Genomic DNA, 60,948 nt, shown 5'->3' with positions numbered 1-60,948 from the left:
TAGCTCTATCACAATGCAAAAGTGCATTCAGTCCAACTTCAAAAGCTGCCATAATCTATAACAGTCTCAGCACTGTTTAAAAATCCAAAGTTCAAAGGCTCCTCTATAAGAAAGCAGATCATATACTTCCAATATACAATGGTATAGAATAGACATTACAATTACTTGCAGAATACAATGGTATAGAATAGACATTACAATTACTTCCAGAATACAATGGTATAGAATAGACATTACAATTACTTGCAGAATACAATGGTATAGAATAGACATTACAATTACTTCCAGCATACAATGGTATAAAATAGAAATTACAATTACTTCCAACATAAACTGGCACAGCACAGACTAAATACTCCATTCTAAAATGGAGAAAAAGCAGCATAGTGAGAAAATTCTGGACCCATGTAAGACCTAAAGCCAGCAGGGCAAACTCCAAACTCTACATCTCCATGTCTGATGGCAAAGCGCTCTTCTGATTGATCCCCAACTCCTTTCAGCTTTGTTGACTGGAACACACTTCTTTCTCTTGGGCTGGTTCCAAATGCAGTCTGAAGCTTTCTTTGGCAAGTATTCTACAATTTTGTCATCTCCAGCATCTTAGCATCTGTAATACAATCTAGGCTTTACCTTCAAAATTCAGAGGCCAAGGCCTCTCTGGATGCTTCATGCAGACATGCACCTGACACACACCTAGCTTCAGTGGCATTAGCTGGGGAGGGAGATTCCACCCCCACCTCTTGTGTTCTTTACTGTAAAGCCAGACTCACATGGCCAAAGCTAAGCTGCCAAGCTGTGTTGCTTGCTGAGACTGGAACATGACCCCTTCTTTCGATTGCATTTGTATCAGCTTTCTGTTGGGGATGGTTTCCCCACTGCTTAGGCATTTCTTCAATTCCTTGTCACAAGCTGGAAGCTTAGCTGGGTGGGGTCTTGCTCTGAGGTCACCACCCCCTTTATTCCATTTATTATCAGGCTTTTCTTTCATGTGTTTATCTCCTTGAGCACTGGACTTAGCTCAATCACACTTCCTGGTGTTGCTTCTCTCCTCAGACCATACATTTTGTATTTCTCTTTGTCTATCTTGCTCCTTTTCATTATAGATTCGCATAAGAGTGATTACTAATAACTACAGAACTAAGTCAATACTAGGTTGTCTTGAAATCTCTACGACAAGAATGATCAGTCTCTAGGTTACTTACTAGTATTCTTCCCCTCTGGAACCCCTTCAGCTGGGACTTCACAGTTGAAATCCCCCTTAGCACTTCTCTGTGCTCCTACTAGGATGGCTCACTTCCGTGTGCAGCTGCTTTTCTAGTCCAAAGTCTCCAAACCATCCATATTCCTCAACAAAAAACATGGTCAGGCCTGTCACAGTAATACCCCAGTCCCTGGTACCAACTATGTGTTAGACCAAGGCAAATGTAACTAGGGACTTCCTTACCTTTCAGAGTTTAGTTCATGACAGGGAGCACAGTGGCATGCAGACAGGCATGAGTAGTTTCATCTTGGTCTGGAAAGAGAGAGAGAGAGAGAGAGAGAGAGAGAGAGAGAGAGAGAGACTGGGGTTGGCATGGGCCTTTGAACTCAAAGCCTACCCACAGAGACACACTTCTTCCAACAAGGTCACACACTTCCTAATCCGGCTCAGATAGTGCCATTACCTAGTGACTAAGCAAATGTATGAGCCTATGGGGGCCATTCTCATTCAAACTACTATAAGGAGTCTCATATTTTTCAATAAATGTCCTTTCATTTTCAAGAAAACAAATTTTATCCATCTAATTCTGCTTTGTTAACAAAATATACAGTACCCTTTGTTGCTAAAATTCCTCTGGAGGTCCTCACAACAAAGGCAGGATTCCACCCAAATTCATTCTGGGGAACCACTGAATTTACAGAACTTCCTTACAGAGCCTATGTAGCGGGGGGGGGGGGGGGGGGGGTTGGGGAGTTACTTAATGTGGGCACTTCTCAAGCCTAACCAGCAGCAAGTGAAAAGACTTACCCAGCAGGGATGAGTGCTTCTCCAGTAGCCCTACAGGTAGAGGCCAGTTCAAGACCTCCCTGGCTCCCTGGGTCTCTGTACACTATAGGACCCTCCCACTGTCCATGTGCAGAGTTGCCAGATGGTGGTGAGCATCTGGGTACTCAAGTGAGATTCTCATGCCTTACTCCACCTCTCTATGCAGGGGTAAACTGCTGACCAGCCCAGTTGGTATCTTTTGCAAAGGAGCAGGGGAAACACAACTGTACTCCCCAAGATGACAGTTGCTTGGCTTGGAGGACAGTCACTTGGAGGACATACATTATAGACAGAAAAGCTTTTTTGAACAGCTTCCCCTCCATTTATAATTTGTATTCGAAATTTCAGGAAGATTTTCTCAGTATAATAAAACCCTCAATTTGTAGTGGTTTAACCAAGAGCCCTCCCCTCCTCCCGCCCTCCCCGCCACAGAGGGGAAGGCTTCCCATGGAGAGTCAACAGTCTAGCACATTGCCTTCAGGCAGGACCAAGGGCCTCTGAGTGGTTGATTACCTTCTTACAGGAACACATTCCCAAAGTCAACCAGTTGCTTCCTACTTGTCTCTTTAGCCACAATGAGGGCATGGGCTTGATCTACCTCCTGGGAGCTGGGAAACACAGTGCTTAGTTTTCCCAAATCCTATCTTTGCAAAAACTCTGTTCCCCTTTGACTTTGCTCAAGGACAGTGGCTGCTGTCTAAAGAAACAGAAATTTGGGCAGAAGACCAACTAAGGAGTCCATGGAGGGGCTTTGGCTGCACTTTTTCAAAGGGGTGTGTAGCACTACGTGAGGTGCGGCTACCTTCAGCTACACACATTGTATTAAGACTAATTTATCCTCACTATTACAAAGCATTCCATTTCACTTCTCATGCATAATCTGGATGTTTGCTTTTTACTTTGTGTAGAGATGACACAGATCTTCGCAAATGACAAATGCTAGCGGTAGGTAATGTATGTCTCATTTGAGACTGTGGTCAACCCACTGTCCTTTGATAGGCTACTAATTGCTAGCATTTAGAATGTGCTATCCAAAGTCACTAATAAACGCTAAGGCAAGGGCAATTTAGTTTTCTGCAATCAGTGAGTGGCAGGATTCTTGAGCTGAAGTTGAAAGATTATTCACAGTACCTGTTGTTTCAGTTACATTCCAGCTTACTTTAAAGGGCATGACACCTATTCACAAAGACTTTACAGAACACCAAGAATATCAAGTATAAGCTTGAAAGAACCCTAAGCTCACTCCATTCATGAGAAACGGCTCTTCCATGGAGTTTGACTTGTGAAAGCTGCAGGGACAGGGAGCACAGAGAAAGCAAAGGAGAGGAGAAGTAGCCAACACCTGACAACACAACTACTCTGGTAATGGAAAATTCACTTATGGATACTTGGGAGTAAAATGTATTATGAAAATAAAAAATATTCAGCTTCTAAATATTAGTTTACCTAATACGCAGACGTTGTCATTGAGAAGTTGGAGTCTAAGTTTGTAACTCCCTTTGAGGCAAACACCAGCACTTTAACATAATGCATTCGCAAAGACCATTGTGCTCAACTGGTATCGAGTCATTTAAGGGATTGTTTTTTTCAAGCTTTTCGCCACGCTTACAATAACCTAACACAAATAAGCAGACTCACTTATTATTCTCTTTTCTATCTCCAAGGATAAGTAAGCACATTTTTAATCCTCCTTAACAAAAATGTTCTGATTCAGAGCATACCTGTGTATTTTGACAAAGACTTAATTTTATATTTTGGTAAAAAGTATTTTCCTTGTAAGATCAAAGGTTAACAAGAGTCACTGCATGTATGTGAGCAGAACTTTAAACAACTGCACCACAATATGTATCTTTAGACACTGATACCACTTTAGATTATAAAGGAGAAATGAGAATGTTTTCATTTCTCCAGGAGGGTCTTTCAGATTTTAGAAAGCATATGTAGTCCAATGACAATTGGGATTTTGAGATGTTACTGTGATTATAATACACACTAAGAATAATATGCAAACAGTGGAAACAGAAAACACACATTATCAAGATGAAGGAAGGCATTTCTACAACTGTACCAGAGCTGACCTAACATTTCACAAGGCTGGCTCACAGACCTAGAAGACTTCTGTAATAACAGTAAAGATATACATCATTCTTACAGCTAACTCCACTTACTAAAGAAACTCACCAGTTGAACTTGGCACAAAAGAGTTTAATGATCATAAAGTGCAACAGTTGGCTAAATACATTATAAATGAAATCAGCCATCATATAGCATAACATCTTCACACACAGAGAAATACAGATGGGACACCAGGAGTCAAGCTACTTGGGGAGTTTGCAGTATATATGGTTATTTATTTTGTTTTCTTTTTCTGTAACTCACTTGCCTCAAAACTGTAATCTATTTTGAAAAGAATATGTCTTGATTAGTACAAAGAGGTAGTGTTCCAAATGAGGCAAACTCCACTGGACCAATGGGTAGAGAATTGAGTTGGATTATGCAGAAAATATCCAAGTATAAGATATTAATAAATCGGGGCACTTATAGTAAGTATCTTGACATTAATTAATCATCATTTAAATCAAGGCTATTTTATCATTTTGCTTATCTAATTACAGATCTTCAAGACACATTATCTTTGGCTTTAGAAAGTCATCTTTTTTTTTTTAAAATAGTATTAACATTTCAAGTAAGCAATTTTTATTTAGAGATGATAGACAAGGCAACATTTCAAACTGATTCATCTTTATCTTCCCTATGGTGTCCACTGATTTAAACCTATATCATGTCCGAAATAGAAACATTACCCAGATTCTAACATGCAATTAGTTTTCACCTAATATAACTGGTGATTTAAGACAAGTACACATAACACACACACACACACACACACACACACACACACACACACACACACACAGTAGAGCTTGGAGCAATATACAGGCAAGACACTGTAATAATTTATGTGAAGTATTTAAGAATATGGGCCCTGATAACAATTCTAAATAGTTTTTTTTCAGTGTAGTAAATACAATATTGGAAAAGACAGTTAAAAGCAGCCATGAATATAGTTCTTATTCCAATAACTTAAAAAAGGAAACTTTATGTAAACTTTATACACGTGCACTCCTGCTCTCTTCTGTTCCAGTCTTCTTCAGAGCAACCTGCTGAGATGGAGAGCCCGTCACCAGTGTTAGTCATCCTCGACACTGTACGCCAACTGTGCGACCTCTATGTCTGCGATTGTACTTCTGGTTTCTCTAGGGTTGAAGTGTGGCTTATTAATAGCTCTGTAAAAGAAGAGGATCACGTCAGTGAAGTGGACAAGGGCAGACACATGCGTTCACTTTATTGCTATCTTCTCACAGAAAGGCTACTTACACATTTATTGTGAAGTCTTTACATATTTAACCAGAAATTACTTGTGTGTCTATGTGTACATGTATATGCAAGTTTATCTTGATCACAGGTGAACTTTAGGTGTCATTCCTTACATGCTATTCACTTAAAAGTTACATTCATTCAGAGAGAGTGTGTGCATACGTGTGTGCGTGCGTGCGTGTATGCCCCTGTATGTGTGAAGTCAGAGGAAAACTTAAGGGAGTTGGTTCTCTCCTCCCACTGAGGTGGGACTAAGGAACTGGATGCCAGTTGTCGGGCTTGGCAGCAAACACTTTTACTCAATTAGCCACCTCACTGGCCTCTACCTGATTTCCCAAGAAAAGTCTCACAGTGGCCTGCAATTTGCCAATTTGGAAAGACTGGAGAGCCAGCCAACTCACTTCTTAGGAAGAAACTAGGGTACTTTAATATCTTTCTTTTCTTTTTTTCTCCATGAGCAGATTCATGATCTAGTAACACAAAGTTCATGAAGAATACTTTTTGGATCGAAATGTGCAGGCTGTAGAAAACTAAACATTATTGTGCTGGATAGTTTTATGTCCACTTAACACAAACTAAAAACATCTGAGAGGAGAAACCTCAATTAAGAAAATGTCTCCATAAGATTGGGCTATAGGAAAGCCTGTGGGGCATTTTCTTAGTTGATGATCATAGTGAAGTGCCCAGTCCACTGAGGGTAGTGTCCACCTCTGGGCAGTCCTGGGTTCTGTAAGAAAGCAGGCTGAGCAAACCAGAGGAAGCAAGCCAAGAAGCAGCTCCTCTCCATGGCCTCTGCATCAGCTCTTGCCTCCAGGTTCCTGCCGTGTTTGAGTCTTGACTCCATTCAATGATGAACAGGCAAGACAAATAAACTCTTTCCTCACCAAGTAGCTTTTGGTCTTGGTGTTTCACCATAGCCACAGAAACCCTAAGACAATTATATACCTAGAGTCTTCATCCAAGACATCCCGACTGACTTGAAGTACAGAGGATTCCACCCTTAGGATCTGCCGACCTTCTACTCCTGACACATACGGTGATGCTTCAGGTTCTAAGGACAATGTTCTAGAAGTACATTACAACACAAAGTTACTTCTTCTGAATAAGACAGGTGTGCCTTCGCTGTCATGAAAACACGCAGCATTCTTAGTCTCCAGCCACTAAGTCTGCACAGTCAAGCGGCTAGTAAATTGCTGAATGAGGACTCAAGAGTGAACTCAGCAGCTGTAATAACTGAGAGTCTTTCCCACCACATGCATTAGTATATACCAGTGAGGAGGAAACCCCAGCTTTCTCAACAGTCAGAGTTCTAGCTCCTGAGCGTTCTCATCCTGAAATGTTCAGCCTCCTACATCTAATCGGTTTACAAGAAAGTAGGCCAAGAGCCCAGGGCATGCAGAATCAGAAATTTCTTAAGTCACATTCAGATCTAGAGGCCACTGGGCCTACAATGTGAGGAGTCAGCTTGCGGGACTGGAGGGAATGTGCCATGACCCACCTCATTCTGCTCTCTAAAGTGTCTATGTGAAGTTGTTTCTCCCCGAGGAGTTTCTTCAGGGATTCCACCTCCTTTTGCTTTTCCAGTAGTTCTCTCTGTAAATGGTAGTTTGTCTCTTCTAAAGTCTCACAGAATGCCTTTATAAAGAACATGCAGGCAAAGAAAAATTATGTACTGAAGCAGTACCCTTTTATAAACATTACTAAAGAGGAACACAGATATTAAAGAAATACATATAAAAACTCAAGCAATTTCTTCGTCATGCTTATCTTTTTAGATTACTGCTATTTTGTAATTCCCATACACAGGGGTACTTGTAAATTCTCTTCCTTGAGAATAATCACAGTAGGGAGCACTGAAAGTGGATGTATAATTACAGATAAAGTAATAGAATATCATGTAAGAAAATGAAGAATAGTATTACATGGCTTTATTTTTAAAATCATAAAAGCTGTTGATTTCTATAAGAAACACAAAACTTTTTTTCCCAAGTATAATCTGAATAAACTATAGTCATTTATTAAAAACAATAGAAACGGTTATATCTGATAAACTAAAGGAATTATCAGTCAAATTAGTCTTTCAGACAAGTTCTAAGAAGACTCCAATAACAAAAGCTCTTAACAGTACTCAAGTAGCTCTGAAAAACAGAGAAAGGAATGATTCCTGACCTTAGGAAACCAAAATAATCCTAACACCAGATACAACAATAGATAGAAAGAATAACAATACACTCAGGAATTTGATACAAAATCATTATCTAAATTCAGCAATTAAAAATGAAATTTTCAGTCGGGTGGTGATGGTGCATGTCTTTAATCCCAGCACTCAGCACACAGAGGCAAGTGGATCTTTGTGAGTTCAAGACCTGCCTGAGCTACAGAGAGCGAGTTCCAGAAGAGGTTACAAAGCTACACAGAGAAACCCTGCCTTGAACGCTGCCCTCCACCCCGCCATGAAATTTTCTCCGGCAAATAATTATCATTTGAAAATCTATGAATATAATTCATGTTGATTAAAGACCGCTCACAAGTTATCCTTACATATGTAATAAAACCATCAACAGGATACAGATACGTACACCCTACAATGTAGCAAACTAGGAATAACTTCCTAACCCACGAAGAGACAGTAACAAGTGAACAAACCACAGCTACCAACACCTTACAGAAAACATTTCATGATGTCACAGTTTCTTCAAGGTTAGGAAGAAGTGTAAAGTATGCCTGCTATGATGGTTTCACTTTATCTCTAAGGATATATTAGCAAGCACAATAATACAGAAAAATGCCATGCACAACATTAAAGACCAGTAGGAAAAAACTGGCTATCAGTATTGTAAGGATACAATGAGATATGCAGACAACTCAAAAGGATCTACAAAAATACAGTAGGGATGTGACATAAACATACAAAATCCAACAATTTAATAACAAAAATTTAGATTATAAAACAGCAACTACTAACAGAATTATTGAAATTAATGATGTCTTGGAAGTTAAAGGAGAAAAGTAATAAAACCTTTATTGAAGAATATTCCCAAGTAAAATGCAATAGGATTTTCAAGGAATTCACGAGCTGATTATCAAATTCACATGGAAGAATAAATAGGCAACTATGAAAACAAACAAACAAACATGGGTGAGAACCTTTGCTCTTTGGACTCTAAGCTTCTAAAGCTACTATAATTGCCTATACAGAACTGGCAGGAGGAGATAGCTAACTGAAGCTGGACTGACTGGCTTCGAACAGGCCAGATGAATGACTCATGAGACAGGAAGACTTGACTAGTGACGGAGGTGAACACTTTATAAGTGGTATTGGGATGAGTGCTCACCCATACAGAAAAGCAAGTTTTACTATCAGAACATAATTTAAAGATTACATTTGCGTACTGGAGGGTAGTTAAATAAAAAGCACAGGAAATATGATGAAATATGGTAATGGGACAACTGTATCAGAACACTATCTAGGCATTAACATAGAACAGCCAGCTGGACACCAAGAAAATCAGCCTAGAATCAAAAGGCTAATACTTTAGGTGAATGAGGACAGGAGTGCTGGGAAAACACACAGCCGATGTGTCAACTGACAGACACTCCACCCTACATCTCCACAAGGGAGCGCTATCTTAGGAAAGGTGTCCCTAGAGACTATGCTTGCAGAATAATCACTAGAAAAGTGTGCTGAGGGAACTATTCTCCTATTAATGAGACCTCAAAACGCTTTGTGCTCTTAGGAAACAGCCAGACCCAAACTGCCTTGGATGATGGATGTGAGGTATGCAATCTTCTGTGACTGCAAATACTCATTTTTAAACGCAGTCTTAAGGCCCTACATTCATTTCGCAGAAAAATTCTAGGAGGTACAGTCTACATTGCCTTGTTGAATGCACAGGCTTAATATAGCTTTGGTGATTTAGTCCATTAGTTTTTCCAACCAAACTGGCAATGAATTCATCAGTTCTCCTTCCCAAAGAACTAGCCAGTCCCTATGCAATAGTTTTAGAGTTTCAAAAATCTCAGCTCAAATCAACTCCATTCTTTCTCAACTTAGTCAGGGCATATTTATTTATTTATTTATTTATTTATTTATTTATTTATGATTTCTGCCTCCTCCCTGCCACCGCCTTCCATTTCCCTCCCCCTCCCCCAATCAAGTCCCCCTCCCTCGTCAGCCCGAAGAGCAATCAGGGTTCCCTGCCCTGTGGGAAGTCCAAGGACCTCCCACCTCCATCCAGGTCTAGTAAGGTGAGCATCCAAACTGCCTAGGCTCCCCCAAAGCCAGTACGTGCAGTAGGATAAAAAAAGTCAGGGCATATTTTGAATTAAAATATTTAAAAGATATTTTTGTAAAAAGGAAAAATGTAAAAATTAAAAATGTTTAAGAACGGTGTTGGAAGAAGGCAGAACACTCTATCTGAAAGGAACAGAAACCATGAGCTCTCTCCATGAACAGGAAAAGTAGTAATGCCAACTGTTTTGTGTGTACCTAAACTGAAACTTAAACTTTTCAAACACATTCTAGGTCAAAATAACAAAACGAGCCCAAATCCATTGACTACATATGCTGCAGAGACTAATATCACAGTTATTAAATGTGGAGACCAATAACAATCTAGAGAGCAGAAACCAGATCAAGGCTGCTAAATGCATCTCCTGAAGTATCTAGTATTTAATAAAACAATAGGAAACAGACAGACAAAACCCAAAAAACCCCAAGCACTCTCGGGAAAAACAACAGTTAATAGAAACTATCTCTAAATGACCTCAAATAATGGTATACAAAATAAATGACTTTTGAAGCAGCTTGTGCATTAGATGCACTAAAGCCAGAAAAAAATTAAAGGTGTATTTATTCTCACTAAATAGTGAATCTTAATAAGAAAGAGTGACAAATAGAAGCAAATTAAAATTTTGGAATTAAAAAAAATGCAAGGACTAAAATTAAAAAAAAAATCAGTAAGAAATACTCAATGGCAGACCTGACAAGATTGAACTGTGGATCCCCGAATTCAAAAACAAATCAACAGAAATAATCCAATCTTGAAAACAAAGAAAAATATGACTTGAGTAAAAATAATTGAGAAAAATCAACAGCACTTCAGAGTTATGCAACAAAATGAAAGTTACAGGGAGACACAGGGAGAAGGGAGTATGGGATTGAAAACAACTTCTTAGGAAACCTCCACAGCTGAGGTAAAGCAGTAGCCTCCAGGCCCGGGAAGCTCAGTGAAGGGCAGAGATGAACAAGGCCTCCTGGGGATTCATCACAATCAGGTTATTAAAGTCAGAGACAAAGCAAAGTATCCATCACATCATAGCAATGGCAATAAAATAAAGGCTAAGTTTTCATTTAGATCGACAGAGAAGGTAAGGTGATGAAATGACCCATCCAAGGGGCTGGAAGAAAAGCAACCTGGGGGAAAAGGAAGTGTCTACTGTTAATGTTTGTGAGGGAATGGAGAAACAGAAGCTCTCCCAACTACCAGTGGAAACTACTCAGGTGAAATAGTCCATTTGTTCAGAAAAGTTTCTTTAAAGTTAGATGTTAGGATGCAACAAGAAAACAATTCCTTTCCCAGCAAACCACTAAAGAGAAAGGAGAGCGTGCATGTGTGTAGAAGTTGTCCATAGTGTGACTTGGTATAAAACTGCATACACTAAGTATCATTCAGCTGGTGATGGGGGAAATGTAAGTTGGTGCACACATTATAAAAGGATAGAAGCATAAAAACGCATGATAGAAGCTATAAAATGGAATACCCTGTAAACATGCTAAGTGAAGGTAGAAAAGATTAAAGTATATAAACTCTACCATGCACATCATATATACAAATGATTATGTATACTGCACGTGCATTGCAGATACAGATATGCCCACATTATTGCATGAACCTATATATATGAAACAAACAGAAACGGCAAATTTGTAGGGAATGGAAGCAGATTACAGATTGTCTTGGGCTGAGGTGCAGACTAAAATGTTTGAGGTGATGTGAATCCTCTAAAACTGGATTTTGGCGATGGTGCCACAGCTGTATGAATACTAAAAACTACTAAGCTGGATATTTGACAACAAAATGACAAAACAACAAATGAGCAAAGCTTTTGAAATTTTCCTTAAATAAGCTGTTTAAACAGCTACAGCGTTTACTCCAACACAAAGAAGTGCTATAGTTTAGCTGAACAAAACTGCAAGCCTACCAATTAAATCTGTTTCATTTCAATGCCATTAAACATTTGAGGGTAAACTTGCATAAAATTCCAGCTAATCTATTATAGCCAAATCTGTTTTGTGAATCTAGCCTATTGCTTCAAGAAATGGGCCACTTTAATGTGTCAATTATTGCAATCTGAGTACCATCAAATATGAGCTGAATAGCTAACAAGACCACCCTGTCTACTGCAGAAGAGCAGCTCCAGGGGAGTCTAACAGCAGGTTCCTCACTTGGAAAGAAATGACCATCATAAAATCACATGCCAATTCAAGCAAATTCCTGTAGCATTTCATTAATCTTTTTGTAGTAAAAATATAGCAGAAAGGATTTCAGATTTTTATTACTACATGCCACGTACAAAGTTTTATCTTTTCATTAAACCAGGACCACATATTTCCATGAAAGTAACCTTTGACTAAACATTAAAAGCTGTCTGTATAAAAACCACTGTAGTTTGAAGTGATAATATTTTGCTGTTTGCTAATCCATCCAAGAAACAGTGTAGTAACTGTACTGTATTATCTATTCCTATTTCACGTGACATATAATACAGCACTTACCCTGCTTTCTTCTAGGCTATCAAATGGACCTGGTGGATCATCCAGACAAAGAAATTCTCTCACTGCAAGGCTTTTCAAAGGTAAAAAAATTAGCTGGCATACAAATAAGTTTATAAAAGACAGCAGAAAGCAAAAGTTACATTGGCGCTATACAGTGTGTGAGGCAGACAATTTGTAGACAATATATAAAAAAGCGATTCATGTACGCGTCTTCACGTAAGTAGCCACATGCAAATATCAAACTATGAAAGATACAAAGGCATTATGGTAGTCATAGGACCTACAAATGTAAATAAGAATCACAAGTTTCCTGTTACACAATACACACAATTCAGAATAACGCGGAGGGCAGCAGCCTGGGCAGCCCACTCTGCCTTTCAGCAGCATCAGTATGGCACTGAGCCCGTCGCCTTGCTATGAAGAAAAGCAGTTCTTCCTTACACCCTTCTCCACAGAGTGCTTCCAAAGTCTGAAACACTGTAAAGACCGCCCTTGCTATGTTTATTATTTATATACATATTTCCCCCAGATATTAAGAGAAAAAATCCTTAATTACTAAATGTTTTATATAATGAAGTATATTACTTTCTATCAGCAGTGGTTTAAAAAGGTGGATCATCAACTCCCTCACAATAAAATGCCCTCCTCTTTCTAACAGCAATGCTGGGCCTGAGAGCTAACTTGGCATATACATGCAGCTTACAGGTTTTTGCTTTTTGTAAAGGAAAGGATCATGACTAACTGCCACCCTACATAAAGGAGATGCTACCCTGCACTGAAGAGAATGGGACTTGGGGTCGCTTTAGTCCCGAGACGTTTCCAATGACAAAGCCGTGTCACTATAATCATGAAGAGGTAAGTTGGGTATTAAGTGAGAGTTCTCCAAAAAGAAAAATAGGAATATAAATAAGCAGTGTTAATAACATGAAGTCCGAAAACAGAGAGAAGGAGCCGATGGCAAGCAAATTCAAGACTGTTAAAGCTTTATAATACCAGAAGAAGGACACATGTCTAGGGAGGCTGAGAAAAGACAAATGTCCATGAACACGGAAGATCGACAGTGATGTAGAACCACCTGCTACGTTTTTGTCCCTTTCAAGCTTCAGGCAACCACAAGTGTGTTCTACGTGTGTGTGTGTGTTTACAGAAACCACCCTGTGGGGAACCAGTTGTTTCCTTTATTTGTCTGCCCCAGGCTTCTACTTCTGAGTCTTCACTCATTCTTAGACCATTCACAGTAACTGGACAGCAAGCATTAAGGATCGTACTCCATCTCCCGAATGCTTCCTGAACGTCTTCTAGGAGCAGCACCAATGCGCTGACACTGACTGCACCACAGCGCTTCAAATGCACAGCAGCTCTGCTGGGCAGGACATCTCCCTATCTCAGGAAGGTGTCAAAGTCTAGGAGGAAAAATGATCTTTACAGTGTCACCAAGTACAAGTGGGAGAGATGGACCTTAAATCTGTGTCCCTTTCTACCTGAAAATTATTTTGTCTTATGTTTTGGTTAAGCCAAATACTTTTTTTGGAGGACACTTCTCTCTGAACACACTCAATCTGCATGTATGACTATCAAGTTCTGGCGCTTAGAATACTGCCCCTGGTTTAAGAGCGCAGAGTAGGCAGGACTGCTGGCCTCTGGTGGAGGAGTTACAGCTTAGAATACTGCCCCTGGTTTAAGAGCGCAGAGTAGGGCAGGACTGCTGGCCTCTGGTGTAGCAGTTACAGCTCCTCCCACCCAGCCACTCTTTCTATGAAACACCTACAGTCAGATACAAGTGAGCTACAGGAACAAACACCTACAGTCAGATACAAGTGAGCTACAGGAACAAACACCTACAGTCAGATACAAGTGAGCTACAGGAACAAACACCTACAGTCAGATACAAGTGAGCTACAGGAACAAACACCTACAGTCAGATACAAGTGAGCTACAGGAACAAACTGCTCATGGATGAAAGAGAGACAAGAAAATCTGAAAACCAGGAACCGAAAAGCAAGGGAAGTCTTGACCCCTGTCCCATGGCAGACCATCTGTTAGCATGTTGGGGAAATCAGTTTAAAACTCAAGAGAAAGCAGTTTGCTGCATACAGTTCAGCCCTGTCTTTACATCCAGGAAAATCTGTGCTCTAACTTGAATCTTTCTTTTATTCTCTTAAACAAGTGTTCTCTAAGAGTTCAATTGTACCTCTAATCTATGCTCCTAATAAACTACCCCATTATTAAACTTTCATCTGATATTTAATATTTCTTGTTGCTTATTTCCTTTCATAGATAATTTATTTCCTTAGACTTTGCCAGTTTTTGAAAGATTAGTAGTTTAGTAGCTAAATGGGCTTCTTTTTTTTTTTTTACAATTCACTTTGCATTCTAAAAGAAAAAAAAAACCCATAAAACCAAGGCCTAAACTCATTAAAAGGTCAAATAAGAATCAATTAAAGAGCCAAGTGCAGTGGCACACACCTGTGTTCGGGAGGCTGTGGCAGGAGGATTATAAGCTACAGGCCAGTCTGGCTTATAAAGCAGGACTTTGCCTCTTAAAAAAAATTAAATGAAAGTATATTAAAATAGAAATACCAAATTTGACACAGAAGCCATTACATAAAAGTTTTAAGAGGTGACACGTTTAACTAATTATTCTTTATCAATAAAAATTCAGGAGTCAGATATTGGGGTAAGAACCCGAACAATCAGAGAAGCTGCGGAGAAGCCACCAGTGACCTCCCTTCTTCTTCCGTTCCCTCCTCCAAAAAAGGGCTGAGATCCTCACTAAGCCCTGCCTTACTACTTCCTCAGTCCTCCAAAACCTGGTTAAATTTGGTCAGCTAGTGGTTCCACTCTCTCATTCAAAACAAACTTTATTGTTAGAACACAATCAAAGTATCATACAACAATGAGGGATTTCAGATGAAAAGATACACACCAAGCTATTGAATATACCCTTAAAGGTGAAGACTGAGGAATCAAGGTGGGAGAGACAATCACAGTGGAGAACAGTGGGAGCTTGTGAGGCTTCTCAAGCAGTGGGAAAGGGTGGTAAGGGGGCTTAGATCCTGACTACTTTCCCCGGATACTTCTAGCCCACTAGAGCCTCTACTCTAGGTGGTCCTTTAATAGTGTGACTCTTCCTCCTCTACCGCAGCAGCCTACGTCCTGACCTGGAGCTCTGTCTCAGCCCACCTGCCTCCACTCACGCATGCTGTCGCCCTGGCTCAGCACGCTCACCCTGACCTGCCTCCTGGGCTTCACGGTTCAGCTGGTCTAGCACTAACCGTAGAAGCTTCTCATTACCCACCTCTCCCTTTTCTGACAGATCTGCTGTTAGGGTCTTGAGAGCTTTTTTCCACAGGACTTCTTACGGTTTAACTGGTAGATTTAAGAGTTTAAAAGGAGAAGACACCGGAAAGAGGATGTGGCGTACTCGTGAGAATAGTGACACACTGTTATGGTGCATAATGGTGAGCCAGTGTGGGAGACGGCAGAAAACAGCCGCGTGTAAACTCTGAGACTGTGCAAATAACTGTACTTCGCTCCGGCAAACCAAATACCATGCTGTTCCCAACATATGACCCTAGGCTTTACTGCTGCAGTTGATTAGAAAGTTCTGGCAAACCCTTCTTCACTCTCTCCAACATGGTACAAATACCATTAATTCTTTAGAGACTAGCCCAAATGTCATCCTGTCATAGGTTCTGACATTTCCTCAGCTAACAGATACACTTCTTTCCACTCTCACTTCAGGGGGCACATGTTCTCACTTAGATTTAATACAGGACTGACATCTACTTCATCTTAGTGAAGCCGGACTTTCACACAATATGCTCTAAATAAAAATTTCTTAAATGGGTAAAAATTCTAATACATCCCACTATCATGGAAATAGTGTTTTGTAACTAGACCTGGAAACAATATTCTGAGCACTTTAAACTAGGAGTTTTAATTTCCTTTCCCGTTTCCTCCACTTTCGCCTGTCGCAGCTGGAGCAGTTCTAATGCACTGAGTGCTGCCAGCTGTGCAGTGACAACAGCTGCGTGGTAAGGCGCTCTGGCTCCTGGAGAGTTCAGTGCACATGCTCACCCGAAGGGACAGAGGAGACTGAACGGATAGGCAATTATTTATATATAATAATAAAGATACACTTATGTTTAACTTTTTGATATTTTGCTGTATACGGGAGCTTGCCCATGTATCTGTCTGCACTACATGCACACCGTGCTCTCAGAGAAGAGAAGAGCTGGGAGATCCTCTGGGAGCCGCAGTTACACATGGTTATTAACTGCCCTGTGGGCACTGGAATGTGGAACTCTTCCAAAGGAACAACAGTCAGTCCCGTTAACCCCTGAGCCAACGGTCCAGCATCCCAGACAGACAGACAAACAGTGTAGGCCTTTGTGTAGGCCAGGCTAGTCTGGAAACTGAGATGTTCCTGCCTCATTCCCTGTGTGCTTGAGTATATGGTACATCACTGTACATTTCTTTGTAAATGTATACATTTTGTCGGAAATTTTTATTCTCTTTTCAGCAAAGCAAAAGGGAAAGATTCTTCTCTCCTATACTTTCAAGTACAATGAAGACTTTGAACAGTGAATTTTTCTTCCCTCTGCTACGCGACTTGACACGGAAGAGACCGTGGAGTCCTGCACATGGAGCACAACAGGAACACTGCCCCCGATGGCAGAATTGCTGCAAGGAATTCAGCCTCAGACAGGCTGGGAAGCAGGCATTATGTTTATAGAGGAACCAGTCCTGGAAGGTGGAGAGAGGATGCAAACACAGAGCAGGCAGCTACCATGTCAGTTTTAAGAAGCTGACCTTGAATTTCAAAACAGATCTTTGGCAGCCTTAGGCTTACTACACATCTTTGAATTCTTCCTTTTTGATTCATACATTTTTTTCTGACCCCCAAACTCAACCTTACCTTCCAAACATACAGATCCTACTTCCAGTTCTGCTCCTCCTTCCCTTCCAGTGTTGCTCCTCCCTTCCAGTGCTGTTCCTCCCTCCCTTCCAGTGCTGCTCCTCCCTCCCTTCCAGTGCTGCTCCTCCCTCCCTTCCAGTGCTGCTCCTCCCTCCCTTCCAGTGCTGCTCCTCCCTCCCTTCCAGTGTTGCTCCTCCTTTCCAGTGCTGCTCCTCCCTCCTTTCCAGTGCTGCTCCTCCCTCCCTTCCAGTGCTGCTCCTCCCTCCTTTCCAGTGCTGCTCCTCCCTCCCTTCCAGTGCTGCTCCTCCCTCCTTTCCAGTGCTGCTCCTCCCTCCCTTCCAGTGCTGCTCCTCCCTCCTTTCCAGTGCTGCTCCTCCCTCCCTTCCAGTGTTGCTCCACCTTTCCAGTGCTGCTCCTCCCTCCCTTCCAGTGCTGCTCCTCCCTCCTTTCCAGTGCTGCTCCTCCCTCCCTTCCAGTGCTGCTCCTCCCTCCCTTCCAGTACTCTTCCTCCTTTCCAGTGCTGCTCCTCCCTCCCTTCTAGTGCTGCTCTTCCCTCCCTTCCAGTGCTGCTCCTCCCTCCCTTCTAGTACTGTTTCTCCTTCCCTTCCAGTGCTGCTCCTCCATCCTAGTGCTGCTCCTCCCTTCCAGTGCTGCTCCTCCATCCTAGTGCTGCTCCTCCCTTCCAGTGCTGCTCCTCCATTCCAGTACTCCTACTCCTTTCCAGTGCCGCTCCTCCCTCCCTTCTAGTACTGCTCCTCCCTCCCTTCCAGTGCTGCTCCTCCCTTCTAATGTCTCTACTTTAAAAATCTTCATTAGACAGAGCTGTAATTTACAAACTTCCTTCTTTTACTCAAACAGAAGCCCGATTTCTCTACAGACATGAGACCGAGGAGTTATGGGGTTAACCCTTATGACAGATAAATAATCCTTCTTATGCGTTAACAATTAAAGAAACCTCTTTCACTGTAAGCTACATGTTACATAATACCCCCAAAATTAATGTGTACTTTGTCATAAAACAAAAGTATTTCATTTTCAATCAATATAACTTCTTAACTGGATTCCGTGAATCCTGATGATGTAAAACAAAAGCAGTAATAGGCCTAGATGAATAAATGTTGAAGTACACTAGATACTTTGTAAATTTTAATCCTCTAAGATGCCAAGAAAAAGAATACTTTCACCATCTTACTTGGCTAAGAAACTTTAATTTTCCTGAAATGCACATTTGTAAATTAAGAAAAGCAACTACCAATGATCAGAGATGTGCTGTCTCAGTAATCTTTCAAAAAATGTTTTGAGATTTATTTTGTGCATTTAAGTGATTTGTCTGCATGTAAGTAAGTAAGCTATGAGCCTGCTGCCAATGGAGGTCAGAAGAGGGACTTGTGCCATCTTAATAGATGGCTGGAAACTGACCGCAAGCCCTCTGTGCAAGAGGAACTAATGCTCTTTTTTCTCTCTCTCTCTCTGAGACAGGCTCGCTCTACATAGCCCTGCTTGGCCTGGAACTCACAGAGATCTGCCTGCCTCAAGAGCTGGGTTTAAAGGCATGCTCTATCCCATCCAGTTTACTTCTGTTCTTTTCATTTGCAGTTCTAAGGTTTAAAGTTCCGTGTATACAAGGCATATGTTCTTTACTGACCTACATCTTTTTCTTTTTCCTGTTAAGTAGATTTGATCTACTTTATTTCATCTATTTTATTTTTTGATATGACCTTTGCACGCATCCCAGGCTGGCCTCAAGCTCACAGTCATCTGGCCTTCACCTCCCAAGAGCTGGTAGCCCAGGCTTCTGTACCACATTTGGCTGCAATGCCTAACTTTTAATGACGGAAATCTAGTCCTGGTAATTTTGAAATCTATGCATCTGAATAAGTTACATTTTGCTTCTTAAAAAGCAAATTGTAAGCAAAGTTACTTAAAGTGGTCCACAGAGTATAATTTAGCACATTTTCAGTACAAAGGTTTACTGAATATGGGCAAGAGAAAAGAGCAAGCGTGTATAGATTTCTTTATTACAGTTCCTTTATGGTATAGTGTAAGATAAATTTCAAGCACCTTTTCTATGATTTGAATACTTAACAGTTATTGTTATTGCTTTTTTGTTCTGGCATTAATAATAACTTTTCTTCTTTTGCATTTTGAAAAATGTAAATATATATATTTCTGTGCATATACACACACAAGTATTTTGCCTCATTTGTACAAACTTCTCTTTTCTAATAGAGTTAACAACAGGTTTGGCATTCACTTATTCAAGAGATTGTGAGAGCTGACCGAGTCTGCACTGTGCTAGCATGGCACATTGCATAATAATGAAATAACCACACAACTAAACCTTACAATCTGGTGAAAGAAACAGAACCAAATAATCAAAAAATATTTTGCAAACCAAAATATGGTAAAAGTCAAGAAACAACCGGCCTTTCTTAATGGGCATGCCATGAAAATTACACTGGTAATGGCTAAAGTGCTATCTTCTCATTCTTAAGCTTGGTACAAAGCTAGTATCATCCTACCTAGAAAAACAGAAGTTCACTACATAACTACTAGGAGAGAACTTTAAAACCAGTGATGGCCTCCTACAAATACTATGAGGAAGGAGAGACCTTGTTTTTTGTGCTGGAGAGGCAAGGGGCTAGTCAAGAAAGCCAGTTACCTAATGAAGTGCATCTGTGTTGAAAGTTTTGTGATGTATAGGAGTTACCAGAGAGGAGACGTCTGAAACACTGCCTTTCTAGGAAACATAGTTGAAGACAAAGGAGCACGATAATGTTAGATAAGGAGATGGATACGGCAGATGTACAGAGAATGGAGAAATAACGAATCCGTGATGGAAAGACAGTCAAGTAGGCTGAAACCAGAATGACCTCATCAAACTGCGTCGCAAAAGCATGAGAGGCTGCAGTTAACTACAGAAGGAAGAGTGAACGAGGGGAAGGCAGGCAAGGAGATTACAGCAATTCAGGCGGAGACCTGCTTGCAGGAAGACGGAGATGGCAGCGACACAGGAAAAGTAGACACGTGTGAGTGGGTCCTAAACACGAGGAGAGACTCAAGTCGTGAGGGCAGGTCTGGGGAGACACCAATGCGTCTGAAGGCCATTCTCAGGCCGAGGCCGCCCGCCCTGACGAGCAGGTGCTCATGCAGAGTGTGCAAGGTTGAAGGTGACATGCAAAGACGGAGCAGAACAAAGGGAAGAAGAGACACAGGGTTTCTGGTTATTTTCCATCATGATCTGAACAGCAAAAACAGCCACAGACATGTACCATATGCTACTGTTCACTGTAAATGTTCTCTGTAGCTTTTGTAAAACAGTCCTAATTTTTCTACTAATGTAAATACGTCCAACAAGATAATTCATTTAGGGATTTTCTTATATTCAGAAGTAAAAAAAAATAATAATCTTGATCCGCTGTTCAATGTTTCCAGAAATTTATTTTACTACATGTATTAATCTAACTTCCTAATTTTTATGTTACTTTTTTATATTACCATAAAAATATTAGCCTTAAAATTATTGTTACATTAACAAAAAGTTGAATACTATATACATTTTTGTTTAAATGCAGAATTTATCTAACATGCAGGATACAAAAATAGAGTTTCCTTTCATGTTTAAAACTTTAATACAAATGAAATGACAAATAAATTCCTTCATTGAAAGAAAGCAAGGAAATTCCATGTAGAGATCTGAAAGAAATAATTAAATCCCCGCCCTCCATTATGTGCTTATATGAAGTTGTTCCTAAATTATTCTTCAGTTTAAATTGGCTTTTGAAATGATTTTATAATCTCTTATTTCAGTTTGTTACATACCAGTTAGCAATGTCCTTGTGAGCTACTAAGTTTTGAAGAAATGCTTGCAATCCTAATTGTCTATCTTCTAAAAAGTCCGCATTGTAATTATCTTTAAACCAGCGCTTTGGAGGAAGTGCTAATCGAAAGCCTGGAAACATCTCTTTCAACTGGAGAGAGAGAGGGAGAGAGAGAGGGAGAGAGAGAGAGAGAGAAACATTAAACTCAATGACATAAATTGAGTACTGTTCTAAACCATTAACTAAATGAAATTATTCACCAAACAAGCTAAGATAATGAAACCAACTACGGCTTTTTCTGCATGTGCTTCTTGGTGGCTCCCAGGTGTGCTGCAGGCATTCCAGTTGCTCCAGGGCCTGCACATGGGATTCTCCACTTTCTCTCATTAGTCATCCCTGTGCATAAGGAGTGGATTCACTGCGGCTGTAATTTGCATTTCTGATTCCATACATACTGTTAAATACTATATAACTAGCTCTCTGCATATCTTCTCTTCAGCTTCGGAGTAGTCCCTGCAGCTCTGAAGACGGAGGACTCACAAATACGGACAGATCCATGCCCTAAGACAGCAGCAATCAAACAAGTGACTTGTCCCTACAACATCAAGTAACTAAACTCTGACCAAAGCCTGAATGAGCTTGGAAGCTGATTCTTCCCTTGAGACGCCAGATAAAGAGTCCAGCCTGGCCCACGACTGGCTGTGAGCTTGTCTGGGCCTAAAAAGCACCCACACCTCATTGCAAGCCACTTTCGGGAGAGTTTTAAAAGCGTCAGCAGTAACAGAACTAATACTAACACCACAAACTTTTGTTCATTTTCCTTTAATTATAAGTGATGTTATGTAGATTTTTCTCAAACTTTTGAGGTTATATAATCATACAGAAAACATTAAACATTTACTACCTATATTAGGACAATTTTTTTATAAATACGCAGCTAACTGTGCAGATGACATAGAAGATTCTTACAGTGAAATGAAGTCTATGATTTCCTATGAACCCACAAAGACAGTGAACAGATCCCTAACTCACAACTGAGAGGCAGCTTGGTATTTACTGACTACTTACTTTGTCATTCAGCCTAGAGAAGTCAGTGTATCTTCTGAAAACCACCCAGCTTTCTTCTGGGGTTTTCTTTACTAGTATTTTATATACCTAGGAAGAGAGAAAGGGAGAGATACAGAGAAAACGATATTGAGAGAAGGGAGGAGAGAGGGAAGACAAAAAGGTCAAACATTTCTAGAAAACTTTACTTGATATATCAAGTACTTTTTACACAAGAAATATGGAATCATTTAGATAATCAAATACATGGAGATGGAGACACCAAAATAATTTTTAAAACTATGACCAAGATAAAATGCACAGCACATGTGTGGAGGTCAGACAGCAACATCTGGAATCGTTCTCTCCCTCTACCATGAGGGTCCGGGAATAAGTGACGGCCATCAGCTTTGGTGGCGAGCGCTTTTATTCCTGGAGCTGCCCCCCAGCTTGCTTCTACTTATTAGCGGCACCATTGTGGAGGTTAGGCTTCAAAACAAGAATCTAGGTGGACCAAACACTCACCCCTAGCAGACTTTTTTGTTTTTTGTTTTTATTTCATGCGCATTGGAGCCTTGCCTGCATGCATATCTGTGTGAGGGTGTCAGATCTTGGAGTTACAGACAGTTGTTAGCTATCATGCGAGTGTTAGGAAGTGAAACCGGGAACACTGAGCCATCTCTCCAGCCCCCAGCAGACTCTCAATGACTACACATTCTTACATAAGATGGGCGGGTCAAACTAAAGAAACAGCCATCAGGTCATAATTGGTGAAACATTATGAATGATGCTTTCACACAGACTTGCATCTTATCCCAGTGGTATGACAACTGCATCCTATACTAGATTGTTTCTTCAAAAATTTTAACAGTTTTTCTTGGAGGTCCCCTCCTCTAGGCATACGTTAACAGCATGAACCATCAGCATAAAAAAAAAAAAAACTTTACTGCAAGAAAATCCAAAAACAAACTCTTTGATCTAATGTGTGTCAGGGTTAATGAAAAACACATACAGCCCAATACGCATAAACACACAACATTAAAGTATATAAACTAGGCTGGTTGTGGTGGCCCATGTCTATAACAACAGCACTTGGAAGGCGGAGGCTGGAAGATCTGTATGAGTGCAAGACCAGCCTGGTCTATACAGTGAGTTTTAGAGACAGCCAGAGCTACATAGGGAAACCCTGTATGAAAGTACTATAAAAGAAACAAATGAATCAATACCCCAAAATATTAGAACTGGACAGATATTTTTTTAAAAAGTAGCTAAAAACCAGAAAACAAATAAATATAGATCTCCTCTAAGAGTATCAAACAGCTATACCAGACAAATCTGACCACAAGACCTGCATCGGCAACTACAAAACACTATTGAAGACTTAAAGTCGATGGTTTATCAGCTAGGTGAAGATGAAGGTTCTGTCCAGCTGATCTGCAGACCTAAGAAAACCAGTGCACAGGGTAGACACAGCAGAGGCCATCCCGAGAAACGGCATGAGTGCTGCAAACACTGGGTATTAAATCTGTACTAATCAGGGTTGTGGAACTGGTAAGACAGAAAAATGGAGCATAGAAGGGACTCACCTTTATGAACTATGTCATAGGCAACACTGGGAAAAAGCGCTTTTAAGTAAAAGTCTGATTAAGAGATTTCCCAGAAAAATAGAAACGGCTTAGCCTTTCATCATAACATGGACATAAGAATTGTGCCTGGATGGTCTGCTGATGTAAAACGTGGAAGATCTAACAAAAAACGTTGGGCAAAAACATTAGAGGAGGCAAAAATTATAAAAAAGTGCTAGGCAGAGTTATGCTTAGTAGACATGGCCTAATCCTAGCATCTGAGAAGCCATGGCAGCAGAAGGGCATGTCAGAGAAAGCCCGGGTTACACAGTGAGACAACATCGTAAGAAATGAGGGGAAAATTATTAGTAAGGAAAGAGAACAGCACACTGGGGCACGTTACGGCTGTATCTATCACACGACCTAAGGAAAAGTAAGAACAGTCACAACACACACATCTGAAAATGGACTTGCGTATAGAACGCAGAGAACAGCAAAATGGAGATGTATAAGAGAATATCCAATAGCTAAAGAGGATGTTTTTTTTGGGGGGGGGAAGAGTTCGAGACTAGGTTTCTCAGTATAGCCCTGGCCGTCCTGGAACTCCCTCTGCAGACCAGGCTGGCCATGAACAGATCCATCTGCAATCTCCAAAGTGCTGGTATTAAAGGCATGTGCCTCCACGTTAGCTACGTAAGAAAACTCACATCTTAGCTAAACTGGAATACACAAATTAAGAAGGAAGAGAAAAGGTGACACACTAGTTAGGTGTGGAAGGAGTGGAAATCCCACACACTACAGTGGCGCGACCCCTACAGAGCACAGCTCACCAGTCTCTTTCACGGCTGGGCCTCCAAACTAGGTCTTTGCTCCTAAGTGTACTGCAAATGGAAATGTGTACGTGTGCTTCCCAACTGATCAACACTAATATCACAGCAGTAGTGTCTGGAAGAACCTAAGAAACAAGTATTGCCAACAATAAAAATGAGCTACCTAACTTATGCAAGCTTCAGGGTGACTCCTACAAGCATAATGCTGAAACAACACTGGATCCTAAAGAGTACATGCTCAACAGCCACATTAAGTCAAGGACAAAATGGGGCAAAATTAACTGAGACTACCAGAAAAGCAGCGGGTGAGTGGGTACTGGCTGTCACGGAGCATGAGGTGCTCTAAGTATGCAGACCATGTTCTTTTTCTTTATCTATGTGCTAGTTACCGAGTTATGTCTGCTGGGTAAAAGTCACAGAACTTTACGGTAAAGAATGTGAAGAACGGGACCGTCTAAAAGAGCACACGCCTAAGGACACAGGCAGCCAGTCTCTGTGCAGAAGCAACACTTACAGTAAACTTGGCTCGCTCTTCCATAACTTCATAACCCAGAATGGTCGGTGTAGAAGGTCTCTCTTCCCAGTTCACTGAGTCAGCATGCTGCTCTTCAGTGTCTCTGGGTCTAGCAGAGTATTCAATGGATGAATCTATGCCTGTAAATTTGGTCCTGATGAGAGGACTGCCACAGACTGAAGATGTACTATCCATCCGATCCTGAACATTCGTCTGCTTAAAATTACCCATATTTGGGTCTTCTAATTGGCCTCTGGAAGAGTTTGAGCTTGTGGAGCCACTACCGAAAGAAGAACTCCGTTGATTTCTGCCGGCTGTAAAACCAGAAGCTGAGTTTCCTATTGGCATGGGAACTGGGACATAAGGGGTTGCCATCTTCTTTGGCCTTGGCAACAAACCTGCACACCTTTGACTCCAACCCTTAAAGGACAACCACTATGCAATTCATTATTTTCTTCTTAGAAATTCACTATCTAAAATGAGAAGGAAATATTGAAGGGTTAGTGTTCTACCTAAAATATACTACAAAAGAAAACTTTTTTTTTAAATTTGTGGTACTCAATTATTTTATGAAGATATACTTCTGATATCTTTAATTTGAATTACTTCTGTGGACTCTTGTTTGCAAGGTAAAGAGAACCAACTTACTCAATTTCTCTTTTCTTAACCCTTATAATACATGGAATTCTTTTTTCTGCCTTCTTTCATTTCTCCATTTTTTACAATACTCATTTCAAATGGACTTAATCCTAACACACATACAAACACACCCTCCCAACAGAGTTAAAATAAGAGATTGTTGTCATCTGAGAGTACTACAAGAACAGCATAGGAACAGAAAGGAAAAATCATTCACATTGCCTTTTTATATACCAAGGACGTAAGCATGCTAATCACAGTCAATCACAAACCTAGTAGTATGTATTAAGAAGTACTCTTATAGCCGGGCGGTGGTGGCGCACGCCTTTAATCCCAGCACTCGGGAGGCAGAGCCAGGCGGATCTCTGTGAGTTCGAGACCAGCCTGGTCTACAAGAGCTAGATCCAGGACAGGCTCCAAAACCACAGAGAAACCCTGTCTCGACAAACCAAAAAACCAAAAAAAAAAAAAAAGTACTCTTATTTTGGTAGAGACTTGTAAAAGATAGGCAGATACTCTACCCTTCTCAAAAAATGTTTTTAATTTTTAGTTGGGGTTTTGTTGGGGACTGCAGACCACCAGACCCTGAATTTCCTATAAACAACTGTTTTCCTCTGCTCTGAAGCCTGCTGCTCTGAGCACGAGACACTGATGGCAGGGGAATGGGTTCTGATGGGTCTGTAGCTGAAAGAGCTGGGGCGTGGCCAGAGCCCTATATAAGCTGCCCCTGAACACAGTAAAGGGGGCATTCTTGTTTCAAGGATGACCCGTGTCCCAGTGTCTCTGTATGTTTTTAAATCTCCAGCCTAGTTAGCGGCTAGCGGACCGTACTGTAGCGCGAAGAGCACACACTGGGCTTTACAGGGTCTTGCTGACTTACCAAGATGCTCCCTGTGAACTCGCTAAGAAGTCCAGATAGACTTGAACTCCTGATCTTCGTGCTTCAGCCTCGAGCGCAGGGATACGCACCTAAACCACCAAGCCAGCAACAACTGTTCTGAAGACAACATTTTATAAAACTTAGCATCAAATAGATTTAAAAATAAATTTGATCAAGTTAATGAATTTTGAACAAAATTTAATCAAGATGTACAATCAACAAGATTAAAGGATTAGGATTTTGTTTTAGTTTCTAGATGACTAATTCTCAATCTAGGGCCCAAAACGATGTTTGTATTTTGTGTCAGAGTCATTTTGTACTATAAAAGGTAATTATTTATCATCCCATCACTAAGTAACAAACTCTAAAATCTGAAGTGCTGACTTCTAGAAATGACAGGTTTATACACAGCAACAGGGAACCTACCAGCCCAGCTTCGTTTGCTCAACTATATTGCCCTTGGGAAGATGCTGAAACAGGGTTTTTAACCTCGTGTGGCCAGTGAACCTTCCTTACAGTCAAATATTCAAGAACCCCCAGCTGCTGATTCACCTCTTGAGTTCTTCCTGACGCACCCCCCTCACCAAAAAAAAAAAAAAAAAAAAAAAAAAAGAAAAAAAAAAAAGAAAAAAGAAGAAAGGATAACTGAGAATGACTTCTCAGAGTTCTCAGCGCCAGCGGTTGACATCTGTCACCTGAGGCCCCGGGCTGCCAAAGACGGCCTACGCGTGGACCCCGGAATTCCACCGGCCGGAGCAGCCAAGCGGAGGGCGTGTCGCGCGCGTTCTTGGGAACGCCTGACGTTTGTCCCCCATGAGGATGCGCCAATGCTACCTGTCTCACTTGGACGGGAGGTGGGTGGCAGCAGTCCCGGGGGACATGGCAGGGCGGTGTGGTCTCCGCTCGGCGCTTCCAGTCCCCCAGGGTGACTGAAGGTCAGGGCTGACGTGGGGTCCCGCAGCGGCCCCGCACCCTCCGCCAGCCGTCGAGGCGGCAGGTGTCCCCGCATCCTACCTCGGCGCGCTCTGCGGCCCCCGCTTTCAGGTTACGGAAGGCGGCTCCTCTTCGACAGCGGCAGGTCGCCTCCTCCCCGGGATGACGCACGTGACCTTCACCCGGAGGCAGCTGCTCGGTGCTTGTGCTCAGCCGCCCAGCCCGGTTCCCGCGAACCGGAGAGAGGGAGGACGGCCGGGGCTGCGGCTCTAGGAAGTGACGTCACAGCATGGCGCCGCCCCCGGAGGCTCGCACTAGAGTTGTTGGTCCCTGCCTCTGAAGTAGCCAGAACAAATCTAATTTCCTCCCAGGGAATCGATGGCTTGTCACTTGCTTTATTATTAAAAGCGACTTTCTGAGAAGTGGGGCTACAGTATCTGGTTTGCCAAGTAGGTGACAAAAAGACTTCATTTCCCAGGAGGCACTGTGGGTAACCTAGGTTCAGGCTCGAGCTTTGCATTATGGGACTTGTAGTTATCACTAGTTTGGGGGCCAAAAGGTTATTAGTCATAATTAGCAGCTTTTTGATGTATGAAAACTCATTTGAAAAATAGGCACATAGAACATTATTTTATTGTGTATTAGTCCCATGTAATTTAGAGTTTTTCTCTGGCAAAGATTCCCGAATTTCTTAGTAATTTATTCCAAGTGATAGCAATACTGGGCGGCTAAGATCCTATAATGTTTCAGTAACTATTGCTTGATGGCTAGAGATCAAAGTTTACAGAACCATTTATAAGTAGGATCGTGCAGTCTTATTTAAAGACCTTTTCATGATTCTAGGTCTTTGGAGCAATATCAAGAGAATAAAAAAGAAATAAAAAGGAAAAGAAAAGGAAACATGAATGCTCTTAGGTATGGTGGAGGAGAAGGTTTATTGTTTTATGTGGTCGAACATAGGTAGAGGCAGTCCCTGGATGTCCGGGGGAGGCTCATTTGGTCATGACCAGACTTAGCTGTGCCCTGTGGGAAGAGGGGGAAGAGAAGGAAGAGGGGAGAAAGGGGACCTGGTGCAGTAACCAGGAAGCCAAAAGTACAAAAAAGGGCAGGTAATCAAAATGTCTGGATTATATAGGGAAAAACAGCCCAGTACCCTTGATTGGTGAGTTCAGGCTAGGGAGCCAAGTATGCCAGCCAGGAGTATCCTGTAACAGATAAGGACTGAGGGATGCTGGGAGAAGTTGGTGACCAGGTCTGCTTTGATGCTGAACAGGGTGCTATTGGTCAGGTTTCTCTAGAGTCACAAAACTTACAGAATGAATCTATTTCTCTCTCTCTCTCTCTCTCTCTCTCTCTCTCTCTCTCTCTCTCTCTCCCCCCACACACACACACACACACACGATGTGAAGAAAGATGAGTGTCTTGCTTGAGAATGTTGTTGGACATACACCTGTGTGTGTGTGTGTGTGTGTGTGTGTGTGTGAAGTTACTGGAATAATTTACAGGCTTCAGTCCAACAACAGCTAGTCATGAATGGAAAGTCCCAGAATTTAGTAGCAGCTCAGTTCCAGGAGGTTTCACTTCTGGGATCTCAAAGAAGGAATGGATGTGGCGAAGGAGGTGAGGGCAGGCAGGTGAAGAACACAGCCTTCCATTGTCCTTATGTAGACTCCCAGCAGGAGGTGTGGCCCAGATTAAAGGTGTGCCTTCTCAAGGGCTGGATTAAGGGCACGTGTCATTCAGATGTAGTCAAGCTGACAGCCAAGAGTAGCCATTGCAACAGGCACTTCCGCTGTTTGTGCCAGGGCTGAAACCTAACATCAAGAAAGGGCAAATTGATAGTAATAATTCCAAGATGATTTTTATGATTTTTCACATAATTGTAGTTTTTAACTGGGGAAATACTACTCTTTAAGTATGAATGAAATAGATTATTTAAAAACAGGAAGGTAGTTTTCAGGATGAATTTGGAAGTTTTGTCTGATACTAATGCCATTGAATAAGGGGAAGGAAAAAAGCAAAGCAAAGAAGAATGAGCCTTGGAATATTTTTCTCAGTATGGACAGGGCTACAGGGGCCGAAGAAATCAAAACTTTCAAGAAATATGAGTGCACAGAGGGAGGGAAGGAGAGGTAAAAACTACAGCAGAAAAGAGTTACTTGAAATGGAAATGTATCTTTTGAAGTGATTTATTAGTTAACCAGGTTTCCCCCTTCTAAGAAATTTCTCTATTTTCTGTACTTTTGGCTTCTCCAGTGGCTAGGTTTAAATTCCCATTAATACACATTATTATTAAACTTTTTTCCAGTAGAATATTTGATCTAACTTGTATCCAATAAGAGCTCTTTCCAAAAAACTGAAATGGAGGTGTGGTTGAAGAAAGCCATAAGGTTGACATCACAGGAACTAATTTGAAAGGAGTATCTGCAGTGGGAAGTCTCTCCAAGTCTCCCTGCTAATTTCTCTAAAATCTCTCACTTCCTTTTCCCTTCTTGATTTTTCCTTGAACTCTATGAAATAACCCAATGGGGTTTTTTTTTTTTTCAGCATGTTAGCTTTTTGCCGAAATCTGGTCAAAGTTAGTTCTTTAGTGTAAAACCCAAAATGCAAGTAAGACAGGCAAACAGAAAATGAATAGTAGGTGCTGATAAAAGTGTTACAAATATTTAAATTGGCTCAGGGATAAAGCCCTTGCTGGACAAGTGTGGGGACCGGAGTTCAGATCCTCAGTACCACACAAACAACCAGGAGAGTGCGTGCATATTTCATTCCACTTCTGGGTGGCGAACACAGGGGAAATCTCTGGAGCAAACAGGTCTCCTAGACTAGCTGAATTAGCTCCAGTTTCAGGGACAGATCATGCCTCAGTAAACAGAAAGAACAAGGATGAAGGATAATACATTCCTGATCTGCATATACATGTACAAACATCTTCATGTGCCCATACATGTGCGAACACACATGCAAACATACAAATCACACACAAATATATGCAGATAATAATTTGAATGCAAGGTTAGAAAATAAAGTGAGACACTTCATAACGGAACATTATTAGTGCATACCTTCAATTCCTCTATACAGCAAACTGATGTTTATGATGTAGGAAAACAACTCAGTAATTTACACCCAAAATTTCCATGAAATAAACCTTATTAAGTTTTTTAAAAATAAATTTCCTGGTTCGTGCTTCTTCTCCATGGGTGGCATCCCTGTAAGCTTGCTATTTAGAATTTGTATTCTGCTGCTCTCTCTTGTCACTGTCGGGACAGTGTGAGTCTAGAGAAAGACCCAGGAGCACCGGGAGGTCAGCAAAGCAGCAGCGTGGCGCCATGACACCGAATCTAGCCCCGCGAACCTGTAACCTCTCCAACTTCTTACATTCACAGCGACAGTCATTTGATACCCGTAATGGCACAGAAATGACCTTGCCATGGGTTATTTTTCATGCTGTGTGTAAATCTTACGGGGAACATATTAAAGTGATACAAAGTTTTCCTCAAAATGAGATTCATAATCTTAGCATGAGTGTTATCTGTGAAGAAACGCCTCTGTTTGACTGAGGAAGGCTCCTAGCCACTTGAGCTCAGATGCCGCCAGAATCACACTTTCTCTTCTCCAGTGCAGATAGGCTCTATCCTAGGTGTCTCCGACTTTTCAGTGGTTAGTGACTGCTACATTTTCAACTACGATCTGACACTTGGGGGGTTTCCATGGATTTTATGTGTGAGGAATGCCTGCATTGGACCTTTTGGGGTTATTGTTAAAGGAGGGATGGTGAAAGGGAGAGGATCAGCACCAAGTGTGGGATGTTGAGGAGGGTTAGGGACAGCCTGACGGAACTGAAAGATGTTTGTACAGTGTCACTGGACATAGAGATGGGCTTCTGATTGTCCTTCAGACTACTTCAAGTGTGACTGCCCACCTTAGATGGAATTCAGGAAGCCACCTTCTATAACCCTATTGTCCTTGGTCCATGAGTGCAGACTGACACCATATTATATCATAAGTCCCTTCTTCAGCCTCGGGGGGTGGATTGCATGTGAGATATCTATCTGCCCACAGAACCTTAACACATGGCATTTCCCCCATGGTTACATTCTTAATACCTGGCCTGTTTTACGCATTCACAGTTTCACAACATCATTATACATATTTGTACTTTTTAGCTCTAATTTGCAAAACAAAATTCACATACTTTTCAATGACCTATGAGCTCCGTTATAAAGTTTATATTATCTGAGAAAAATCAGCCAGTTATTCAGTCAATCAGTCAGCTACTTATTGGAAACCTGTCATAGGAAATGCACCTCAAAGGCCAGCTGTACCAACTATTTGACCCTCTGAGCTCTCATCTTTTTCTCATTATATGAGTCCCTGATGTTTTGGCCCCTGGTTTTCCTGTGTCCTGCACCCTATTTAAGGGTCAGAGCCTTAGGTCAGTCACTTTACACCAGTGCCCACATTTCTTTTGACAAAGCCCTGTGTGGCTTTACTCCATCTCAATCAGATTATCTCTGTGTCAGCCTCTTGAACCAGAGTGTAAACACCTCGAGGACAAGATAGTGGATTTTCTTCTCCATTGGTTGACAGATACTCCAGTTAAGTTCTGTAGGACTAAGTTGAACAAATAAATAAATGTAGAGAGGCAAAATGAAATTTATATATTTTCTTTTCTTCTGATTAGGGACTGTAACACACACCTTTTCAGTGGAATTTTGTTTTGAAGAAACATATGGAAGCTATAAGAACAACATCAGAGCAGTTTTGGTTAAGAAGAATGAGTACTATTAGTTACTATGTCAAGGGTAATGAGTACTGTTAGCTACTGTGTCAAGGGTAATGAGTACTGTTAGTTACTGTGTCAAGGAGAATTTGTACTGTTAGTTACTGTGGTCAAGGAGAATTTGTACTGTTAGTTACTGTGGTCAAGGGGAATGAGTCCTGTTAGTTACTGTGGTGAAGGGGAATAAGTACTGTTAGCTACTGTGGTCAAGGGGAATGAGTCCTGTCAGTTACTGAGGGTAATTCATTGTAAGCTACTGGTTTGGGTAGCAGACCTTTATGGTTTTCTTCAGATCTGACACTTTGAGTTTATGTTACTTGTAGTAAGAACTCTACCTGAAAACAAATACCATAGTCTAGTTAGCAGCTTTAATGTCCATTAAAGCCCCAGGAGAGTAAATAAATAAATAAATAACTAAAAACTGGGAAGCAAACTTCTGAATTTAACCTCTTAACAAGACCAATGAATCAGACTGTTATACTTTTATGGATTTTTCTTAAGATGGTTTGAGAAATGCTTCTGGCATACAACTAAATAATGAAATCTCTAATTTCCACACAGTGTTAGCATTTTCAACATCTTAGTTTGTTAAACAGTCTTCCGAAAAGGGGATTAAAAAATTCTTCCTGTTAAAAAGCTAAGACTTGGAAGGGCAGCCTGACTCCTGTCTGTCAACACTGTCCTCGTTGCTTATCTCCTCGGGGAGTCCGATACCTTCCAGGGCATCGTGTGTTAGGGTCTTCTTCACCCTTTCCCACCCGCTGTGGCGCCGCAGTGGTCCTCTACAGTTATTTATTGGTCGTGCTTTTGGAGGGCTTAATACTGACAGAAGGAACAGTAGCTTCTACCGCAATTTCTGGAGCATCGAGGCAACTACTTTTCAAATGTGTGAATAGGAGCAGTAATAATGTACTTAGACATATGGCGAATGAATGGCTATTGGCTGTATTGGCTTCATGTACAGTAATTATTTGTGTTTTCGTCTTCATTGACTTTTAGTTACTTCCGCCGTCCCTGTCTTTTTGCTTTACTGAGATAAAGATGACAGACTGTATAAATTTAAGGTATACAGTGTGATGATTTGTATGTATTAGGAACTACTTGCCTCAACAAAGGTAGTGAACATAATGCATTAATTTCCCTAATTCTCACAAATATTTCTTAGGCACCACTGTTACCGTAGATGGTACTTTACAAACCTCTACGTGTGCGCACGTGCACATGTTGATAGGAACACTCTCAAAGGTGAGCCTGTTGGTATGTTGATAGGAACACTCTCAAAGGTGAGCCTGTTGGTATGTTGGCTTTCACATCTAGTTTTGTCTCCATCCTGCATTCTCAGATTCCCACTTTACTATGCTTTTCAAATCACTGCAGGACTTGGGTTGGTACCTGACTTTCATACACTGGCCAGGCATTGGTTGAAAATTAACTCAACTTAGTTACAGGAGTTGTGTAATTGTATACTTTACATAATATGTAGGAAAAGCTGATTTTGCCTCTCTTTTTTTTTTCTCATGAACCATTACCTAGTTCTAACCTAATTTACCATCTTAACCAGGCCCCTAAAATATTTGTCTCTACACCCCACTACAATTCCAATACAGTGTTTTGTCTGCATTTATGCTTGCACGCCAGAACAGGCCACCAGATCTCATTACAGGTGATTGTGAGCCACCATGTGGTTGCTGGGAATTGAACTCAGGACCTCTAAAAGAACAATCAGTGCTCTTAACCTCTGGGCCGTCTCTCCAGACCCAGACTTTTGTTTCTATCTTGACTTATTCTCTGCCATTTTTCTATGGTGCTTTTTTCATTTTCCTTGTTGAAAGACTGACTGAACCAGGAGAACTAGAAGATTGGGGAAGCAGCTGACTAGGTGAAAAGTGTTTCTGAAGTAGAGTGTAGGGATGGAGTTAGGTAGAGCGCTATCCCAGGCAGGACTGGACAAAGGTCATTTTGCAGAAATTCCTTAAAATGTGCTACAATTCAAATAAAGGCTTGAAGACCTGATATTTGATGTGCATGTATGTGATGAAGTCTTGCTAAGCAGCCCATACTCCATATCCTTCTTCCTTAATTTTCTGTGTGCTAGGATTATAGGCACTGTCACTCGGCCTGAGTTTTTATCTGAGCACATCAAATAGTTCTAACAATATTTGTTGAACGCATGGCATATGCAGCAGTTCTTGCTCTAAGCCTTGAGGGATCCACTAACAAGATATACAAGGGCCTTGTGCTCATGGAAATCATGTTCTTGTGAATATGTGGGCAGGGGTAGTCAATAGATTTATGAAATAAATTTTAAGAATTTAGCTAGACTTTTATTCTTTGAAGATGGTAATACAGTAATATAGTTTAAGTGGCTGAGGCAGAGGAAGCGAAACAGTTCTCTGTTGTACTGCCAACTTTTCTGGGGGAAAAATGTCCTGAATTGTTGAGATTTCAAGTCTGTAGGAGAACAGTCTTGTAAAAATCTGGAGGTCAGGTCTTCAGGAAAGCAGTCTCACACATTCTGGGAGAAGAAAAGGAAGCAAGCTAATTAGCAAAGCCTCTCTTTTCCTTCTGAGTGTCTTTTCCTTTCCAGGAAAACTGGCAGGTGTTTCTCTAATCACAAATGTGGTCTGCACACATGCCCCTGAGACATGTTTCTCTCTCTCTCTTTCTCTTTCTCTCTCTCTCTCTCTCTCTCTTTCTTTCTCTTTCTCTCTCTCTAAATTAATACCTGCTGCTTCTAAATCTTCACTTGGTTGGTTGTTAAGGAATCCTCAAGGCTTGTACATTTTCCCTTTCTAGAGTATTTTCAGCACCCCTAGGGGTGTAATTCAATGCTCCAGGGAACCTGTTCTGGTTATTGCTTCCACTGTTGTCAGATGAGCTACTGTCATTGTTTGCTGCTGGCTGAGCCATGCTTGCCTTGAGAGCTCTACAGCCATCTTTGTCCTATCGGGATTAGATGTTCAGTGTCTCTTGACTTTTCAAGCCCATACGGCTGCAAGCTGAAACTCTGCCAGCAGTGGTACTTGACTCCTCTAATAAGGGATATTCATGGAGCAGTGGACAGCTGATAATTGTCCTGAAGCGACTTCTTTCTCTTCAGCTGGAGTAGGAAAGCATTCCAGAGTGGTGAGTCAACTCTTTCAGCTCTGTTTCCCAGGGAACTGCAGGCCACGTGGGTGGCTCATGTGAAAAAGGACTCCTAACAGCCTTGTAGTGTGGGCTGAACTGGATTCCCACTCTCTGAATCTCTTTGTGTCTAAGGCGTTGGAGCCTTATGACTCACAAGAGGTCTGAGCACATTGCTGAACATCCCACATGCTCTTGGCTTCTGAGGCCTTATGAGCACTTTTGATTAGTTGAGCCATTGAGGGTGCCTGCTTCATAGGTATCTGAAATACAGGGATTAATGATGAGGAGTTTTGAGATTTGCCTTAAGGATTGCTTCTGGCTACACTGTCCCAAGCATTCTAGATTTTATGTGAGCTAGTTAGTATTTTTATAATGACATCATTTTTCTTAAATTGGACAGTGCTTGCCTCATAGTGATGTGAAGAAGCAAGTCAAGAGAAAGACCAAGAGAAGAGACTTATGGCCCCTGAGGGCACACAAACAAGGAAACACAGAGGCTGATTACCTTTGAGAGTCACTTTGAAGGGAAGCAGGTACCAGGGTGATAGAGGGAAGCAGGACAAAGCCTTTGGATGACAACATTGAGCCTCACATCAACTCTGCTGCTGAACTTGAAATTGCCTGAGATAAAACATTCCATAATGATAAGCAAGTTTAATGCTGGATTTTCTGCTCATATTAGCTTTATAACAATAAATACAGAACATAACACCTAGTCTTTGCCAGAACATAAAACATTATAGGGACTTCTTTACAATAAATACTTCAACAAGTATTTATTGAACACTAATGTATTAATGACTCTCTATCATTACAATAAACATAATAGAAGTATTATCTATGTTTCTGAATGTGCATACTCTTTGTTGACATATGCAGAGAAAGATAACTATAGCTTGGTATAGAGGTCTATATATGGAGATACATATAGACATTGGTATTATTCTGGCTATAGAAACGGTTATAGGCACAGACTAAGACATAAAAATGTGCAGCTAGGACTAGGAAAATGGCCCAGTGGCTTAAAGCACTTGCTGCATTCCATCCCCAGGATGGACATGGTAGAAAGAAAGATCTTCCAAACACATGCTGTGATACTCATGTAACACACGCACGTGCACGAGTGCATGCTGTAATTGCAAATAAATATTTTAAAAAGCAACTTAAAGAAGAAAATGTTTATTCTAGCTCACAGTTCCAGAGTATAGTTCTGTATCAAGGCAGGGGAATACCATAAGCACAAGCTAGTGCTTGCAAACTCATAATAAATAAACAAAATTGGCCAAAAAACCTGTCAGCGGGCCAAAAGCATTGCAATTAATGACACACACTACTAGCCAATTACAATGCACCAGCAACGACTGCCAGTTTCAAATCCTGTGGCAGTTTAATTCCCCTAACCCCCCAGAACCCCAACCCTTTTACAATATAGAGCCTTTACGCTGGAATCTCTCAGCATCTATGCCCCTTGTCTCCGCGTCTGCTCGCCCTGATCTGCACAGCAGGCAGCAGTAACGAGTCTGCAGCAACTACAAAGTGGCACCCAGTGTGGATGGACCTTTTCATTTTGTTCGTTTTTGGGTCCTCTTTACCCTCTTTTGGGCGTTTTTCTTTCTTTCTTGCTGCCTCCGCTGCTGTCCCTATCCCAACTCTCTGTCATGGTCTTGAGTTCACCACCTTCGGCTGTTTTCAGTGAGTTGACCCCTATTTTCATTTTCTAAGGTCTTAGTGAGTTGGGACTTTCTTTCCTATTCCTACATTTTCTTTTATCCTGTTTGTCTTCCTAGTTAGGAACTCTCCATCGTGACTCGGTTCATTGGGTACCTTCACATAAGGGCTGACCACCCAGGAGGTAGAACCGATAAAGGACCCTTTGACTGGTACTTTTCGCCCGGAGACACTGTGTGAGCCTACGACTTCAGTCTAACAAGCCGCGAAAGCCCCTCACTATAAGCAGCACTTTAGGTCTGTGAACACTAATTTCTCTTTCACTTCCATCCATGTCCTAGTGTGGACTCCCTTGAGGCCTGTGAGCAACTGGACAACTTTTGCCTGAGTCCACTCTCCGGGGTTGTCTGAAGGCTCTTTTGCTTTATGAAGAGTCCCGACTGCTTTTTGGAGTGTGGACTGTTGGGCTTCCTCCCCTAGTCTCCACAACTAACCTGGTTATGTGACCCCCTGTTAAAGGCCATTAGGGCGGTGGCCAGTCTCTTAATTCACAGGAAGGCTTTGGCTGTTTGACTGTGGTTGAATCCACTTTTCCTTCTGCGACTGGAATGTTCTTTTCAGAAGGCGGCTACTTCCACTAGCTTGATCCTGAAGTAGAGCGTGGAGACGGAGACGCAATTGTTGCCGCTCAACCCATGTCTTCTGGCTGCTTTCTTCTTTGCTGCCCCTCCTCACAGGGTCCTCCTGGGGCCCATCATGGCTGGTGCCCCTTATCTGGAGGATGGGCCTTCCCTTTTCTGCCAGTGCTATCATCACCCTCTCCCCAAAGTTGGCAAGAGTTCTGTGAGTTCTCTATGAGGGCTTGTGCCCCGGATTTTGCCAGCCATTTTCACCTCTGTCCTCCCACCAAAAATATGTAGAGCCTGGAGCAGATGCTGCCTTTTCTTGCCATTTTGCTGAGCTATTTCTGCAGCACTTTGAAGCTGAGGTAACCCAGGCCTTGGGCTCACTCTCCCCAACTGTCTTGGCCCCATTGAGCCCTGGTGTGAAGATTGCGCCACCACATGACTTGTTCCTTGACAGCTGCAGGGTAGGCGGGCCCCTGGATGCTTTGGGCCCATCTCTCTCTTTTGAGGACTTGGCTGGCACCCTTCTATCCTCAATCTCTTCCTCCTCCATAATGTCCTCAAAGCCGAAGCTCAAGAAATGCTTTATCCTCCATTCAGTGGGTCGCTCAGTCAGAGATTCTGTATGAGGTGTCCTGCAGGGGCAAGAAGCCATTGTCACTTCCTCCCCAGCTGGGCCTCTGGAGACCACATCTGGCCCTCCAGTCCCAGATGGAAACACCAACTCCAATTCCTCTGGGGGTGTTGGGACAGTTGGTTGGTAGGGAGTTGACTAGTGATGCCACATCCCCTGGGCACAGATGAGCTCACCACTTTGAGAGGCTGAGACTGAGTTGTAGAGGGGGAACCTTGGAAGATGGAGGAGGAATGGTAGAGAGGGAAGAGCTGCTTAGTTTTAAGGGGGCTGAAGAAGCTGCCCCTGACCCAGCAGGAGTGGATCATGGAGGAGAGATGGCTGGGCTGACCTTAGTGGGAGGAGGGTAGACTCAGAGGCAGATGTGTTGGAGAAGGAGGAGGAGGAGGAGGAGGAGGAGGAGGAGGAGGAGGAGGAGGAGGAGGAAGCCGCTTGGAGTTCTTTGTACCAACCAAGGCATCCGGGCCTCGACTCAGCATTCCCTGTTCTGCTATCACTGATGTCCACACAGTCATGGCCTAGAGATGCCTGACAGGGAGAACATGTTTGTGGTAGAGGTAGAAGGTCCTTCAGAGTATGTTCTGGAGACAATGTGTCTGACATCCAGGAGAGTCTAAGCCCAGGACTCTGTCCTGCTATTAGTCACCATCCCATGACCTTCCCCAAGTCCCTGGGATCTCCTTCATCACAAAGGATAACACAGACAGCCTGCGGTTGCCATGCCAGAATCATTCAGAGAGTCTGCCTGGCCAGGATCTGCTGCTGGGACCCAGCGAAAATAATGACCACCTGTTACAGGGGGTTAATGGGTCAGTATCCTTTTCTCTTAGTTCTGCCTCCATTGTAGCCTCCTGCTTTGACTCAAAGAAACTACTTCCCCCGGAACTGCCCCCTTTCATTCCCACTGAGGAGGGACTCCCAGCAAGGACAGTTTATTCCCTCTCAACCCCCTACTTTCCCCTGGATACTTCCTGTTCTGGGGGAGTCAGAGGGTACTGAGCAAAATCAGCCCCTCTCAGATATCCTTGGTTCCATGAGTTCTCTCGACTCAAGGCTGCCCAGTTAGTGCTGGAAGAAGGCACTGGTTCCCATAGTATCTTCCTGGTATGTCACAGTGAGACAAGACATGATGAATATGTCCTCACTTTCAACTTCCAGGGCAAGGCCTAGCACCTGTGTTTGCCACTGAATGAGGAGGGTAAATACTGGGTCTAACATCTGTGGTTCCAGTCCATTTTTGATATGCTCGAGCACTTGGGAGTGCATCCCATCCCTGTGGAATCTGGAGGCTCCCGTGATATTGTCCTTGTCAGCTATGTGCTCTCCTAGTGGCAGCAAGGTTGAGAACAGACTAGGAGCCATGCAGGGGTGTGTGAGGGCCACCAGTGCTACCCCGATTCTCCTTATTTTGAGCAGGTACCCAGACAATGAGCCATGCAGCTTCAAACCCATTACGATCGGTACTCCATGTAGAAGGCTGTTCTTGACCCCTCATTTTTCCTCCAATGGTGCTCTGCTTATGATGATGCAGCAGAGACACAAGCCCACACAAATTTGCAATTGGGACTTACTATTACCCTCAATATGCTTACTGGCCATGGACAATACACTGACCTGTCTCACAATCCATGATTGGCCTACATGCCTATTTCCAACAAGTGTCCGACCTAGCCTTCAAGGCCCTCAAACTTTATATGCACCAGGACATTGGAGGCTATTCCCCCAGTCTTGTCTAGCAGGCTGCGGAACCATTCGCTGAACTTTTGATCTGTGTCACCAAGGCTGTTGAAAAGCGCATCCCATCTGCCTACCAAGGATATCCTTATAAAACAGCTAACCTGGGAGTGGCTCAACACCATCACTCGTAATGTCATCACCCCTGTTAGAAATGACAATACTCATAAGTGGGTCTTGGCCACCTGTGATATTCACATACAGAATGGGCCCATTTCTGCCCTTACAGATGCCATCAATGCCTTGGTCAATGCCAAACTTGACAAGGACGATAATTCCGCCTCACCAGACTTGCTGGGAATATGGGCACTCTGGCCACTTATGTGGGATTGTCCCAGGGCTCTTCCAAAGACCTAATGCCCTAAATGCCAAAAGGGCTGCTGTTGGGCATGAGACTGTAGAAGCTCCCAGCGGGTCCTGATATGAATGATAGACTGGACAACGGCTTTATATTCCTGCTGCATGAAGGTAAGTGGTGTGCCTTGGTTTGCAATGGTTAAGATGAACTGGTTCTTATCCACTAGGCAGATCTTTTCAATTTCAGAAGCGTAGTAGATGTCATTTAAAAAGCTGGGTTGTCCCAATACTTTTGTTTTCTGTGCTAAGGTTACTTGAACAGCAGTAGAACCAACCTTAATAGAGATTTTGGTGTCTTTGTGAGCTAGTTTGAGAGCATTGTGGAATACCTTTAGGTCCTCTTTCAGAGCCCAGGAGGCAGCAGGGAGTTTCTGTTGTTCATGCTCTATGTGTTCAGCCAACTTCCCAGTACAGTCTATGAAAATAAGCCGTTTGCTGCCCTTCAGGCCAGTCAGCAGCCGCTCGTGGTACCTGGTGTACTCCCTGACCCAGGAGTTACAGTTATGGATATAGACTGCAGAGACATTGCCAGAAGCAGAGCCAGGAGAAACAAACCACCGAGAGAGGAAGTCTGTTTAAAATAATTGCTCGATTTATCCCATGCTTTTTCGGTCACAGTCCAGCTGGCCTTGGTGAGCTCCCCGTAGATCAGCTCCACTGTCTCAGTGGGTGGATGCACGCCTCGTGGTCCCGAATTCTTTGCTCATGTTCTCCCTCCTTCTGCTCCTCCTTGGGACCTTGGGAGCTCAGTCCAGTGCTCCTGTGTGGGACTCTCTGAACATGGCGAACAATGAGGGCTGATGAGACACCAAGGACAATGGCAGGGGGTTTTGATCCTACTTAATGTGCTGGCTTTGTGGGAGCCTAGCCAGTTTGGATGTTCACCTTCCTAGATATGGACGGAGGGGGGAGGACCTAGGACTTACCACAGGGCAGGGAACCCGGACTGCTCTGTGGACTGGAGAGGGGGGGGGGGAGAGGAGTGGGGGGAGGGGGAGAAGGGTGGGAGGAGGGGGAGAAGGGTGGGAGGAGGGGACGGGAAATGGGAGGCTGGGAGGAGGTGGAAACTTGTTTTTTTGTTTATGTTTTTTTTTCTTCTTTTCGCAATAAAAAAAAAAATAAAATAATTGCTAGAGCACCCTGGCACTGGGTAATCACTTCCCTCAGGACAGATGACTTTCTGCCTCACACCCCTTTTTTTTCCATTTTTAACTTTTTTTTTTATGTGCAATGGTGTGAAGGTGTCAGATCCCCTGCAACTGGATCTTCAGGCAGTTGTGAGCTGCCATGTGGGTGCTGGGAATTGAACCCAGGTCCTCTGGAAGAGCAGTCAGTGCTCTTAACCACTGAGCCATCTCTCCAGCAATGGATTTTTATTGAGCTCTACATTTTCTCTGCCCCCTCCCTTCCTCTCCGTTCCCCACTTTAGCCCTCTCACAAGGTCCCCATGCTCCCCATTTACTCAGGAGATCTTGTCTTTTTCTACTTCCCATGTAGATTAGATCTATGTAAGCTCTCTTAGTGTCCTCATTGTTGTCTAAGTTCTCTGGGATGGTGGTTTGCAGGCTGACTTTCTTTGCTTTGTGTTTAAAAACCACCTATGAGTGAGTACATGTGATAATTGTCTTTCTGGGTCTGGGTTACCTCACTCAAAATAATGTTTTCTAGCTCCATCAATTTTCCTGCAAAATTCAAGATGTCGTTATTTTTTCTGCTATGTAGTACTCCATTGTATAAATGTACCACATTTTCCTTATCCATTCTCCAATCGAGGGGCATTTAGATTGTTTCCAGGTTCTGGCTATGGCAAACAGTGCTGCTATGAACATAGTTGAGCACATGTCCTTGTGGCACGATTGAGCATCCTTTGGATATATACCCAAAAGTGGTATTGCTGGGTCTTGAGGAAGGTTGTTTCCTAATTTTCCTAGAAATTGCCACACTGACATCCAAAGGGACTGTACCAGCTTGCATACTAGCTTGCTATGCAGAAGTGTTCCCTTTTCCCCACAACCTCTCCAGCGTAAGTTGTCATCAGTGTTTTTGATCTTGGCCATTCTTACAGGTGTAAGATGGAATCTCAAAGTTGTTTTGATTTGCCTTTCTCTGATGACTAAGGATGTTGAACATTTCCCTAAGCATCTTTCAGCCATTTTAGATTCCTCTGTTGAGAGTTCTCTGTTTAGTTCTGTACTCCATTTTTTTTTATTGGATTATGTGAGCTTTTGATGACCAGTTTCTTGAGTTCTTTGTACATTTTGGAGATCAGAACTCTGTCTGATGCGGGGTTAGTGAAGATTTTTTCCCATTGTGTAGGCTGTTGTTTTGTCTTGTTGACTGTGTCCTTTGCTTTACAGAAGCTTTTCAGTTTCAGGAGGTCCCATTTATTAATTGTTTCTCTCAGTGTCTGTGCTGCTGGGGTTATATTTAGGAAGTGGTCTCCTGTGCCAATGTGCTCAAGTGTACTTCCCACTTTCTCTTCTATAAGGTTCAGTGTGGCTGGCTTTATGTTGAGGTCTTTGATCCATTTGGACTTGAGTTTTGTGAATGGTGATAGATGAGGTTCTATTTTCATTCTTCTATATGTTGATATCCAGTTATGCCAGCACCATTTGTTAAATATTCTTTCTTTTTCCATTTAATATTTTTTGCTTCTTTGTCAAAAATCAGGTATTTGAAGGTGTATGGATTAATATTGGGGTCTTCTATTTGGTTCCATTGGTCCTCCTGTCTGTTCTTATGCCAATACCAGCCTGTTTTCATTACTGTAGCTCTGTAGTAGAGTTTGAAGTCAGGGATTGTGAGGGCTCTAGAAGTTCTTTTGTTGCACAGGATTGTTTTGGCTATACTGGGATTTTTGATTTTCCATATGAAATTGAGTACTATTCTTTCAAGGTCTGTGAAGGTCTGGGATTTTGATGGGCATTGCATTGAATCTGTAGATTGCTTTTGGTAAGATTGCCATTTTTACTATGTTACTTTTACCTACCCAAGAGCATGGGAGATCTTTCCACTTTCTGGTGTCTTCTTCAATTTCTTTCTTTAAAGATTTAAAGTTCTTGTCATACAAGTCTTCCCCCTTTTAAAATTAAAGATAAAAAATTATGTCACACCATCAAAAAAACGCTATCCTCCAAGCCACTATGTCCTTTACAGGTGCAAATAAAACTAACTTTGGGTTAATAATAATGGGAGTTAATCATAAGGAAAGGACCAATAATTAACCAAATCCTGGATCAGTACAACTAGGGGAGTTATTGATGGTCCTTAAGGTATTGGAAGTGACCCAATCAGAACCCACAAATATTTTCTCAGAAAGTCACTATGCCACACAAGCTTGCAAAATACTATCCTTTGCAAAATTAATGTTCCAAAAGGATTCAATCTCCAAAATCATGCAAACTATTCAAGACTAATTGCAGTCCAGAGGACATCCTTGGCACTTACCCCATATCAGATTTCATATAGACAACCACAGAGTAGACTGCTTAATTATGACTATAATAGCAGCCTTGCCTTTGCTGGAACAGGCTAGGCTCTTCCATCAGCAATTTCATTTGTCCTCTCAAAATTTGCATAAGCTTTTACCTGGCTTACCTTTGCTCGGCTGTAAACATTTAATCAGAACCTGTGCAACTTAACTTGACATAAGTCAAGCCATTGGATTTTTCTACCACATTCTTTGGCCAAGTATGAAATCACATAAAATCCTTGATAGACCCCTCTAAACTTGCTGCATGGTGCCTTATGGGAAGGGTGGTGGTGGCTCTAATATTTCTGTTTACTTGTCTCCTACAGCTAAGATCTTGACAACACTGGGCACATTCCAACAAGGCACATTCCAAGTGTTAATGGCTATGGAGAGTGGTGGACCAAAACCTCCAAGGGAGGTGGTCCATGCTTGGCTAATGAAAATACAGGAGGCCATTTAAAGTCATAGTTCTCTTAAAAGTCTCCCCTTGCTTCTGACTTCTTGGGACCTTCTGAGGACCCAACCCTTTAAGAACTAATAGTCAAAGAAAGGTAAGAGTCTATCTGGCAGGCCAACCTAAGACAGGCATAGCCCAAAACGCTGGGAGGTCCTTGAGGTGGGGTTATAAAATTTTGTAACTTTTAGTAGGTCGCCCAATAAAAATAAAATAAAAAGGGTAAGACGAGGCAGGGCAATAGCACAAGCACATGCAGACTCACAATGAATAAGCAAAATTATCCAAAACAATCTGTCAGTGGGCCAAAAGCATGGTAACTAATGATACACACTCTTAACCAATCACAACACACCGCAGCAACTGCCAGTTTCAAAAAGACCAACCAAAAACCTTCATGCAGCAACTTAATTTCCCTAACCCCATAAAGTCCCTGACCCTTTTACAATAAAGAACCTTTACATTTGAATCTCTCGGAATCTGGGTCATTGCCTCCACATCTCCTCATCCCCAGCTTCCCTGGGAAATGGGGATTGCATAACAGGCAGCGGCAACAAGCCTGCAACAACTACACATTTCTCATGGTGGGGATGTCAAAACAGCAGGAGCCTGAAGCAACTGGTCATATTCATCCAGATGAGAGTGATGAATGCCTGTTTCCATGCACAGTCCAGGGTGCCAGCCAGACAAAAGGTGTCACCCACAGTCAATCAAGATAACCCCAGAAGCATGTTCAAAGGTGATTCTGTATTTTAGATTTGGTCATGCTGACAGTTAACATTAATTATCACATGTATGTCTTTTGGGTATGGTGCATAAGCAGTTCAATCCAGTAATACTCCTTGAAATAATTTTTTAACATTTATTTTTTTTAAATATTTATTTATTCATTCATTCATACAGTTACCTACTGTGTGTGTGCGCACACATGTGTGCTGGTGTTCCCTGATAAGTATGTGGAGGTCAAACTACAACTTGTGGGAATTGACTGTTTTTCTTTCTATTGTTTGACTCCAGAAAATGAAACTTAGATTGCCAGGCTTGGCATCAAGTATCTTTATCTGCTGAGCCACTTTCCTGGCCTCCAGTGTCCCCTAAAATCCTTATTTGAGGGGTGATAATTCAGAGGACTGCCCTAATCACCAAGCCCACTCAGGTTCTATTAGAAAAGGCCTGAAGAGAGAGGATGGCTCGTTCCTTAGGCTGGTTCTTTCCCACTGCAGCCAATAGTGTAACCAACATCATTCCACTTTTATGCTGCAGATTGCCACCTACTTAGCCTGAGATATTACCTTATCTGTGCTTCTCTTAGGTAATTTTAATCCCAGGTTCTAAAACAGAGTGTTGGGAAAATATGAAATTATGGCTTAAACATAAATAAAAAAATCAATTACCTGAAAATACAAACATCGGAGAGGTTTTAGGAATGAGTGAGTTTGATGAGCCTTAGTAGTTCTGTTGCTCTCGTGACATCTATCTGATTGGCTGTGGATGTGTAGCCATTCTATGATGGCTCCTGGGATTGTGCCAATGTTGCATTTTCCTGTATAGTCTAGTATCAGAATGAAATTCTATCAGAATGTTCCAATTTAGAATCCCCACGTTTATCTTGGTTGAACGGTTTGTCATATATTCAATAATACCCTCGTGACTGTGTCAGAACAGAATATGTTTGCTTTCTTATGTCCTTCAGGGTCTATCCATGAAGTTTAGAGACTTTCAATCAACTTTGATAGGGTTTCTATTGCTATGAAGAAACAACATGACCACGATAACTCTTATAAAGGAAAACACTTAATTGGGGCAACTTGCTTACAATTCAGAGGTTTAGTCCATTATCATCAAGGCAAGGCAGCACACAAGCAGACATAGTGCTGGAGCTTAGAGTCCTTGTATCTTGATTCAAAGGCAGCAGGAAGTGAACTTAAGCACTGGGCATGGTTTGAGCATATATGAAACCTCAAATCCTGCCTCCACAGTGACATACTTCCCCTAACAAGATCAAACCAACTCCAATAAGGCCATACCTCCCAATAGTGCCAATCCCTTGGGTGTCCATTTTCTTTCAAACCTCCACTTTCATGGGCATGTAGAAGGATGCCTAAACTAAAATATGAAATCTGTTGAGTGGGGACACAGATCACAGATGATGAGACACAATAAGTAATGTCCTCTGCAAGGAGGTGTAGCATGACTAATAAAAACCCAGAGACAGATATTGGGATTCAAGCTGAAAGATCAAAGAAGCAAACCAGCCAACCACTAGAGAGCTCTTACCTCTATGAAATCTTCAGATTGAAAAGATAGTGAGTTCCAATCTCAGCTTTATAGTCCTCTCTGATGCTAGGATTAAAGGTGTGCACTACCACTGCCCAGCCTCTATGGCTGACTAGTGTGGCTTTGCACTCTGGTCTTCAGGCAAGCTTTATTTGTTAGATGATTAATAAAATATCACTATAAGGAGGGAAAGTGACATCATGAGGGTGCTCAATTATGGGGGAATCATTTGGATCCTAAATAAGGGGTAGAAGACAGGAAAGAACTCCAGGCAATAGGTAGAGATATGCAGTGTCTAGAGCTTGGATAACTTTGAAGATTTGTCCTCAATAAAAACTCTTTTTTATTTTCATTGAGGCTGTGCTCATTTGTATATAGGAAGTCAGGGGAGGTGGTATCTAGAGCATGCTGAGGACAGGTGTGTCCCTTCTGCATCTACTAGTAGAGGTGCTGACAGTATCATGCTCTTAGTGATGAAGAGCCCCTGCCTGCAGAAAGCAGCCCAGCTGGAGAAATGGTGAAGCTGGCCTCACCCATGGTCTTCTCTTACTCAGAGAAAGTTGTGCTCTATGGAGAAAAAGGAAAGGCATGCCCAAGCTTATGTCCAAAGGCTGGCTGAAGGTTTAACTTTCATGATGATTCCTGTTTTAAAGCCACCAATTCTTCACTCATTTTTCTCTCTCCTTATGTGTGTATCCGCTTTCTTTCTTTCTTTCTTTCTTTCTTTCTTTCTTTCTTTCTTTCTTGGTCAGGTATAATGTTGCTGCCTACTGGTCACTCACAATAAAAAATTGGGATTCCTTCTTCCATTTCTTGCTTCTTGTCAGAAGCAATCTCTGTCAATTATTTACAAAATACCTTCCATGATGCCTTCTCTCCTATTTCAAAATAAATATTGTCCCTAGTCACTCACACTGTCCTCTTCTTCCTCTTCCTCCTTCTCTTCTTCTGTTTTTTTTTTTAAAGACAGAGTTTCTCCAGGTGATGGTGGCACACATCTTTAATCTTAGCACTTGAAGGCAGAGGTAGGTGGATTCCTGTGAGTTCGAGGCCAGCCTAGTCTATAAGATTTATTTCTAGGATAACACAGAGAAACTCTATCTTGAAAAACAAAAGAACAACAAGAACAAGACAGGGTTTCTGTGTGTAACAGTGCTGACTGGCCTAGAACTGCTCTGTAGCCCAGGCTGCTTTCAAACTCATGGAGAGTCACCTGCCTCTACTGCCTGAGTGCTGGGGATTAAAGGCATGAAGCACTCAGCTCTTAACACTGTTTATCCCACCTCCCTTTGCTGATAGCGTGAGCATCTACTCATGTTATAATTCATGTTATCAAAATTCATTATTATTTATGTTACAAGGTAAGATGGAAGACCTTTACACCTTGAACTTGATGATATGATCTTGCTTCCCAGCCTCATTATTTCTAATTTCTTTTATTCTCTCCTTACTCCAGGATCCAGATGAATCATTTACTATACATGTAATATTACTCTTTGCTGGATCCATGCCATTACTTCCCTTTGCTTTGAAAAACTCCATTCATGGTGCTCATATTTTATTCTATTTGTTTTTTAAGGTTTGAAAAATTTTAATTGTGTTTGTGTCCATGACTATGTGTCATAGTGCTCATGTAGAGATCATTGAGTAATTTTGTGAAATTGATTATTTCCTTCCACCTTTATGTGATTTTTGAAAAACCCAAGTTCCAGACTTGTATTGCAAGGTTTTTTTTTTTTTTTGCTCATTGAATCATCTTGCTGACCTAAGGCTCACATTTTTTCTGCATTTTTAAAATTGTTTGTATTTTCATCTGCTCCTTTCCCTCCCTTCTCTCTCCCTTTCTGCCCTCTCCCATGGCCCCCACACTTTCAATTTACATCCTATGCAGTTTCATGTATGTCTCTCTTAAGGTACTCTTTGTTGTCTAGCTTCTCTAAGGTTATGGGTTGTAAGCTGTGTTTTGTTTTTTGCTTTATGACTAAAAGTCACTTATGAGTGAATCCATATTATATTTGTAATGTTCACATTAATATCCCCTGATTTTCTCTTTAATAACATGTTTTTGTAGCTTCTCTGACATTTCTTCTTCAATGCTTCTGTTTGTCCTTTGTGTGTTTTTTGGCCTTTATCATACTTATTGAATTGTTTCCCTGTTTGCCTCCCCATTCATTCATCAGCCTACACTTCTTGAATACTTTGCATGCACACGGCTCTAGATGCATTAAAAGGAGTACTTTCTACTTGTTGGCTTCAGTCAGCAGTTAGGAGGAGATAGACATTTAAATTAATAAATAAGAAAGCATTCTGGATACTGGGATGGATACTGCCATAAAATGCACGATCAGGGGAAAGAAGAGAGAAACTATTTTACATGGTATTGGGGATTGTGTCGGGTTCAGCGCTTGTCCCTTTGCATATGCTATCCTGCTCATTTTTCACCACCAGCAGTACTTACTTACAAATTGTTGCTGTACTATAAGTGAAATAGTGGAGACCTACATATGATTACTTGTTACCTTCATTCTACACATAGTAGGGATGGGAGGAGACAGACTAAGCAGGTGCCAACCATAATTTGTAAACTCCGGGCACCTCACACAGAGGAGGGGTGCCAACTCAGGCTGTGGAGTGCAGAGGCAGCAGAAGATTCTAGAAGAAAATGGCATCTACAGTCAACCTGAAGGATGAGGGTAAGGGATCCTATGTGTGTGTGTGTGTGTGTGTGTGTGTGTGTGTGTGTGTATGTGTGTGTATGTGTGTGTGTGTGTGTAGTATTTCCCAGTCATGGAATGAAAACTAGTATGGTAGAAGCATGTACTTTAAAGGCAACACGTTGTGCACACCATATATATATATATTTTCCTACAACATATTATGAATACACAAATACATATAATTTTCTACATACCCCTAACTTTCTTTTTTTAAATAAAAGATTTTTTTATTTATTATGTATACACACACCAGAGGAACACACCAGATCTTATCATAGATGATTGTGAGCCACTATGTGGTTGCTGGGAATTGAACGCAGGTCCTCTGGAAGGTGCTCAAAACCTCTGAGCCACCTCTCCAGCCCAACTTTCAAGAACAAAGGTTCATTTAGTTGAGTAGGACTTTTGCATAAACTAGTATTCAGTGGGTTCTCTCTCTCTCTCTCTCTCTCTCTCTCTCTCTCTCTCTCTCTCCTTCACTCTATTCCTCCCTCCTTTTTCCACTCTCAGCAACAGATACAGAGTGGATACCATCTTTCTGAGGAAATTCTCTGTGTGCTTTCCTTTTGATAACATGTGGAAGTCCTGGGTCTGAATCTGCTGATTGTTTGTCTCCTCTAGACTATTCTAAAGTAAATGAACTTGACCTTCAGGACTGATTGGGATCCTTGGATACAAGGATCCCTGGACAGAAAGCAAAACCCAGACCTTTTGTGAGCTGCTTAGGATGGGAGACCCTTGGGAAGAGGAGCATTAGATGGAGATGCTTAGGGAGCTTCCACAATAATTAGATACCACCCCATTACTTATCTTTCAAAATCTATCCAGTCAAACATCAGAGACAGGCTCCTGAACTGTGGTTGGGATACCAGCAGATACTGGATTCTGAAGGGTCCTGGAAATTGCTTGAATTTTAGAAGAAAATGTAAGATAAAGCAGAAAAAGTTGACAGAGCCAACCCCACAGATTATCTACTGGAGATGGAGGCTGAGCATGCAGTAAAAGGACTAGGTCATCAAGGCTCTGAAAGCAAGGGCAAAGGGCTTAACATGGCCCTGGATAAGCTTAGAAATGAACTAATTATGGGTGATAAGAAGACAGGGAGAGGAGATTGGAGTTGTAGCTCAGTGTGTCAAGTGTTTGTTAATATTATTAAATCCTCTGTGGCAAGTCAGTCACATTGTCATGAGACCCAGAAAAAACCCAAAAGAAAGCCCAAAACACCACCAAGAAATGGAAAACAAGGGAAAAAAAAGCAGTATGAGCCTATCATTGCAACAGGCTGTGTCCAGAGGAAATCAAGGGAGGTGAGACTGAAGGCAGAGAGGTGGCTTGTGAGGGGAGTTACAGCCAGTCCTCAGGGTCTATGTGCTTTTTCTACCCACGGATTAAACCAAACCTAGATAAAACATACTAAAAACAAAATCATCAAAGCCATTCTGAGCTGGTTTTCTTTCTTGTTTTTATTTCCTAAACATTTTAGTGTAACAACTGTTTATTAGACATAAGTAATCTAGAGATGATTTAAAGTCCACAAAAGAATTGCATACATTATGTGCACTTAACATGTTTGCTATTATTATCTTCTGTGTGATACTAGGGATTAAACCTGAGATATAGCACCTCACCACTGAGCCAGGCTCATTTTACTATGTAGTTTTATATTAGGGACTCTAGCATCTTCAAATTTGGGTATCTTTCAAACCAATATACTAGAAATTCTGAATATAGAAACAAAATAGTAGGTGTATTTGAAAGCAGCATAGAGGACTAGTACCTTGACCTCCAGATTCAAAGGCTGTCCTTTCTCAGTAAATAACACTCCACTTTGTAGAAGGCTACACCATTCTTTAAGTGGTTCTTTCATTTGGGGCTTGTGGTCTTTATTCAGGTTATTTATTATTATTTATTATTTTTATTATTTTATTATTTTTATTATTTATTATTTATTGCCAACACAAAGTTGGCAATAAGAAGCATTTTGGTCTTATAACTTTCCTGGTAGACTCAACTCTGCTCTGTTTTCCATAGGCATGGCTGGGATGCCTTGGAGATTATGGACTTGTATCTCCATGGGCTCCTTCATGAGCATGTCTATATATCGATGCTCATGTAGCATTCTTGGAACCTTAGCTGAGTCTTGTTGGCAAAGCAACCACAGACTTTTCCTTGTGTCACCATAAAAGCCATAAATGGACTCCATGTGTAAGGGACAAGGAGGATGGCTTGAAGTTCTATCCTACCCTTGATGGCTCTCTGTGCTATTCATCATGACCACCTAATATCTGAAGAAAAGAGAATTAGACTTTATTTTTTATTTTTATTTATTTATATATTTTTTGAGACAGGATCGTTCTCTGTAGCCCTGGTTGGCCTAGAGATGATTACATAGAACAGGCTGGTCTTGAACTCTGGGATTAAATGCATGTACCACCATTGACGGATTGAGAATTAGCCTCTTGATGGGAGGAATGTTAAAGAATACATTTGTAGTAGGAGGCCATTTGTTTGTTCCCGGCTGCTCAGCCTCAAAATAACCACACAGAAACTATATTATTTTAGTCACTACTTGGCCAATCACATAAGGATATTGCTAGCTAGCTCTTTTATCTTTGGTTAGCCCATTTCTATTATTTTATATTTTACCATGAGGCTCATGGCCTACCAGCAAGGTTCTGGGTGGTGGCTTGCATCTTTCTCCTCTGGTGGCTCTATGGCTTCTTCTGACTCCACCTTCTTCCTCCCAGCATTCAGTTCAGTGTTCCCTGCCTAGCTCTACTCTACCCTATCATAGTCCCTAAAGAAGCTTTTTTATTCATTAACCAATAAAAGCAACACATGTACAGAAGTACTTCCCACACCACTTCCCCTTTTCTATTTAAATAAAAAGGAAGGCTTTAACTTTAACATCCTGATTTTTGTTGGGTGAAGTAATTTTTGGGGGTATTTTCACGGTGACCTTTCGGGGAGTCTTGGTCCATCAAAACACATTAGTCTGGAAGGAATCTACAGGTTCTCACCTTCTGTGGAAACAAAGGAAACTTCTTTTCCAAAGCAACATATTCTTAGAGAGTCATATTTTGAAGACAAGATACCTTTAAAGTATATATGTTGGTTTGGCTTAGCAACCCATACAATGAAATGCCTCTCTGTACTTAGCTCCTTCACAGTCAAAAAAACTCAAAGAAAACATAATAATACACATAATCCAGACTCTTTGTGTATTTTCCATCTTTACGTGGCTTATTTTCCTTTACTCCTTTAATCTATGGCTGTTTGTACTCTGTCATTTTAAAGACTTTACCTTTTTTAAAAAACATTTACTTCTTTTTTTTAAATAACTGTCTGTATTCTTTTTCTTCTCTTTCCCAAGCCTACATACATTTTTCCAACACTGTGATAAATTTAGAGGTCTTTTCTATCTGAATTCGTCTTTAGTTTAGATCTGTAACTCTTTTTTGACCAGGATGGCTTCTTAAAATGCTAAGTGCTTCTTAAAAACCTAAGTGGCAGCATTGCTAGAACAAATACAACCCTGCCTGCTTTCTCCACTCAGTCCAACATGGCAGAAGTCCATTCATTACCTCTGAGACTGCCAGGTAGTAGCCATCCTTACCACCTTAACTCTGATAACCAGTTGACAAATACTGCCACCATGTAACTTTCAGCATGCTGCCCACAAACCCCATTTAAATGCTTGGCCTCCCGAAAGAGCCAGAGTTTGCAGCCCACAAAGTCACCATTTCAAGACTGTGCAGCTTTTTTTCTGATACTACTGAATCAGGATAACCTCTCTTAAAGGAGCTGCAGTGTTAAGGTGTGCTTAACTTTGTTCTTTTTTTCTTTTTTGGCCTATAATTCCTTCTCAAACTCTCTCAAGTTTCAAGTGGATTTTAGTCGACCATGTTGGCATATCAAATTGTTGTAGGAGATTGTTTGTTCCCAGCTGCTCAGTCCTGATATAACTACACACAAGCTATATTATTTAAATCACTGCTTGGCCAATCACATAAGTGTATTGCCAGATAGCTCTTTTATCTTTGGTTAACCCATACGTCAATAAGATTACATCCCCTACCATGGGTTTAATAATAATAACAATAGCAACTAACATTTAAAACGTACTTAGCAAACTCCTCTTTGATTTTTACTCATGTTGACTATATTTTCTTCACAGTTATACTTCACATTAGAGGAAACCTAGGCAAATTAAGTATTTTTCCCAACTTCTTGCAGTTTACAGCAATAAGCACAGTTTTTTCCTGAGACCCATCCAGGGTGGGTGCTGGTTTTATTTATTTTATTATTACTTTTGAGTCAAGATCTCTCTACACAGCCATGACTGTCCTGAAACTCACCATGCAGACCAGGCTGTCCTTGAACTCAGATGTGCCGACCTCTACCTCCTAAGTGCTGGGATTAACAGTGTGTGCCACCATACTCAGTGGGTGCTGGGTTTAAATGATTATCCTCCATGCTCTACTGTCTACTGTGGTATAAAATAAAGTCTGGAAAGGTATACCCTGCTGGAATGAATGGCTGTTTTGTTCTTTCCGTTTCCCTCAAATGTTAGCAAAGTTGTTTCTTTCTTTCTTTTTTTAGAATTAATTAATTAATTACACATCCTAGCCGTATTTTCTCCCTTCCTCCTCTTCTACTATCCCTCCCCCACCTCTCCTGGCCCACCATTCACTTCTCCTTCATTTTTATTTAGAAAAGGTCAGGCCTCCCACTGATATAAAAAACATGGCATACCAAGTTACAGTAAGACTAAGTATCTTCCCTTGTATTAAGGTTAGGCAAGGCAACCCCTTATGAGGAATAGAGTCCCAAAAGCCAGTAAAGGAGTCAGAGACAGTCCCTGTTCCTACTGCTAGGAGTCTCACAAGAGGACCAAGCTACATACCTGTATCATATGTGACAAAGTTCTATGTCAGTCCCATGCAGGTTCCCATGAACCCTGGTTAGCTGATTCTGTGAGTTTTCTTGTGGTGTCCTTGACTCCTCTCACTCCTACAATCCTTTCTTTCTTTCTTCTGCAGGATACTCTGAACTCCACCTAATGTTTGACTGTAGGTCTGCATCTGTTTTCATCAGTTGCTGGATGAAGCCTCTCTAATAATAATTGATCTAGGCACTAGTCTGATCACAGCAGATGGTTAGTTCAGGTTATGTGTGTGCTATTGTTAGCAGTCTTAGTTGAAGTCATGCTTGGAGATTCCTAGGATTCCTTTGGCACTGACCCCGAAATCCCCCCCCCCACTTCCAGTAGTCTTTTTCAGTGTTCTCACCCTCTATTCCCACACTCCCAACCTGATCCCTAATGTTCCCATCCCTACCTTCCCCCAGTCTGCTCAAGAAATCCCTTGTATTTCCCTTTCCCAGGGAGATCTGGGCATTTCCCCACGAACGCTCTTTGTTACCTAGTCTCTCTGTGGATTGTAGCATAGTTATCTCTTATTTTTACAGTTAATAACCAATTATGAGTGATTACATACTATGTTTGTCTTTCTGGATCTTAGTTACCTCACTCAGAAAAATTTTTTTTCAAGTTACATCCAGTTGCCTTCAAATTTACTGATGTCCTTTTTTAAAATAACCAAATCATAATTCATTTTGCAAATGTACCCCATTTTCTATACTCATTCTTTTTTTGAGGTGCAACTAGTCTTTTTCCAGGTTCCAGCTATTATAAATAAAACTGCTATGATGAACATAGTTGGGAAAGTGTCCTTGTGATAGAACTGAGCATCCTTTGGGTGTATGCCCAAGAGAGGTATGTAGTATGGAGGAGTGGGCTGCGTCCCACCTCCCGGTTAGCTTAACCCCCAAAATAATCCCACCTAACTTGTATTGATTAAATTACTGCCTGGTCCATTATATCTAGCCTCTTATTGGCTAACTCTCACATCCTGACATAATCCGTTTCTAATAATCTGTATCACCACTTGACTGTGGCTTACCAGTATGAGTCTAACCAGTGTCCATCTCAGGCAGGAAAACCATGGCATCTGCCACACTGCCCTTCTTCCCAGAATTTAGTTTGGTCTATTCTTCCTACCTAAGCTGCTGCCCTATCAAAAGGCCAAGGCAGTTTCTTTATTCAACCAATGAAAGCAACACAAATAAAGTAGGACCTCCTACAACAGAGGTATAGCTGAGTCTTGTGGTAGATAAATTCCCAGTTTTCTGAGAAACTGCTACGCTGACTTCCAAAGTGTTTGTACAAGTGTGCACTCTCACCAGCAATGGAGGAGTGTTTCCTTCACTCAGCAATCTCTCCAGCACGAATTGTTGCTAGTGTTTTGTTTTTAGCCATTATGACAGGTGTTAGATGAAATCTCGGAGTTGTTTTGTATTTCATTTCCCTTATGGCTAACGATATTGAACTTTTTCTTAAGTGTTTTTTGGCTATTCGAGATTCTTCTGTTGAGAATTCTCTGTTTAGATATGCACCTTGTTTCTGAATTGGATTATTTGGCTTATTGATGTCTTGTTTCTGGAATTCTTTATATATTTTGGAAATCAGTCCTCTGTTAGATGTGGGGTTGGTGAAGGCTATAGGTTGCCATTTTCTCTTATTGACAATGTCATTTGCCTTTAAAAGACTTTTCTGTTTCATGAGGTCCCATTTATGAATTGTTGATCTTTATAGTGGTACTATTGGTATTCTATTCAGAAAGCTGTCTCCTATACCAATGTGTATGAGATTATTTCCCATTTTCTCTTCTAATAGGTTCAGTGTATCTGGATTTATGTTGAGGTCTTTTATCTGCTTGGACTTGAGTATTATGTAGGGTGATAGATACGGTTTTATTTATTTATTTATTTTCTAAAAGATTTTATTTATTTATTATGTATAGAAAGTCTGCCTCCATGTATGCCTGCAGGCCAGAGGGCGTCAGATCTCATTACAGATGGTTGTGAGCCACCATGTGGTTGCTGGGAATTGAACTCAGGTCCTCTGGAAGAACAGTCAGTGCTCTTAACCACTGAGCCATCTCTCCAGGCCCCATATGGTTTTATTTGCATTATTCTACTTGCCAACATACAGTTAGAATAGCAACACTTGTTGAAGATGCTTTCTTTTTTCCATTGTATAATTTTGCCTTCTTTGTCAAAAATCAAGTGTTCATAGGTATGTGGATTTATGTCTGGGTCTTCAACTCGACTCCATTGGTCAATGTGTCTGCTTTTATGCCAAGGTCACAGTTTTTTATTAGAAAGTTCTGCAGTAGAGCTTGAGAACAGGGATGGCGATATCTGTAGCAGCTCTTTTATGGTACAGGATTGTTCTAGATATCCTGGTGTTTTGTTTCTTCATATGAAGTTGAGTATTGTTCTTTCAAGGTTTATAAATAATTGTGTTGAAATTTTAATGGGGATTGCATGAATTTTCAGATTGCCTTTGTTAAAATGGCCATTTTTACTCTTAATCCTATCTATCTATGAACATTGGAGATCTTTCAGTCTTCTGAGATCTTCTCCAATTTCTTTCTTCAAAGACTTAAAGTTCTTGCCATACAAGTCTTTCACTTACTTGGTTAGAGTTACCCCAACATGTTTTATATTACTTGAGGCTATTATAAAGGGTGTTGATTCTCTGATTTCTTTCTCAGCCCATTTATCATTTGTATATAGGAGGGCTACTGATTTTTTTAAAGTTAATCTTGTATTCAGTCACTTGACTAAAGCTGTTTATCAGCTGTAGGAGTTCTCTGGTACAATTTTTTGTTCATTTTTGTCATATCATCTAATGATACTTTGTATCCCCTTGATCTCCTTTTGTTGTCTTATTGCTCAGGCTAGAACTTCAAGTTCTATATTGACTAGGTATGGAGAGAGTGGACAAATTTGTCTTGTTTTTGATTTTAGAGGACTTGCCTCAGATAAAGTGAAAGTCTTCTTCTGAAGCTGTAGACCAAGTTATAAAGGTGGGGTGGAATTGTTGGGCAGGCATAGTGAGATTTTTCTGGGCAGCATCTTACCTGGGGTTGCTAGGACCAACCTTGCCTCCCATAAAGCTGCCATATCTGTTGGCCCTAGTATGGAGACCAGGGGGAGGGTATGAGCAGTCTTGCACAGCTGTTTCCTGAATGAATAATTTAAAATGGGATCCTGCTCCAGACACTGAATGGAGGGTGTGCTCTTGTGAAACGAGGAGAAATCTTGATTTTCCAGGAAGTGGCGAGAGACCCTGTTCTAGGTGACTTCACGGCAGAGTTGCTTTAGTCCTGTGCTCTGTGTTAGTTACTCAGCAGTGTGAAGGTCCCTTTCCTGTTGATTAGTCTTTTTAAATTAGCATGTAAAGTAATTGAGTTTCTGATGAAATTTCCATCCTCTTTTCTTGTTTAATCTTCCTTTCCTAGTCATCTCTCCTCTTTCCTCTGTTGACTGCTTTCCTTTCTGTAATAGTTCTGTTTTCATCAGAGCACAGCCATCTTCTCAGAGGTAAGTTGTAAGATCCTCCCTCTCTTACAAACACACACCTTAGAGTTCCCCCATTTTCCTTAGCTGACTTCATTCGTAGTGGAAGTATCTACTTATTTATTCCCATTTGTTTATTTCAAACAAATAGTAGTGTATTTATTTTAAAGGAAATTTAAAGGAATAATATATTCTCTATGGCAGAAATTTCCTTGAGCTGTTTCGTATGATAGAATATAAGAAGAGCCACCTAGTGGCAAAATTTAGTAAGTTTTTCTTTTTCTAACTAAAATATATAAGCTGCTCTAAAAGAAATCAACTGGGCAGAAATCCACAGCCAAGCACCAGTCTGAGCTCTGGTAGCCCTGTCAAAGAGAGGGAGGAGACATTATACAAGCTGAGCGGGGCGAGGGGGTCAGGACCATGATGGAGAAACCCACAGAGACAGCTGACCTGAGCGCCTGGGAGCTCATGGACTCTAGATCGACAACTAAGATACCTGCGTGGGACTGACCTAGGCCCTCTGCATGTGGGTGACAGTTATGTAGGTTGGTCTGTTTGTGGGGCGCTAGCAGTAGGACCCTGGTGCATGAGCTGACTTTTTGGAATCTATTCTCTATGGTGGAATGCCTTCCCCAGCCTTGATGCAGCGAGGAGAAGGTTGATCCTGCCTCAACTTTATATGCCATGCTTTCACTCCCATGGGAGGCCTTACCTTCCCTGTGGAGTGGATGAGGGGAGGATAGAAAGGAGATTGGGCAGGGAACTGGAAGAAATTATGGAGGGGAAACTTTGGTTGGTATGCAAAATAAAAAAGAAACAACAGTTTTAATTTCAGAAAACAAAGATTTTCTGTATTTTCCTATATTTTTCAACATGAAGTATCAAAATAATATATACTGTTCTCTTTTGAGAATGGTACCTTAAGTGTTTGACTTTTAAAATTGCTGTGTAAGTTGTTGATTTGAATTTCTTCTGAAAAGTTTGCTAAATTAATTTTGCTTTAAGAGTAAAAATATCAACTGGACAATAAAGTAAAATGTATTAACCTTGTAAACCAAACATCCAGTATGACTACTGAACTATATGATTATATTCACACACACACACACACACACACACACACACACACACAAAACATTATATTATTGTTGCTTCAATCTATACTTCTCAACAGTCTTCCAGTCTACAATTGCCCTGTCTTCCAAAAGTCTCATCATGGGAACATAGAGGTAAGTTTGCACCTTAGTGAGCACACCCTGGACTGAGGGAGAAGTGGCCACATGCTTGGATGAGGCCTGCTTCCTTCACCAGCATCTGAAATCAGCCGGTAGCGCTCACCGAGCACGCTGTGTCTGCCCTTTCCCTTGTTCTTCTCATTGCTTCATCTTGGCTCTCAAGTTTCACTTGTGGCTGTGGCTGTTCCTGGGCTCCCAGCTCCATTGATTCCAGATCTTGACCTGCTAAACAAGGGCTTTAAGAAAAACTAAGCGTAGCTAGAAGGATTTGAACACTCGTGAGAGTCTGGATCCTATCAGAGCGTCAGTTGATGAGGTTGATTTCGTCCTGGAATCAGTTGTGGAGTAGAGCGGCGGTTACAGCTGGGCTGCCCAGAATAGCACAGCTGTGGTCCTAGTGAGATGAATTTAGGTGTCTCCAATGAACGAACTTGACAATGGCACCACATGTGCTCTGTGACTGCTTGTGGCCATGGAAGCTTCCATACTGGAGCTCTTATGGAGCCTTGAGAAAGTCACAGAAATATTAAATCTTGTCCATTTGTCTGGAACATAGTCTGGTATTCTATGAGTTAATACAAAAGACATGCTTACAAAAATCAAAATAAAACTAGTACTGGAAGATAGGAGAATCCCTTCCCTCCCTCCTTCCCTCCCTCGCGTCTTTTCTCCCTTCTTGCCTTTCTTCTTTTCTTTTTTCCTACTTCTTTGTCTCCCACCTTGTCTTTTTGTAGGGCCTATTTACAATACCTGGGCTCACTATCATTCTTTTCTTATTTATCTTATTTGTATTTTTAATAAAGCCACAGAAAAGAGATTGTGTTATTTTCAACATTCTGGTTTGCTGTTACTCTCACAGACACATTGTAGGGACCTTCCTATGAAACTGCACCATGCTTTTTATTATGATGTAACACACATTATTGTATTTGAACAGCCACAGGTAGTTCTCATGTATTTTGTTGCAATCTTGACTAATATCCTGTTGGGTCTTTATGGGCCAATTTATGTGCAGATGACAGTGCTGACATGGATATCCAGCATGGGCCTGATGAATAACGATAACGATAATATGAATATCCATTATGGGCCCGATGAGTAATGACATAGATGATATGGATATCCATCATGGGCCCGATGAGTAATGCTGGACATCTGATAAAGATGGCAGCTCTCAAGAACCACAAAATGGCTGACACTGGATATCCAGGTAATCCAAATGTAAGCAGTGATGAAATTTGTTACATAACTATTTCTGGTGGAATGTCACTTTTGTGTAGGTTCTGTACATGACCTTGAGGTCAGAGGCCAGAGTCTTTGCCTGTGTTATTGCTACTTTGTCTGTGTGTGTCTTTCTATAGGCCTGTGTGACTAATTCCATGTGGTCTGTGTGCTAGTCTACATATGTGCCTTGGGTGACCTATGTGTGACCTGTGTGTGCCTGGGTGCCTGACAGCAACTGCCTGCCTAGCTGTCTGATTGGCATCCTTCATCTAGAATGAACTAAGTATGTCTTATCTGCCTGTGACTCTGCATCTTCTTTAGAATCATATGATCCACTTGCTTTCCTAGCTTTGGAGCTTACATGATCCAATGAAATAATTATGCACAGTAAGAATTTTTTAACATTCAAGCAAAACATATTGCAAACACTTGAAGATATAGGTGTAGGCAAGAACTACAATATAGGTGTATTGACTAGGACTCCTAATACAAAAACTAATCCCAAGAACCAACAAATGAAATTATATGAAATTAAAAAGCCACTGCACAGCAAAACAAACAATTGTCAGACTAAAGAGACACCCATATAATGAAAAAGAAAATCGTTGTCAACCATATATCAGACAGGCAATTAATATGGAAGATATATAAAAAATACAAAAATTAAGCACCAAAAATCCAATCAACAAATGGACTAAATGGACAAGTCTTAAAAGAAAAAATTGCAAATGGCCATAAATACTTGAAAAATAGTTCTGCACTCAGAGCCATGAGAGAAATGCAAATTAGAGCTGTTTTAAAATTCCATTATACCCAATTAGAATGATTGCAGGCCCACACCTCCAGCAGAAGTCCCTTGCCCCACCACAGGTTCCC

At 41.5% G+C, this 60,948-nt stretch overlaps 1 protein-coding gene and 1 pseudogene across 3 annotated transcripts; one reads left to right on the top strand and one right to left on the bottom strand.

Annotated features, from left to right (window-relative positions):
• Positions 1-4,210: 4,210 nt before the first annotated feature.
• On the bottom strand, positions 4,211-27,585 carry LOC121432378 (sorting nexin-16-like). Of its 3 annotated transcripts, none has more exons than XM_041630308.1 (9): positions 27,411-27,585; positions 26,397-26,513; positions 24,878-25,350; positions 21,993-22,079; positions 20,926-21,074; positions 12,183-12,252; positions 6,903-7,039; positions 6,350-6,469; positions 4,211-5,313 (listed from the first exon to the last, which is right to left on the bottom strand). In XM_041630308.1, exons 3-9 carry the CDS (start codon positions 25,250-25,252, stop codon positions 5,217-5,219), a joined length of 1,035 nt encoding a protein of 344 aa, XP_041486242.1. In that variant the 5' UTR covers positions 25,253-25,350; positions 26,397-26,513; positions 27,411-27,585; the 3' UTR covers positions 4,211-5,216. The 3 variants fall into 3 exon arrangements, with proteins under 3 accessions (XP_041486242.1, XP_041486244.1, XP_041486245.1); XM_041630310.1 differs by having other exon boundaries at positions 26,397-26,508; XM_041630311.1 differs by lacking the exon at positions 6,350-6,469.
• A 10,083-nt stretch (positions 27,586-37,668) lies between these two features.
• LOC121432485 lies at positions 37,669-39,516 on the top strand (annotated as a pseudogene).
• The last annotated feature ends 21,432 nt before the right edge of the window (positions 39,517-60,948 follow it).

The sequence above is a fragment of the Microtus oregoni genome, unplaced genomic scaffold (genome assembly GCF_018167655.1).
Source record: "Microtus oregoni isolate MIOR12 unplaced genomic scaffold, Mior012 000034F_ref0000314, whole genome shotgun sequence".
NCBI classification, from domain to species: domain Eukaryota; kingdom Metazoa; phylum Chordata; class Mammalia; order Rodentia; family Cricetidae; genus Microtus; species Microtus oregoni.
Note: the sequence above shows the minus strand (reverse complement) of the source record. Positions and strands in the feature narration are given on the sequence as shown.

Coding starts and splice junctions, on each gene's coding strand:
- LOC121432378 (XM_041630308.1), bottom strand. CDS start 25,252: ATGGCAACCCCTTATGTCCCAGTTCCCATGCCAATAGGAAACTCAGCT. Junction 12,253..20,925: donor CACAAGGACATTGCTAACTG/GTATGTAACAAA, acceptor ACCTTTGAAAAG/CCTTGCAGTGAGAGAATTTC. Junction 6,470..6,902: donor ACTTTAGAGAGCAGAATGAG/GTGGGTCATGGC, acceptor ATGTACTTCTAG/AACATTGTCCTTAGAACCTG.